The 69,494-nt window shown below is 38.1% G+C and overlaps 6 protein-coding genes, 1 long non-coding RNA gene and 1 other non-coding gene across 14 annotated transcripts in view; 6 read left to right on the forward strand and 2 right to left on the reverse strand.

Moving 5' to 3' along the window:
* Nucleotides 1-13,512: 13,512 nt before the first annotated feature.
* On the forward strand, nt 13,513-22,880 carry LOC131323119 (uncharacterized). Of its 3 annotated transcripts, XR_009199086.1 has the most exons (10): nt 13,513-13,823; nt 14,626-14,811; nt 18,631-18,760; nt 18,868-18,948; nt 19,030-19,241; nt 19,998-20,093; nt 20,194-20,287; nt 20,484-20,600; nt 22,255-22,421; nt 22,512-22,880. XR_009199086.1 is itself a non-coding variant. In XM_058354755.1 (9 exons), exons 1-9 carry the CDS (start codon nt 13,713-13,715, stop codon nt 22,356-22,358), a joined length of 1,131 nt encoding a protein of 376 aa, XP_058210738.1. In that variant the 5' UTR covers nt 13,513-13,712; the 3' UTR covers nt 22,359-22,467. The 3 variants fall into 3 exon arrangements, 2 of the variants coding, with proteins under 2 accessions (XP_058210738.1, XP_058210739.1); XM_058354755.1 differs by lacking the exon at nt 22,512-22,880 and having other exon boundaries at nt 22,255-22,467; XM_058354756.1 differs by lacking the exon at nt 22,512-22,880 and having other exon boundaries at nt 13,554-13,823; nt 20,194-20,281; nt 22,255-22,467.
* Nucleotides 22,881-25,101: 2,221 nt separating this feature from the next.
* LOC131321923 (serine/threonine-protein kinase D6PK-like) lies at nt 25,102-29,428 on the forward strand. Of its 3 annotated transcripts, none has more exons than XM_058352948.1 (3): nt 25,102-25,317; nt 26,328-27,427; nt 28,310-29,428. In XM_058352948.1, exons 2-3 carry the CDS (start codon nt 26,460-26,462, stop codon nt 29,181-29,183), a joined length of 1,842 nt encoding a protein of 613 aa, XP_058208931.1. In that variant the 5' UTR covers nt 25,102-25,317; nt 26,328-26,459; the 3' UTR covers nt 29,184-29,428. The 3 variants fall into 3 exon arrangements, with proteins under 3 accessions (XP_058208931.1, XP_058208932.1, XP_058208933.1); XM_058352949.1 differs by having other exon boundaries at nt 25,109-25,706; XM_058352950.1 differs by having other exon boundaries at nt 25,308-25,480.
* Nucleotides 29,429-30,248: 820 nt separating this feature from the next.
* TRNAF-GAA (transfer RNA phenylalanine (anticodon GAA)) lies at nt 30,249-30,321 on the reverse strand. The gene has a single exon. It is a non-coding gene; the product is annotated as a tRNA-Phe (tRNA).
* Nucleotides 30,322-34,565: 4,244 nt separating this feature from the next.
* On the forward strand, nt 34,566-39,606 carry LOC131322581 (phosphatidylinositol/phosphatidylcholine transfer protein SFH2-like). The gene is made up of 11 exons (XM_058353941.1): nt 34,566-34,945; nt 35,089-35,117; nt 35,742-35,825; nt 35,929-35,982; nt 36,377-36,454; nt 36,640-36,693; nt 37,268-37,327; nt 37,425-37,520; nt 38,100-38,201; nt 38,302-38,382; nt 39,032-39,606. Exons 1-11 carry the CDS (start codon nt 34,891-34,893, stop codon nt 39,344-39,346), a joined length of 1,008 nt encoding a protein of 335 aa, XP_058209924.1. The 5' UTR covers nt 34,566-34,890; the 3' UTR covers nt 39,347-39,606.
* Nucleotides 39,607-40,147: 541 nt separating this feature from the next.
* LOC131322586 (uncharacterized) lies at nt 40,148-45,248 on the reverse strand. Its single transcript, XM_058353952.1, has 5 exons — nt 44,732-45,248; nt 42,474-42,559; nt 42,077-42,382; nt 41,838-41,921; nt 40,148-40,862 (listed from the first exon to the last, which is right to left on the reverse strand). Exons 1-5 carry the CDS (start codon nt 45,119-45,121, stop codon nt 40,412-40,414), a joined length of 1,317 nt encoding a protein of 438 aa, XP_058209935.1. The 5' UTR covers nt 45,122-45,248; the 3' UTR covers nt 40,148-40,411.
* A 3,807-nt stretch (nt 45,249-49,055) lies between these two features.
* Nucleotides 49,056-50,044, forward strand: LOC131322589 (uncharacterized). The gene is made up of 2 exons (XR_009198897.1): nt 49,056-49,485; nt 49,623-50,044. It is a non-coding gene; the product is annotated as an uncharacterized LOC131322589 (long non-coding RNA).
* Nucleotides 50,045-50,629: 585 nt separating this feature from the next.
* Nucleotides 50,630-57,238, forward strand: LOC131322585 (cellulose synthase-like protein E1). Of its 2 annotated transcripts, none has more exons than XM_058353951.1 (9): nt 50,630-51,080; nt 51,594-51,906; nt 53,095-53,235; nt 53,358-53,489; nt 53,713-53,925; nt 54,048-54,272; nt 55,120-55,467; nt 56,418-57,012; nt 57,131-57,238. In XM_058353951.1, exons 1-8 carry the CDS (start codon nt 50,800-50,802, stop codon nt 56,970-56,972), a joined length of 2,208 nt encoding a protein of 735 aa, XP_058209934.1. In that variant the 5' UTR covers nt 50,630-50,799; the 3' UTR covers nt 56,973-57,012; nt 57,131-57,238. The 2 variants fall into 2 exon arrangements, with proteins under 2 accessions (XP_058209934.1, XP_058209933.1); XM_058353950.1 differs by having other exon boundaries at nt 50,645-51,080; nt 53,707-53,925.
* Nucleotides 57,239-62,022: 4,784 nt separating this feature from the next.
* LOC131322587 (transmembrane emp24 domain-containing protein p24beta2-like) overlaps nt 62,023-69,494 on the forward strand; it is a 9,646-nt gene continuing 2,174 nt past the window's right edge. Inside the window, exons 1-9 of one of the 2 annotated variants that reach the window (XM_058353955.1) lie at nt 62,023-62,367; nt 62,763-63,075; nt 63,892-64,032; nt 64,166-64,297; nt 64,530-64,742; nt 64,850-65,074; nt 65,300-65,647; nt 65,756-66,294; nt 68,154-68,319. In XM_058353955.1, the coding sequence (XP_058209938.1) occupies nt 62,081-62,367; nt 62,763-63,075; nt 63,892-64,032; nt 64,166-64,297; nt 64,530-64,742; nt 64,850-65,074; nt 65,300-65,647; nt 65,756-66,294; nt 68,154-68,319 (2,364 nt within the window). In that variant the 5' untranslated portion in view covers nt 62,023-62,080. Of the gene's footprint in view, nt 62,368-62,762; nt 63,076-63,891; nt 64,033-64,165; nt 64,298-64,529; nt 64,743-64,849; nt 65,075-65,299; nt 65,648-65,755; nt 66,295-67,515; nt 67,832-68,106; nt 68,320-69,494 lie in introns of those variants that run through there. The other variant, XM_058353953.1, reaches the window with a different exon arrangement.

Consider the following 69,494-nt stretch of genomic DNA (forward strand, 5'->3'; position numbering starts at 1 on the left):
TCTAGAACCATTGGATCGAATTTTCAATAGATCATATCCGTCCAATTGAGAGCATATTTCCTATTATAAACCGAGTACCCCAAAAGAATACACAGAAATGACCTCGAATTTGAAAATCAAAAGTCCAGATTCACTTAAAGTCAATTTGGACTATCGATTTTCAAATTCGGGGTCATTTCTGGATGAGTAGGATACATAGAATTTTCCTTATAAACCTCCTAACTTTGTGACTGTAAATTCTTTCAATTGATTGCTTTTAGGTTATTTCCTTAAAAAACTTTATTATTTTTTTGAATTTAAGTCAACTCAATAGTTGATTTCTATTTAAAGTTGATTCCCTTACATATATTCAATTCAATATTTGCTTTTAATTTGTCTCCTTTTAGATTGATTTTCCTATAGTCATATACGAAAAGAAAATAACATAGATAGAGCGATTTTTGTCTATCCATACAAGCCCAATACCCTCTACAACTATCGGATCGAATTTTTAATAGATCATATCCGTCCAATTAAGAATATACTTCTTAATATAAATCTCATAACTTTGTGACTGGTAAATTCTTTTAATTGATTGCTTTTAGGTTGTTTCCTTAAAAAACTTAAGGGTTGTGCTAGGGATAAAGAAAATGGGAAAAGAAAAAACCCTTAAAGTATACATAAACGGCTCAGATTCATTGCACAACGAATTTGAGCCGTTCATGTACGCTTTAAGGGTTTTTTATTTGCCAATTTTCTTTACACTTAGCATTTCTCAAAACTTAATTAACTTTTTGAATTTAAATCAACTCAATAATTGATTTCTATCTAAAGTTGATTCTCTTACATTCAATTTAATATTTGCTTTTAATTTGTTTCCTTTTAGATTGATTTCCTTATAGTCATATACGAAAAGAAAATAACATAGATAGAGCGGTTTTTGTCTATCCATACAAACTCAACACCCTCTAGAACCATCGGATCGAATGTTCAATAGATCATATCCGTCCAATTGAGAGCGTACTTCCTTATATAAACCTCCAAACTTTGTGACTGGTAAATTATTTCAATTGATTGCTTTTAGGTTATTTTCTTAAAAAACTTGATTATTTTTTTGAATTTAAGTCAACTCAATAATTGATTTCTGTTTAAAGTTGATTCCCTTACATATATTCAATTCAATATTTGCTTTTAATTTGTTCCCTTTTAGATTGATTTTCCTATAGTCATATATGAAAAGAAAATAACATAGACAGAACGGTTTTTGTCTATCCATACAAACCCAACACCCTCTAGAACCATTGGATCGAATTTTCAATAGATCATATCCGTCCAACTGAGAGCATATTTCCTATTATAAACCGAGGAGTGCTAGGTACCCCAAAAGAATACACAGAAATGACCTCGAATTTGAAAATCAATGGTCCAGATTCACTTAAAGTCAATTTGGACCATCGATTTTCAAATTCGGGATCATTTCTGGATACTCTTTCGGGGTACATAGAATTTTCCTTATATACCTCCTAACTTTGTGACTGGTAAATTCTTTCAATTGATTGCTTTTAGGTTGTTTCCTTAAAAAACTTTATTATCTTTTTGAATTTAAGTCAACTCAATAATTGATTTCTGTTTAAAGTTGATTCCCTTACATATATTCAATTCAATATTTGCTTTTAATTTGTTTCCTTTAAGATTGATTTTCCTATAGTCGTATACGAAAAGAAAGTAGCATAGACAGAATGGTTTTTGTCTATCCATACAAACCCAACACCCTCTACAACTATCGGATCGAATTTTCAATAGATCATATTCGTCCAATTATGAGCATACTTCCTAATATAAACCTCATAATTTTGTGACTAGTAAATTCTTTTAATTGATTGCTTTTAGGTTGTTTCCTTAAAAAACTTAAGAGTTGTGCTAGGGATAAAGAAAATGGGAAAAGAAAAAACCCTTAAAGTATACATAAATGGCTCAGATTCATTGCACAACGAATTTGAGCCGTTCATGTACACTTTAAGGGTTTTTTATTTGCCAATTTTCTTTACACTTAGCATTTCTCAAAACTTAATTAACTTTTTGAATTTAAATCAACTCAATAATTAATTTCTATCTAAAGTTGATTCCCTTAAATTCAATTAAATATTTGCTTTTAATTTGTTCCTTTGTAGATTGATTTCCCTGCAGTCATATACGAAAATAAAATAACATAGACAGAGTGATTTTTGTCTATCCATTCAAACCCAACACCCTCTACAACTATCGGATCGAATTTTTAATAGATCATATCTGTCCAATTGAGAGTATATTTTTTAATATAAACCTCCTAACTTTGTGACCGGTAAATTCTTTCAATTGATTGTTTTTAAGTTGTTTCCTTAAAAACTTAATTTTCTTTTTGAATTTAAATCAACTCAATAATTGATCTCTGTCTAAAGTTGATTCTCTTACATTCAATTCAATATTTATTTGCTTTTAAGTTGTTTCCGTTTAGGTTGATTTCCCTACAGTCATATACTAAAAAAAACAACATAGGATCTTATGAATGCCACATGGTATTGGGTGTGAATTTGTTGGCTCGAATTTATGTGATTTGGATGATTATTGGTAGTGTCGTACACACGGATTATATGTTATTTTTTATATTGTAAAATTGAAAATAGTGATGAGGGATCGAAAACAAAAATATTTTTTATAATAAAATTTTTTTTGTGCTCAAAACGGATTGCTTCGTGCCTTTAGGAACGGTCAATCCCTAGTCTATATTATAAAACAGAGTGGTATCTTAAGGGAATATTTCAAAATTTACGTAGACATACAAACAAGAGCACATTTTTAGCCGTTAGATTGAGTTTTCAATACGTTACAACCGTTGGATCTTATAACATGACATTTTGGTAAATACATTATATTTGAGTGGCATTTTAGTGAGGGAGGGAAGAATCTTAAATAAAATTCTTTCTCAAAACCACGTCCCCCCTTGCTCCTTGTAGGTTCTCTCTCTCTCTTTCCACACACACAGGCACTAGAAATGGGTTGGGTGTGGTCCGACGAAGTAGACGATGGTCATGACGTCGCTGCAAAATTATTGATACTGCTCTGTTTAAATCAGTGGTTCCCATCTCTAGCTTCCTTCCTTCTCATATACTCGCTACCTTTTTTATATAGCCAATAAGGTATTTGATGGAATACCCAACATATGTTTGGTGAATCTGTAGCAGTGAATTGGTTTTTATAGTAAGTAGACTACTTTTTATTCAATTATATGTGTTTTGGAAAATCTTTGGAAGCAGGTAATGGTTATTGACCTTCCATTTAAGTTGGAAAATGTGTAAGTGCATGTAGTGTGTGAACAAATAATTCATGACTAAGTGTTTAATTTTTTTTTTCTCAGGTATAAGGTTGCATAAATCAAAAACACCAAATTAGAAGGATGATAGTCCCCTACTTTTATTGCTCTCTCATTTTTATAAATTAAACCAAAATGCCAAAACTAGTACCAAAAAAAGTTTCCATTATTATTTTTCATCCCCTACTGATTTAGCTGATGTAGAGCATTGGTTGGTATGTTTAAATTTTAAAATGTTGGTTCGTATAATCTTACTCTTGGACAGGGGTTGATATATTGGGTTCAATATCCAGTATTTATTTGCAGTGTGTTGATCGTGGAGTCGTGCCTTAAGACATGCACTAACAACGTGCCTTTAGATACGTTCAAGGATGGAACCAGGGGGGGTCTAGTGGCGGCGGCCGCCACGTCAAGAATTTTAGAAAATGCAATTATTATATGTGACAATTTTTTTATCCCCAATTTATATAGTCTCGCCACTGCTAGGTTTTTTTCCTTATTTTTTTATTACATTCTAGTCATAAATCTTCTTCTTCTTTTTTCAAGAAAGGAGACTCAAAAAGTATTCTAAAACTAAATTCAATAGGCCAAAGTGAAATAATATAAATGATGATGTGTAATTAAGAAAAAAAATTCCACACTCTAACCTTAAAACAACTGAACCTAAAAAATTAAGGAAATTTAATTATTATGCCATTATCGATGCCCAAAATTAAAATTAGTCATTTTTCATACTCCATGTGTAAATGATAAACATCATTTAGTTTAGTTTTTGTTATGTTATTTTATTTTTTTCTGGAGCCGATAACTATTAATAGTGCAATGCATTTTTGTATTGAGGATCAGTCTTTACGAACTTTATCTCGACTTTAATTGAATCTCTGCTAATAAACAGTGGATGAGATCTATCTCCAAATTAGTCGTTCTATTAGGTTGGATATCGAGTCATGCAGAAAGATGAGTCTTCAAGCCAGCATAAGGAAATTAATGAGTACGAGGATATATATATATATAGACACACACACACACACACACATACACACACACACACAGATTTTTCAGTGCTTCGGGAACACAACCACGTGGATATTCTTGTATTCTTAATTTAGTTTACTTTTTCTTGAACCCAATCAAATCTACGACTATGACTATGCAACCAAAACTAATGAGCTAACCAAGATTAAGAGTGATCAATCTGATTCAAAAATAGCCAGGTTCATTCGAAAACATTATTTGGAGACATCTGTATTCCTTACTTTTTATAATCACGTATATCTCAGTGTCTCGTGCCACTTTTAATTAATTAGTTGGAGATAGATTCCTTAAATTGTCTTTCGAGACCATTCCAACTATAACATTCATAAGATCGAGAATTAAGAACCAGATCAGAAGTTACTATGGGAGGATTTCTTGACCTGGGAATTATCTTGCTGACAAGTACGTATGTGTACTATTCAAATAGTCTCGGTCTCTCTTTTTGGTTTCATTTAATTGAGAATGATGGTTTGGTGTCTAATGAGAGAATATTATCAACTTATTGTTGAACGAGGGAATCGAAAAGGACCGAATGAAATTCATTTTCCCACTGAATTAATAGGTCCCCACTTTATCAGCTGGTGGCAAACAAGGGCCTCATACGTTGTTATTGAAGCTGATTGCAGGAGTTTTCACTGAAAGTCTGCTAAAATAAACAAACGAAATGTCTTAAATGCACAATGAATGAGCTTATCCCCACACATAGTCATTCTCGTATTTGAGAAGGATTGTGTGCGGAATTTTTTGGCTCAAATCCAATATTGGAAGACTCCGCACTTCATTAATTTGTTTGTTTGTTTGTTTGATTGATTGAAGATTCGTTCATTTGGATTGGAGAAGCTAGTAAATGTTTTTTTTTTGTGTGTGGAAATTAGTATTTTGCGAGACTTGATTTAAGAGAGAGTTTTGGTTAAGAGTTTTTTATTGCACTTTTGGTGAGAGAATTTATAATAAATGGTCATGCACTATAATATTGCATCATTATAATGTATGACCTATAATGACTTGCGCTAGCTGACATGCAAACCAAGGATGGAACAAAGGAGGTCTAATGGCGGCGACCGCCATGACAAGAATTTTAAAAAATGCAATTATTATATGTGACAATTTTTTTTATCCCCAACTTTATAGTCTCGTCACTACTAGGTTTTTTTTCTTATTTTTTATTATATACTAGTAATAAATCTTATATTTTTTTTTTATGAAAGAGGATCCAAAAAAGTATTCCAAAAATAAATTCAATGGGCCAAAGTGAAATAATATAAATGATGATGCGTAATTAAGAAAAAAATATTCCACACTCTAACACTAAAACAACTTAACCGAAAAAAATTAAAGAAATTTAATTATTATGCCATTATCGATGCCCAAAATTAAAATTAGTCTTCTTTTGTACTCCATGTGTAAATGACAAACATCATTTAGTTTAGTTTTTGTTATGTTCTTTTAATTTTTTCTGTAGCTGATGACTATTAATATTGAAAGACAATTTTTTTAGTATACATTTCGCCATTGCTAGGGTAAAATCCTAGTTCCGTCCTTGGATACGTTGCGCCGAACGGCTTCAAGCATGGACATGCACTGGTACAATATACAGGGTTGCATGAGCATCTCTCAGGTCTCATTAAACAAACAAAAAAATAACGAAAAGTATACGAGTACATATTACAAGCAACATACATCAAGTATATACGTGTTTTGGGACCTGATTTGAACCCATATAGGATCCCAAAACAATAATCCGAGCTGTCTAGCGGACCGAACGCAACCGCTCGCAGCCGGTCTTCACTACCATATCTGAATTGGGGCTCGGCTACTGGCCGAGACTCATCTGTGTGAAGATTCTTCAAGGAGCCTCTGGCGCCGTATGTGATTCAAGCTCGGCCACCGTTGGTGAAGAACATTTGTTTTCTTGTCCTTCACACATGCCAACCCATCAGGCTCGGCCGTGTACCAGGTTCGGCCGGGAATGGGGTTTGGTTAGATACAAGGCTCGGCCACCCGTTGGGTCACGTGGCCCTTCACGTGACAGAATTGGTTATGCTAGAAGATAATGATGAGCGCACATGAAAGGTGCCAGCTCACACCAAAACGGTTATCGGATCTATTTTGTGAGGTCACAATAATACCATCTGGCTCGTGCAAGGCACGTGATGATACTTGGAGAGCAAGTCGGGGAGACTCTATAAATATTGAAGGATGATTACTTTGGAAAGTACACACTCTACACTACCTAAAAACCCTAACTTCTCACTTGATTCTCTGCATATTCTCCTCCTCTCGCCGGAGGGCCTTGCCGGGCAACCCCGGCCAGGTCGTAGTCGTGCGTTCACTGTGCAGGACTCGGGGAGAAGATAGGAAACCCACGAACCAACGGAGGAGGGTTGCAGATCAACGAATCACGGGCCACACAATTGGTGAACCCCACGTGAAATCAGGACTTCTGATCCAAACGGCTCGAACCTCCTTCAGCCCATCCTCTCCTCCTCTAAACAACCACTATAGCTTCGAATACCATGGGCGGTGATCTGGTAGACGTCACCGTCTTAGGGGCCAAAGACGCCAATGGAAACACAATCCTTACACCATTTTCAGAAAGGCACATGTCCATTTCAATTCCGCCTAGTTCAGGCCTCTCCCCAATAGCGGACGATGTAACAATGACTTACATCCGCTTGTTACAACGTCGCGACGAAGATAGGGACAACGAGCTGGCAGCTCTAAGAGCGGAAGTTGCCCAAATGAAACAACAGATGCAGCGAGATGCCGCTCCCGCTACTTCTAGATCGGCGGGAGGCAGAAGCGCGAGGCGACGAAAGCAAACATCACCCCCACAACCGCCACAAGAACGTCCTCACGAAACCGGCCACCGCGGCTCCGTCAAGGACCGCCTTGGTATCTCACCAGATCCAGGTGATGCGAGGGAGATCATACTTTACAAGTAGAACACACCGCTCAAAGGGCCACCACGATCGAACCAACACTAGGGATACCGAGTCGTTTACAAACACATACTCGACTGGTCACGCAGAATTCTCTCGCACAACGGTTTCCCACCGTAACCGAGATTCCGTGGAGACCAGACGCCATGTATCTGAACGACTCGGGGAAATCCCTGCAGAAAAATTCGACAATAGCAACCAGACTCGACAGAATGGAAAGGGCGTGCGTATTGACGAGCCGAACAACGAAACCAAATCCTGTAAGGACAAAGGAGAAACTGTTTACGAACATCGCCGGGTAACAGCAGATCTACGAGATAAACTCCGACACCGAAACCGTGAAAAGTCTCCCGACAGAGACTCCAAGAGAACAAAAACGGATGAGCATGGCAAGCCACCGTGCCCTGGTTTCGAGTGGCAGCTGAAGGATCTCGACGTTTCGCCCTTCACACACCACATAATCAACACGACGGCCGAACCCAACTTCCACCTGTCAAATTTTACTAAGTTTGATCCCGCCACATGCAAAGCTTATACCCACCTAATCCACTTTCGTCAAACCATTGAGCTATGCACCACAAAGGCCGAAATCAAATGCAAAGCATTCTCATCCAGCCTCGGTTCTCTTGGACTCCAGTGGTTCAACAAATTGCCCGCCGGATCCGTACGGAACCTAACCGACCTTGAACGAGCCTTCAACACCCGTTTCATCACAAGCAACAGGACAGCAAAAGAGCTTGAGTCATTGTCCCAAATGCGGAAACTCCCATCCGAAACCCTCCATCAGTACGCAGAACGATACTGGCAACTGTTCAACGAAATTCCTGGAATCGACGAGTACTGGGCCGCAAAAACCTTTAAAATGGCTTGGAAATCAACAGTAAAATTCTAGATGAACTTGCTATTCGACCACCTCATGGGATGGGTGAGTTGATGCGCATCGTAGAACGTTTCTGCGCTTTCGAAGAATTTTACGCAGACTGTGCTGCTCAAGGGCAGACGAGTTCAACTACAAGCTTTCCAGTGGTCACATCTCAGCTGCCAGCATCAGTCACAACGTAGCAACCTCAGCCAAAGAAACTTGTCCAGAACATCAAGGAAGGAAAAAAGCGCCAGCCGAAAGCACATGACTATGTGGCCGAAACCACACACTTCAAAGAACCTATCTGGTCGTTTTTGGAGGAGATCATGAGGCAACCTTGGTTCGAATGGCCAAACGGAAAGCTGGGCACAGACACTGGTCAAGCAGATCAGAACCCACGGAAAAAGTGCTCGTACCACAACGAGCTCGGTCATTACACAACCAGGGGGAGTCTAATATCCAGTATTTATTTGCAGTGTGTTGATCGTGGAGTCGTGCCTCAAGACATGCACTAACAACGTGCCTTTAGATACGTTCAAGGATGGAACCAGGGGGGTCTAGTGGCGGCAGCCGCCATGTCAAGAATTTTAAAAAATGCAATTATTATATGTGACAATTTTTTTATCCCCAATTTATATAGTCTCGCCACTGCTAGGTTTTTTTCCTTATTTTTTTATTACATTCTAGTCATAAATCTTCTTCTTCTTTTTTCAAGAAAGGAGACCCAAAAAGTATTCTAAAACTAAATTCAATGGGCCAAAGTGAAATAATATAAATGATGATGTGTAATTAAGAAAAAAAATTTCATACTCTAACCCTAAAACAACTGAACCTAAAAAATTAAGGAAATTTAATTATTATGCCATTATCGATGCCCAAAATTAAAATTAGTCATTTTTCATACTCCATGTGTAAATGATAAACATCATTTAGTTTAGTTTTTGTTATGTTATTTTATTTTTTTCTGGAGCCGATAACTATTAATAGTGCAATGCATTTTTGTATTGAGGATCAGTCTTTACGAACTTTATCTCGACTTTAATTGAATCTCTGCTAATAAACAGTGGATGAGATCTATCTCCAAATTAGTCGTTCTATTAGGTTGGATATCGAGTCATGCAGAAAGATGAGTCTTCAAGCCAGCATAAGGAAATTAATGAGTACGAGGATATATATATATATATACACACACACACACACACACACACACACACACTGATAAGCACCCGTTAATGCAATGTAGGGTGCGCTAGTATCTAGTTTTAGTTAATTTCATCGCTTAATTAGTTGCTTCTTAATTGCGTTTACTCATAAGGTATGTTTTTAGTGCTTTCAGGTAAATCGTGTGAATAAGGCATATTTTGACATCATCCATGGCCCGAGTGCGTCGAAGTACCCGAGGAACCAATGAAGACCCTGTCGACCCCTGAAAATCTGTCTAAGTATGGAAAAACCACTTTTCGAAAAAATATCGATTTTCGAGATAAAAAATGGCGGTAGTTGATCCTTGAATTTTTCTAAGAGCAACTTCAAAATTGCAAGGTTTTATTCAAAGATTAAGGTCATGTTTTGAGCCATTTATTCGATAGAAAAGTGTGCTATTTTCTGTTTTATACTAAAAACTGGGGGTCAACATTTTGATTGGATTGAAATCTCAAAATTCTGGTAATGCCATTGTTTCCAAATGGGGGGTACCTCCTTATTTTCATTAAATAAATTAAAGTAAAGAAAAGGTAAAAGAAATGTTTAAAATGCAATCTTTACTTAAGTTTAGAGAATGAAAATAAGATGCTGTGAAAGCTGTTTGGTGCTGTGGAAGCTGCAGAAGCACATTTGCCCGAGCAGAAGCCCAATTGCCCGAGCAGAAACGGATTTGCCCGAGCAAGAGGAAGACAACCAAGGTAGAATTCTGAGCTATTGAGCTCGGCATCGATGGGATGCCATTTGTTACATCGATGCCGAGCCCCTTAGTGGTCCAGCCCCTTAACCACCTCGGCATCGATGGGATGTAATGTTTTACATCGATGCCGAGCCCCTTAGTAGAGCATTTTAAGGCCGTTGCCATCGATGCCGAGGGACTTAAGGGCGAATTTTCAGAGCATCTAGGGAATATTCCAGGCGCGGATCTTAGAAGTATAAAAGCTTATTTCATTGTTTTGTACAAGAGTAGATAAAAAAGTAGAATTAGATTTGCTTACCTAATTTTTAGATCTAGATCTAGATTCAAATTGTTCTTGTTGTTCTTGAGTGTTCTTCATTTTTTCAGCACTTATCTTTTAATTTTCTGCCCTTAGTTGTTACTTTTTGTTATTGTTGTCTTAATTAAAGTTGTTTATTTTCTCCCGATCTATCTTAATCTCTAATTTTCTTCTAGTGTTGCTTTTCAATTATGCTAAGTAGTTTTTCACTTGTTTTATCTCTCTAGATATGAGTGAGTAGTTTCAAGGGTTAGGTCATGGGGTGATTAGCACCTCATGGCTCGGGCGAAAATTGCATTTTGCACCCAATAAAGTTTTAAACTTTGATTTGAAAATTGATGTGGGGTTCGGGTTTGTTTGACAAATTACCGAGGTGTTAACCTCTTTGATCATGTGTAGGTGGGAGCATCGCCTACCCACCACACGTGATGCTTAGAGCTCTGTCGCTCGAGGTATTTGCCAAATGAACTCTAGAGCTAGCTTGGTTCTCAAATCATTTTATCTTCCGATTTGAGAACTTTAACCAAGTATCTTAAATTGTGTAGTTGGGTGAAAAGTGTGATTTAGCTTGAGTCTCGGGTGTTAATAATTCCTAGACCTAGCCTATCTTTTCTCTAGTTAATTCGTTTTTAATTTAGCCTTTTATTTCCACCGTTTAAAGTAAAACAAAGTTGGCTGTCTAAAAGCCGAAAGCCCTTACTTGCATCTACAAATCCGACCAAGCCATATAATTTTTCCCTTGGGTACGATCCCGGATTTCCGGTTTATTATGCTTCAACAGACGTTTTAGGCCCTACGCTTGGGGCGTTATTCTATTACATCGGAGCAAACGAAGCACACACACACAGATTTTCGAGTGCTTCGGGAACACAACCACGTGGATATTCTTGTATTCTTAATTTAGTTTACTTTTGCTTGAACCCAATCAAATCTACGACTATGACTATGCAACCAAAACTAATGAGCTAACCAAGATTAAGAGTGATCAATCTGATTCAAAAATAGCCAGGTTCATTCGAAAACATTATTTGGAGACATCTGTATTCCTTACTTTTTATAATCACGTATATCTCAGTGTCTCGTGCCACTTTTAATTAATTAGTTGGAGATAGATTCCTTAAATTGTCTTTCGAGACCATTCCAACTATAACATTCATAAGATCGAGAATTAAGAACCAGATCAGAAGTTACTATGGGAGGATTTCTTGACCTGGGAATTATCTTGCTGACAAGTACGTATGTGTACTATTCAAATAGTCTCGGTCTCTCTTTTTGGTTTCATTTAATTGAGAATGATGGTTTGGTGTCTAATGAGAGAATATTATCAACTTATTGTTGAACGAGGGAATCGAAAAGGACCGAATGAAATTCATTTTCCCACTGAATTAATAGGTCCCCACTTTATCAGCTGGTGGCAAACAAGGGCCTCATACGTTGTTATTGAAGCTGATTGCAGGAGTTTTCACTGAAAGTCTGCTAAAATAAACAAACGAAATGTCTTAAATGCACAATGAATGAGCTTATCCCCACACATAGTCATTCTCGTATTTGAGAAGGATTGTGTGTGGAATTTTTTTGCTCAAATCCAATATTGGAAGACTCCGCACTTCATTAATTTGTTTGTTTGTTTGTTTGATTGATTGAAGATTCGTTCATTTGGATTGGAGAAGCCAGTAAATGTTTTTTTTTTTGTGTGTGGAAATTAGTATTTTGCGAGACTTGATTTAAGAGAGAGTTTTGGTTAAGAGTTTTTTATTGCACTTTTGGTGAGAAAATTTATAATAAATGGTCATACACTATAATATTGCATCATTATAATGTATGACCTATAATGACTTGCGCCAGCTGACATGCTAACCAAGGATGGAACAAAGGAGGTCTAATGGCGGCGACCGCCATGACAAGAATTTTAAAAAATGCAATTATTATATGTGACAATTTTTTTTTATCCCCAACTTTATAGTCTCGCCACTACTAGGTTTTTTTCCTTATTTTTTATTATATGCTAGTAATAAATCTTATATTTTTTTTTTATGAAAGGAGATCCAAAAAAGTATTCCAAAAATAAATTCAATGGGCCAAAGTGAAATAATATAACAGAAATCCTATGTGTACCAACCAAAAATGTAGGGAAACCGTACCGACTGCCGCGCGCGGCCGTCTCCGGCCACCGGACGGCCGATCCGAGCCGTCCAAAAATTTTAAAATAAAAAACCGAGGGGCCCAACGCGTGAATCAACGGCATCCGATGTGTGTAGGGTGCTTGATCTAAACACCCTATTTTTCGTGTATATGCTCGGATCGGCCGTCCGGTGGCCGGAGACGGCCGCGCGCGGCCGTTGGTATGCTCCGATCGGTGCAAATAGCACCACTCATAATATAAATGATGATGTGTAATTAAGAAAAAAATATTCCACACTCTAACACTAAAACAACTTAACCGAAAAAAATTAAAGAAATTTAATTATTATGCCATTATCGATGCCCAAAATTAAAATTAGTCTTCTTTTGTACTCCATGTGTAAATGACAAACATCATTTAGTTTAGTTTTTGTTATGTTCTTTTAATTTTTTCTGCAGCTGATGACTATTAATATTGAAAGACAATTTTTATAATTTTTTTAGTATACATTTCGCCACTGCTAAGGTAAAATCCTAGTTCCATCCTTAGATACGTTGCGCCGAACGGCTTCAAGCATGGACATGCACTGATACAATATACAGGGTTGTATGAGCATCTCTCGGGTCTCATTAAACAAACAAAAAAATAACGAAAAGTATACGAGTACATATTACAAGCTACATACATCAAGTATATACGTGTTTTGGGATCTGATTTGAACCCATATAGAATCCCAAAACAATAATCCGAGCTGTTTATTTTGTTCTAAATGGTTTGTTTAGGGTTGCTAAAAAAATAAACCCAATCTAATATCTGTAAGTTTTTTTACAAAGCATCCAATTTTGCGCCAAAATCCAGGCCTAGATTGTAAAGAAAAGTTTGATATTTTGTAAATGCCTTTACCGATTTCAGATTGAGTTTAATTTTTATAAAAGCTCTAAACAAAATATTCTAAACAAAATGAGCAGCTCGGATCAATTTTTTTGGGATAAAAGACGGGTTCAAAACAAGTATGTACGTGATGAATGTACATATGTGTACCTATAGCAAAGCTGAACAAATAGAACTCTACAAAGCGCTCCCAAAACCTCTTCCCGTCTAAAACCCTAAACCCTAACTTTTGCACCCCCTTTCTAATTCGACTCCATGCCTCAAAACCCTCACAAAAATTAGATCTTTCGCAACAAGAGAGAGAGAGAGAGAGAGAGAGAGTGAGAGAGAGACCATGCCTCTGGTGCCGATATGGGACTTGCCGGACGTGCCCAAGGGAGAGCTCCCACCCCACCTCGAACTCCAAAGAACTCGGGTCCTCTGCAACTCCGATGCTCCCATTCATGTACTATACTCTCTTTCTCACTCAATATTCATCTATTTGTATCAATTTTATACTCACTCAACTTGCCAACATAGTAAAAAGATTTCGACTTTCAAACTCCAGTACTTGGTTTCTCTTTCAAGTTAACTTTTTGGTGCCGTTGTGTAGTACCGGCCCTGAGCAAAGGCGAGCAACGGGGTTGACTTCATTTTGCTAAAATGAGGGACTCCCAAAAGTTGTGTAGTATTGATTAAACATTTTTTTATGAGAAAATAATTATATTAGAAAAAAGGCATTAAGGGTATACCAAAAAAAGGCCACAAGACAAAAAGGCCTCGTAGATTCCGAGGAGAATGAAAAAGCTCAAACCAATCTAAAAAATGGTCAAGAGAAGAATTACAATCTCTCTTGTCCCAACTATACAAGCTATTCACCTAAAAACTTTTTAATCTAATCAAAGGCTTTTCGACCCCTTCGAAACATCTCAAAGAAGTGAAATTATGTTCATTCGGAAGGAGCATAATTAGAAGTTTTGCGGCTAAGAATGAAAGAAGAGTGATCTTTAAGTGAGTGTTTTAAGTTTTTTTGTTATATGGTGCTTAATTTTAATATTTTATCTTGTTGGATACTAAAGATTTTGCTTTTTAAGTAGTTGCCTTGTCTTTTTAACATTTTGGTTGTACAAATAGAAGGGGCCCCACTTTCCTATGTTCTCCTTGGCCCCTAAAATATCAGGGCTGGCCCTGTCATTGTGTTTTAATAATTTGGTCGGAGTCTCATGCAATTTGGGTTTGTTGTTTTTTGGGGCGTATTGGGATTAAAGACAGAGAATGTACAATACTCTGGTGCTTATGCTTCCATGGGAGTTGATAACAGTGTAAGGTTGGACCAATTCCGAAATAACTTCAAAGTGGAAGTGATTCGACTTAGTGAGGATGAGATTGAGTTTGACATGATAGGTATTGATGCTGCCATCGCTAATGCTTTCCGAAGGATTCTCATAGCTGAGGTACGTTTGAAATTCAGCCATATTCTCTTAATTGTTTGGAATTTTGTCGTGTTGATCAGTTTAATACAAGTTTTGTTTTCCTTGTTGGATGTAGTTGAATGAAAGTTTGTCTTAATAGATATTTGCAGGCTTTTCGTTGTTCCATAGGATTCAGTTCAGTATATATATATATATATATATATATATATATATATATATATATATATATATATATATATATGAAGGACGATGACCTAAATAACTGATTGTCTATGTATGTTGAAGTGTTTGTACCTTCAAGATTTGGAATGATAATGGAAGTTCACTTCATCCCTGATGGTATCATTCCACCTTCTCATATGAGACGCGATATGGATCACAGTTTTGATTGAACAAATATATTATTTGCTCACAAAGCAACCAAATAAATAAATAGAAGTAGACTTAGAAATTTTGCAAGAATTGATTAATTGATGTTTTGAAAACTTTTCTGCCCTGGTCCCTGCAAATTAGCATGGTAATACAAAAAATACCAAATGACTTGCCACTGACTATTGCTTGGTTTCCTATTAACTTTTCTTGATATGTTAGCTTGTGATGCCTAATGTACCATAAAAAAGTGGGAGATTTGGTGATCGGTCCACTATAGAGATTTCATAAGCTCACAAGTTCAGCCCAACATTTTGTAAGCCCACAAGTCCACACGCGTAACCTAAACCCTAGGGTACCCTATAAAATTACCTAATACCCTAAACCCTATAAAGTGCCTAAACCACTAAAATCTATATAGGGAAGTGCACCCTAAAACCCTATGAAAGTGCCTAAACCTTAGGATACGCTACGCTAAGGTACCCTAGGGTAGTAGGGTACCCTACCCTATAATAGGAAAATGCATTCTAAAACTCTATGAAAGTGCCTAAACCCCTAGGGTACCCTACCCTAGGGAGTGACTGGGCCTACTATAAACTTTTTAAAATGGACTTGACACCTTACAAAATTAGTAGGTAGACTTGTGGGCTTATGAAATTCACATAATGGACCTAAGACCAAAAGGGAGTGTAAAAGTGGTTAAACTTTTTCACCCACCCAGGTAACCTAGAGCAGAAAAACTTATTTACAGAGATTTTCGTAAATAAGTTTTATGGCACTCAATCTTGCGCGTCCAAAAGTGTTTTGGATGATCTGAATTTAAAACAAATTTTTCTCTGTAAGGTCAAAATTTAAAAACAATCTCAACCATTAATTGTCGAGATGGACGGGTGAGATCGCGCGCCTCCGTCCTCCGTGAATAAGTTATTCTCAACTTGGAGATATTTTGAAGCTCTCACTCCACATTTCCCAAGAAAGCGGAAGAATATTCTATTTTCCGAAATTCCACATGATCGCATCGTTTCGTGATCATCATCTACGAGGCACTAGCTCAGCTCCTTCTTCCTTTCTTTTACACTATTGCATTGAGTATGTACCTAGAGTTAACCGCATTCCTCATCTATGAGCTGTGCTCCTTCTTTTTCGCATCCAACGCTGTAGGCTCGCTGTTGTCTTTAATAATCCTACACCCGATTGCATGCCATTTGTTTGCATTAATCAAATGCGCAAGAATATTGTAAGAGCAGCACCAACATTGCCAATCTCCTTGCGCATTTGATTGGTGCTTTTCTTACAATCTCCTTGCGCATTTGATTGATGCAAACAAATGGCATGCAATCGGGTGTAAGAGTATTAAAGACAACAGTGAGTCTACATGCGTTGGATGCGGAAAGGAGCACAGTTCGTAGATGAAGAATGCGAACCCTAGGTACGTACTCTACTCAGTAGTATTTTCAGTAGTGCAAAAGAAAGGAAGAATGAGCTAAGTTTGTGCCTCGTAGATGATGATCACGAAACGGTGTGGTCGTGGGAAAATAGAATTCTTCCACTTTCTTGGGAAATGTGGAGGTAGAGCGTCAAAATATCTCTAAGTTGAGAATAACTTATTCACGGAGGCGCGCAATCTCCCCATTCGTGTAGGCAATTAATGGTTGAGATTGTTTTTAAACTTTGACCGGTAAAAAATATCTTTTACCGGTAAAAATTTGTTTTTAATTCGGATCCAAAACACTTTTGGATGCGTGAGATTGAGCACCTTAAAATTTATTTACGAAAACCTTCGTAAATAAGTTTTTCTGCTCCAAGTTACCTGGGTTTAAACCACTTTTACACTCCCTTTCTTTTTTACCCTTTTTAGTAGGAGTAGTGTTTGTTACAACTTTCCTATTTCATGTATTCAAACTTCAAAGAGAAAAGGACGAAATGGCAATATTATAAACTTAGAAAACAAACCATGCATATAAAAACAAAGTGTAGATGAAAATGAAACAAGTTGGGTGGAAAAATTAATCCCCAATATTCGCTATTTATTTCAGGGTTTTTATATACTCCCTCCGTCCCATATTATTTGGACTTTTTCGATATTTATGTCAGTTTTCAATCATTTGTATCTTCCAATATGAATCTCCAACAATATGCAATATGGATCTTGTTTGATTGTTTTCGATTAGATCTATAATACAAAGTTTTTAAAATTATAAAAAATATCATAAATTGGGAGATATAAGAGTTTAAAAAATGATGCGAATATCAAAAAATACCAAATATTTTGGGACGGAGGGAGTATTTTTTAAGGCAGTGAGTTTGAATTCTTTCCTTTTTTTTGCTCAAATTTGTTCCTTCTTGTAAAGTAAAAAATTAAATGAAATATAACTCTAAAGTGCACGTGAAAAGGTTAAGCTTTTCGAGATCGAGGCATTCAGTTCCACAGTTGTGTAGAAAAATTATTAACTTAGAAAAGAAACCATGCATATAAAGAAAGGGTGGATGATACAATTGGGTGGAAAAATTCTACATTCACTATTTAAATCAAGCTTTCTATATATTTTAAGGTGGTGTGTGAGAATATTTTCATTTTTCTTAATTTTTGTTTTTTTTGTGAACTTCCTTTTTAAATGAAAATTTCATATAATTTGAGCTGAGAAAGTTCAAGTGGAAAATGTTAAAAGATCGAGGCATTCAATGATGCGGTTGCATAGTTACACTTGAGTGTATTGAGGTCGTGGATTTCTTGGGATCGGTACATATTCCCATGACATTTTGAATTTGGTTTGTACGTATTTTTCTCGTTTTGCATTAATTAGATGATTAGTTTGGCTTTATCCAAAAAAAATATTTGTAATGAACTCTGTCACGTAAGTGCCGTTAGGCTCTATATCAATATAATCTTACTTGTTGGCAAAAAAAAAAAAAAACACATTTTTACAGTTTTAATTTCTTTTATGGGGTGCAAAGTAAAACTCAAACTAGACGCATTTTTTGTATTATTTATGCATTTGTATTTTGTTACTTAAGCGTTTTTCTGAAATTGTATCATAGGCTTCGATGTGCTCTAAAGCATTTGTTGATCGTCATATGAAAGGTTGAAGCATTTCTGAATTCATGGCAACTTGAGTTTTCATGCATACAGACACATAGCACATTCGTATGTTGAGTGATATGTGTAAAATAGTTATGTATGTATATGTACACTTGCACATACACAGTCTTGCACAGAATACCTATATGTAATGGTTTGTTTTCATTCCTTGAGTGTTTTGTCACCATTTTCCACCTTTGGATAGCGAACAGTTATGAGCTTTGTTTCTCTCGTGCTCTCTTGCTGATATATTGACATACGGCAACTCCGAGAGACATGCATACATACATATCTGTATCTGTATGCGCTCCATCTTGTTTTCATTTGCATCAGTTGGGTTTGCTGGTTCCATAGAAATATTTGCTTTGTGCTAAAGCTATGATTGTATGCAGCTTCCAACGATGGCTATTGAAAAGGTTCTTATTGCAAACAATACCTCAGTAATCCAAGACGAGGTGCTTGCTCATAGATTGGGTCTCATCCCAATCAAGGTTGACCCAAGACTGTTTGACTATATGTCAGGTTTTGTTATTTTTTGCTGTTATTAATTTGATGTCTTCTTCTTTAGCAACTATCTGGTGTATTTGCATGTGCTAAATGGGAGAACTTATTTTGCTTTAATATTTCAGAAATTGATGAACCTAATGAAAAGAACACCATTGTTTTCAAGCTCCACGTTCGTTGTAAAATTGGTGGTCGACGTCTAACTGGTATTATTACAGTCATTTATTTTCATTTTCTGGATTGTTGATGTATCATATATTGATGGTGGTGATGCTTTGTAAATTCAGTAAAATCAGATGAGCTGAAATGGTTGCCAAATGGAAGTGAGTTCCCTCTTTCTGCAGAAAAGTCAACATCAACATCAACATCAGCTTCAAACTCAAAACCAAAGACATATACGTCATTTCGTTGCAGCCAAGATTCGTTGCCAGTATTCTCTAATGATCCAATTGCACCCAAGCACCCAGACATTATCGTTGCTAAACTTGGATCAGGGCAGGTAAGTTTTGTATTACGTTTCATTTCTTTCATAATGACAGATGACCCCTACTTTTATATCAGTTTTCTTTTGGCTTATTTTTGGCAATGGCTCAGCATAGTAAATGAGATGCTAAACTCATACAGGCCTGGGGTAAATGATTTCCAATACTTGCTTGAGTAGGTACTATAAAATAGTCAAGAAAGGGTTGCTTATTTGCTAAATTATGTGTGAGATGTGTGCCTAGTTCCTTGTAGGGTGTCTCTGGTTCCCTTCGATACATCCAGGCCTCCTAGGTCACTGTCTTGGTTACTGCTGGGACCATTTACATTGAGTAGGTGCAAGTACTCGTAAAGAATTGTATACTATGGATGTGGGTCCACAAATTAATTACTCATGAAGGGCTGGGTGACGGGACACTATGGCAGTGGATTCAAATATTGAGTCGGGAAATGACCCTATCTATAAGGCTAAAACTCCTCCTATTGACTTACCAAAGAGGATATTGTTCACCTACGATTAGATTAGTCAAACTTGATATATTTTACTTACATGACGTTTTGCATTGGTTAATGCCAATTTTTTGTGAAGAGTGAAGTTATTGTTCAGATTGAAGGCTTACTGAGCATTGGCGCTACTTAAACTCTTTCAAACATTGTGGTGTCATCTGAACTTTTATTTACTAAATTACTTGCCAACAGAAAAGACTGGTATAGCTAGTTATCATTATATTCAGTGGTCTAATGTCATGATATTAAATTTTGGTATCTTTTGTAGGAAATCGAGTTGGAAGCACATGCTGTTAAAGGCATGGGTAAAACACATGCAAAGTGGTCCCCTGTGGCAACTGCTTGGTATAGGATGCTCCCCGAGGTAATTGACATTGTAATTGTTTTTGCGTTCTGTTGTTACGCCGAAAGATGCAACTGCAGGTTTTTGAGAAAGCATAAATTTTTGTTTGTTTTGTAAAAAGGTTGAATTGTTGCAAGAACTCAAAGGAGAGATGGCAGAAAAGCTTGTAAAGAAATGTCCTGTCAACGTATTTGATATTGAAGATTTGGGTAATGGTAAAGTGATTCTATTTCTCTTTCTGGTCTATCGTCTATCTATACGCTCCAATAAGCTGATTCTCCCCTCCCCTCCCTCCCTCCCTCCCTCTCTCTCTCACACGTAAGATGAAATGTGTGAAGCAGAGTATAGTAAATTGGCTGCTTATGATATGCTTGTTACTTTATCCTGAAAAATGGTTTGGTTGCTGAGTAGGTAAGAAGAGGGCAACCGTGGCTCGTCCACGAGCTTGTACACTTTGTAGGGAATGCATCCGAGAGGAGGGATGGGACAAGTATGTGGCCCTACATCGCGTGAAAGATCATTTCATCTGTAAGTAATCTAGTTTGTGTGTATTATTTTGAGAGACAGGTTTATCTTTTAAGACATTGAATTGTGATAGCTTATGGAGTTCGTGGTTCTGATTCACAATTGGAAATGAAGACATGTTTCTTTTGGTGGCTTATCACATACCTGGACTAGAGGGTAAACTACAAAATGACCATGTTGTTATAACGTAACTTCACTTATAGCTTTTGAAAGAGGTCATAAGATACTATAATTCTTGACTTTTGGCTACATCAGCTAACAAGTTTGTGGCCCTATTGGTGTCTCTGTTTTGATGCTTACACTGAAGGCGAGAAGATAAAAGCCTAATTTCAATTCATTGCCTAAAACATGCTTTCGGTATGAGCTATGAGCACAGCCTGTTATGCCAGCCATGAAGTAGAAAAGTAAATAAACCAACAAGCGATCAAAACAAGGACACAAAGATATACGTGGTTCCGCTCAAGTACAAAGTAAGAACGTACTCCACGGGCGAAGAGCGAGAGAGGATTCACTATGAGTGAGGAGAGAATATAAAGAGCCGGCTATACCCGTGACTCTCAATGAAGCACCAAACGAAATTTAGGGACAAATCTTTGGTGGAACCCAAAAACGAGTACAAACCCTTGGTGGACCGTGGAACCCAAAGAGACATCCTAATATCAAGCCCCAATAACAAAAGGAACGAAGAACTCCAAAATAACACTCAAAGGAGCCTCTCCTTAATAGACCCAAAAGGGACAAAAACCATAGGAACCCTACAAGGTCCCTATTTATAGGAAAGGACTGAGAATAAGCCTAAACTGACCTTTATTTCTTTCTTTTTACCCCCTGTTTTGTGGTAATTTCTGGTCTCTCCCTGTGTTTTTTCTGTGACTATAGCTTGTTAATTCGTACTAATGAAGCATTTCTATGACACTAGAGGAGGTGGAGTTTCTGTGGCAGTTCGATTGTCACTATTTCCTTAGTTGTGATTGCGACAATATTCCGCTGAAAAAATGGAGTTTAGGGCATTGATTTATTTGGCCGATTAGTTTCAGGACTCCATATTTTGTTTCCGCTGAAAAATGGAGTTTAGGTTATTGACTTATTCTGCAAATTAGTCAGACTGACATGCTTCTAAATCTCCAAGTGTACTCCTTGCAGCAAATTGGTTATTCGACTATTGTAAACATCCCGTCATGATGTTTCAAATAGATCTTTTTATGCATTCAAATTTCAAAACCACACAATGATGCATTGGGTGGATTTGGATCAAGAGAGGAGTAGTTTGTGACAGTCTATAGAAGTGAGAGATTAGTTTTTCTTCTCTCAAAATATTCATGGGAAACGATGGGAGTAAGTGGATGAATCCAGTTATAGGCATGAAAGGGTAACAAATATTCGGCTGTGTACTGCACAAATAGGCTTCCGATGAAAACATCCTAGTTTTACAAGCGGATACACAAACAGCACTTTTAATTAATTGGTATATGATACTCCACACATTTGTCCCCCCATTCTAGGTTAACCATTTCCTGTTGCACCTGCACAAAAACTAAAGTAGTCCTTGTGTTTTTTTTAGAGCAATTAATTTAGCAGTATTTCCTCCTGAGTTTTTCCTTTTCTTTCCAAACGATAAATGTTTTAATTTATATTCATTTCTCTTTCCCTGCTCAAGTTACCATAGAGTCAACCGGAGCATTACCTCCTGAAGTGCTGTTCACTGAAGCTGTGAAGATTTTGGAAGACAAGTGCGAGCGCGTGATAACTGAGCTCTCATGATGTTTCTGTGTGTTGAATGTAAAACGCTTTCTGCTTAAGGATTATGATGAGTCTGTTGAAAGGGTATGCTAATATATGCAAAAGAAGAACTCCGTGGATTATTGATTCTTTTTGCTTCTTTGACAATCTTAATTATATCTGAATCTATTGCAGTTTCATGAGAATGGGAGTTGAGCACAAAATTAAAACCCTAGAGTTTCTATTGATTGCCCGTTGTGGATGTTTCACCAAGGATGAAGAGAAATCCCACGTGTCCTTGTAACTGTCGTCCAGTGAGAAAAGAAGTGCAGTAATCACCAAAACACAATTGGCAATCCGTATGTTAAACAACTGTGGTGAATTTTTTACTTAGTGAAGGTAGGCAAGCATCGTTTGTGAAGCAATCTTTGCCGGCTTTTGGGCTTTCACTTCCAGTTCTTGTATCTTCTCTCTCTCTCTCTCTCTCTCTCTCTCTCTCTCTACATACCGGCATAGATGGCTAAAGTGATGGGTTTTCACGGTAAATGTTATGAATTGTTATGGTGCTGTAGAACCGTCATAGGTAAGAGAGTTGGTGAATACGTTTTGGAAGTTTCAGTTTATGCTACGAGACTTGTTGGCGAGAAGAGTTTTGAGTCCTTGTGATGTCTTTGTTGTGATATTTTGTTGCAGGTAAGAAAGAGCGTACGGTAGACATCTCTTTCGAAGTGTTACTTGTAGTTTGTTCTGTGAAAGTAGCCCGAAACATTTATAGGAAATTCATTTATCTCCATCTAAATCAATGCATTCTCCAGGTGGGCAATCAAAACCAAGAAAGGTACAACAATTCTTCATTTGACAACCCAACTTATAAAACCATTTCTAATGTAGGAGTAATAACCTTGTTGGGAAACATGACACATTTCTCAGTACCAAAACTGTTTGCCCACCCCTGGCCTACCTTGTCCTAAACCTAGACTCCCATTGGATGCTATATAATACAATGATTGAGATCTAGAATTTGTCAAGGAAACTCTGAGTTTACTTTGCATAATTAATTAAATTAAATTAATATACAAACATGAACCCTTATTTGGAATATGCTTGTGATTTTTATTAATCATCATCCTAACCTAGAAAAAATGAACTTAGCTACTTTACTCTCGATATTTTCTGTTTATTTTTTATTTTATTTTTTCTGTTATTCCACAAACCCCCATTCAAACAAGGCGGAGCATAAAAAAATATGGATTCTCTTTAATCCACAGGATGTGTTGTATTGATGTGTTCATCGCGGTTCCGTCTTTGATGATCAAGTAAATAATCAATTTTATCGATCTATAATCACCCGATTAATCACTTTAGACTTGATAAAAATAACTGTTCTAGAAATAACATACACAGCTGGCATGAGAGACCAACAATAGAAAATTGCACCCTACATTTTCTGACTGCGGAGAATCCACATTCAAAGGAAATTTTCTGCTGACAATATAGTTGGGCCATGTGCCTTGTATAAATATCATTAATTATTGAAAGCAAGCTAAGTCATTTTGGCATTTTGGGGACCACTAATAAGGGGGTGTTTGGCAAATGAATTTTTGCATTTTCGGATTGTCATTTTTCCATTTTGGGTGTTTGGCATCCCATTTTGAGAATAGATTGTGGGAGAATGGATTTTGGGTTTAGAAGCAAAAAACCAAAATCAGGTCTGGAGGAGTTTTATTATTGGCTTTTTCCATTTTGTGGTCAATTACCAAAATACCCACATTCCTCCCTTCATTTCATTTTACCAGTTTTGGACTTGTGTATTTGTTCGTTTTTTTTTTTTTTTTTTTTTTTTGCGCATCCTTTTTTTTTTGCCTTCAGCTTGTAGGTGTGGTTTGTGTGTTTTTTATTTGGATTCGGTTGGTACTTTAATTTGTTTGGTAATATTAAGGGTTTGTGTTTGTTTTTTGTTCTTTATATTATGAGGTATGTGAGTGCTGCTTGTAACATAGTCTTATTATTTAAATTTTAAAATATACCAAATAAAAAAACACAAGTGGCATGTTTACACCTGTTAGGCAAAGGGCAATATGGTAAAAATGCAACCCATAATTCATTTTCAACAATCATCTACCAAACACTACTACAATTTCAAAATACATTCTGCACAAATCTCCCAAACACTCTACTGTACTCAAAATACATTCTGGCCATAATCCAAAAAGCTAAAAAGCCAAAAAACTAAAAATGAAAAATAAAAATTAGGCTCACAAACACCCTCTAACTGGCAGAAACCAAGAACCAGTAACAGAGAGGAGCTGTAAATTGTTGATTTTGGTTTTTGAATTTTGGATTTTGAGTGAAGAAAGATAGGGAGATAAATGAAAATAATGATTAAGAAAAAAATTATTGGAGGTTGAAAGAGAATCCAAAATTCCAAACTCAAAACTTGCAATTTCTTTCTTAAGGGGTCAGGTTGCAAGAGACATCTCTTGCGATTTTCATAGTCCCGACGTGAAAGACCTGCTTTTGATCGACTGATGAAAGAATAATCGAATTGCGTGTAGACTGATCCGAACACCTCTGAGTGTCGAACAAAAGAAACCCCAGGAACATATAGTGGGTCATTTGCCAAATTGTGGAAGTCCTGAATGGGAAATCCCCAAAATGTGTAAGCATGACAGACAGGTTGAGACTTTGGTGGCCCATGTGTTGAATCAATCAGACCCTTGTGTTTTGGGAAAAAAAAAAAAAAATCAAATTATATCGATCAAAAGCTCTACTTTAGCTTTGACTCCCATATTTCCTCTCCTCTCTCTCACAATACATGGTGTAGCCCACAGAGACCCACCACTCTCAAAGGCCAAAGCTTTTTCTTCCTTTTCCCCTCTCTGTCTCTCTCCACACATTTTAGGAGAGGTGGCCACACTCTTTATCTCTCGCTACTGTAGTGCTCTTTTTGCATTACATTTGCCAAAGCAAAACCCTAAAGTTCCGATCTTTGCAACTTCAGGTACTATTTTTGGGCTTCTTTTTCTAATATTTCTATGCTTTTTGGGTGGTCCTGCGATTTGCTTTGTGGGTTTGCAGTTGTATGCCCTCCACTTTGTATTTTAGCAAATGGGTCTTTGTGGGGTTTTAGATCCTATCGTTTGGTAGGGTTTTCATCAGAAGAGGTGGGTCTTTGCTCAAGATCTGTGCTTTTCATTGACCCTTTCTCGTGTCTATCTTTATCAGTTTGTTCTTATCCTTTGATATATGTGGTGTTTGGAAATTACCAAGAGATATTTAGAAAACTGCATTTCGCATGTAGTATTTTTTCTTTTTAGTTTCTTTTCCTGCAATCGTTGATATTATAAAGCTTGACAGTTTTCTTGGTGGTGGAAAAATTTGCAATTTGAGGTATGTGGGTTGTGATGCTTCTACTTCCATGATGTTTTAGTTTTTTGTGGATATCTTGGCTGATTTCTTGTTTTCAAACGATCGATCTGGATCTGCATGCCTTTTTTACTTATATTTCTTAGTCTCTGCAGAAGTTTTCTTTTGTACTATTAATTTGTAATGTTAATTTGTCTTTGTTGAGAGATGTTTCCTTGCTCTAATCTCTAGATTTTCTGAGGCCAAGATGAACTTTAGATCTACTTGATTCTTAATTGATGCTGTCTTGTATAGGGTTTATAAATTCGATCCCTGGAATTTATGGTTCTGGTAGGGTAATTTTGTTTTCTCACCCTGATGTGAGGTGCCGTGTAGTTTACCTGACTCTTACTGTACGAGGTATTTACGGTATCTTGCTTGCATGTTTGTTTTTTTGTGTATAATGTTTGTGCCAATCAAAATCATCTCGTCATTACAGAACATGCCCTATGCAAAAACATTGTTTGAAATCTTGTTGTTGGTTCATCATCATTCATGTGACTTAAATGGAGCTGGGTGGTGTTAATAATTCATTGATTTCAATCTGCTATGTTTCGGCATATAACGTTATACCCATTTGTAATGTTATTCTTTTCATTACTGTAGATCTGTTCGTTGGTGGAGTTGGGGATGAGTAAAAATATGGCGCGGCCAATGGAGAGAGCCATCTATTAAATCCGGAGGATGACTATGGGGGTTGTCCATTCTGATTAGTTTAGCCTGTTTGAGTCTTTTTCAATGGCCTCTAAATCTTGTGTGAGAACTTCTCCTGAGAAACAAGGAAAACCGACTGGTAACCAGACATTAGAAAGAAACTCTTGCAGTCCAGTACCTCTGCCGGTTTCAAAGACAAGTAAAGCAGAGGCTGATGCATCAAAAAGCTTTCCAAGAAGTGTGCGTCATACTGCACCCAAGCAGGTAAACAATGAAGCAACGGAGGAAATGAAATCACTGAGTTCTCACCAAAAGGGGTCTTCCAATGATTTAGATCGTAAATTTAATTCAAGCTTATCCTTGGTTGATCCGAAACAAGTATCAACAAATGTAAGTCCTGCAGTCAATGACTTTATGGGATCACTTGATGGTGGAGCTTATCTGGAAAAGAAATCATCGGATCATGCAACTGTAAAGGATAGCTCAACTGCTGCCAAAGTTAGCGATGGGACCAATAGCCTTGCAAAGACTAGTGGAAGTGCTAAAAATAGCGATCGAGCTGATTTTGTTGAGAGTGGAAAGAGCAGCTTGTGCAGAGGTAGCACAAGCAGTGACGTAAGTGATGAAAGTACTTGTAGCAGCTTTAGTAGCAGTATTAACAAACCTCACAAGGCAAATGACTCAAGGTGGGAAGCCATCCAAGTTGTTCGAACAAAAGATGGTGGATTAGGTTTGAGCCATTTCAGATTGCTAAAGAGGTTAGGCTGTGGGGATATTGGAAGCGTCTATCTGTCAGAGTTGAGTGGCACTAAGAGTTATTTTGCTATGAAGGTTATGGACAAAGCAGCATTAGCGAGCCGTAAGAAGCTGCTTCGCGCTCAGACAGAAAGAGAGATACTGCAGTGTTTGGACCATCCCTTCCTTCCCACATTATACAGTCATTTTGAGACAGACAAGTTCTCATGTTTGGTGATGGAGTTTTGCCCAGGAGGCGACTTGCACACACTTCGGCAGAGGCAGCCGGGAAAGCATTTTTCTGAACAAGCTGTTAAGTATGATTCCCGTCCCTATGGGTGAATCCATTATTCACAATATCTTCTTTTCTTTAACTTATCATTTGCATGCCTTTGGTAGAATGTTTTAACAGTTTGACCGTTCTTTCTGATATCTAGAGATTTGTTGCTATATGATTGTTTTTTATTATAGTTTCATTGCATATAAAACTGCATATTAGTGCATCCCCTGGAATCTAGATTTTAATTCATCTTCTTGTATAATTTCTATGAAAGATTTCAATTAAAGTTGAACTCCACCTGCAAATGTTGTAGTTGTCAACATTGTGAAGCTATATGTAGGAGAGTTGTAGTTTGTGGAATCTAGATGTTTTCAGTAATTTTTACCAGCAATAGCCTGGTATTCGCCTTTGCTGGATTTTCCTTTATTGTTCTTTCGAATCTTTCCTCTCAAGCAAGTTTCCCCCTTTGTTACTAGTACTACCGGCAGTTATTGAAAAGGTGTTCATTTCAGAAATATATCATTTCTTGTCTTGCCTTTACGCTTTTCCTATATCTCGGTCTCTGTAAGGCTTGTTTCTGAACAAATTAGTCAAATCTTCCACCTTTTGATCTGATGACACATGGTAGCTAGCAACCTTCCTGGAGCATTTCTCTTCTTCACAATGGTTGATTACAGGCTTCATCAAGAAATGGGGAGAATGGTTGAAAGAGTTTTTCGGAATGGATTAACTCAAAAAGGGAAAAATATTAGCTAGTTCTGTAAGAATGAGTAACAGATGCGAGCTAAAGTTCTTACCTAGTAACATTCATCTTGTATCATCACTTCACTTAAATGGTGAGAATATAAGTATTGCTGTTGTTTTTCTTATCTTTCTGCTCACTTGTGCTGTCAACAACCTTACAACTGTCAATATGCAGGTTTTATGTAGCAGAGATCCTCCTTGCGATGGAATATCTCCATATGCTAGGGATAGTCTACCGAGACCTCAAACCGGAAAATGTACTTGTGAGGGAAGATGGACACATAATGCTTTCCGACTTTGACCTCTCTCTCCGCTGCACCGTCAGCCCGACACTAGTCAAATCCACATCTGTTGACATTGAACCCTTGAAGAAGAACCCCGTTTATTGTGTCCAACCAGCTTGCATTGAACCCTCTTGTATCCAGCCCTCATGTGTACTTCCAACAACATGTTTCACTCCTCGCTTCTTCTCAAGCAAACCCAAGAAAGACCGGAAACCCAAGACCGAAATCGGAAACCAAGTCACACCGTTGCCCGAGCTCATGGCGGAGCCGACCGGTGCCCGTTCAATGTCCTTTGTCGGGACTCATGAGTACTTGGCACCAGAAATCATTAAAGGCGAAGGGCATGGAAGTGCGGTGGATTGGTGGACATTAGGTATCTTTCTGTACGAATTATTGTTTGGTAAAACACCTTTCAAGGGATCCGGCAATCGGGCCACACTTTTCAATGTTGTGGGTCAGCCATTGCGGTTCCCAGAGTCCCCTGTAGTTAGTTTTGCTGCAAGGGATCTGATAAGGGGTTTGCTAGTGAAAGAACCGCAGCATAGGTTGGCATACAAACGAGGAGCAACAGAGATAAAACAACACCCTTTCTTTGAAGGTGTGAATTGGGCTTTGATCCGTTGTGCAAGCCCACCCGAGATCCCGAAGCCTGTTGAGATTGAACGAATTCCGGGCCCAGCAGCATCAACAAGCGAAAAAGCTGCTGTCGTAGCTAATGCTGATCAGAAAAGTTCCGACAATTATCTTGAATTCGATTTCTTCTGAGGTTTTCCAGACCTTAGTTGCTATTTGTTTCTTCCTCAAGGAAAGATGTAGAGTTTGCGTTTTAGGGACATCAACCGTGATGATTTCTTTCAGGGTTTTTACATCAACGTTTGGTGTTTTATATGGATATTTCCTGTTGTTATTAAGTTAAAACAGTTCTCAAATGTTTGTTGTATTGCAGAAGGCAGAAGCCAAGTATTGATGCTGTCAATCCATAATGTGAAGTCAGTTATTGGTCCTTTTTTTCACAACAGTGTATATGTTTTGCTGGAAGGCACAAATTTCTGAACTTGCATCTGTCTGTTTAGTTTTGTAGAGCCTTTTTTCCCCAATAGAGTTACATTGGGATGGATCATTTTGCAGAATAGCGTTTTGTATATTACTGTGAGTATCCATTATGATCATTAGAAGATCCTCGATGGTATAGATGCCTTCTTCCATGAGGCAAATAGTTATTCGGGTAGGTAACTTCGATTTGGAAATTGAAATAAACAGAAAAGCTAGGTCTTTTCTTTTTCTAGAGAGATATAGACTATCAATCTAGAATGCAGCCTAGAAATCCAACGGGCTGTCGGCCAAAGGTCAGCATTTTTCGAATCCCTCCACGGCATGTGGAACTTCTCTCTCTCTCTCTCTCTCTTGACGAGTTTCTTTGCAAGAGTGTTAAACGTTATTTTGGTACTTTCATTGTGATTATGATTCACTGGACTTCATTGTGTATAATTTGAGGAAGGTGAAAAGATGCATGGAATCTTGCAACTTTCAACCCAAGTCTGCATATTGGCCTTGTTGTAGGTTGATGAAGAAGCTAGAGGATACATATGAAGACTTCTTCACAGCAATCTGGGTCTTATAAAAGGACATAACGACTTGTTCAAAACTCAAATTTGGTGGTCATGTTTGTATAATGAATTACTCCCTCCGTCCCCATTTAATAGTCTCTTTTGTGAGTTCGATAACATAAAGAGGGACGGAGGGAAAAACCGTTCTACTAATAAATTAGATAGATCTACGGTTAACAAGTAATCGCAGAAAAGGTTGAGGGAAAAAACACAAAAACAGTTATGCGGTGAGCGTGGATCGAACACGCGACCTTCAGATCTTCAGTCTGACGCTCTCCCAACTGAGCTATCCCCGCAGATGTTTATAAAGCTATAGCATTTTAATATTTAACTATTCCTACGTCTTAATGATAACATTTTTGTGCTGTATTTCTTTGCATTATCACTTCCATCTTGTTTTGTTAACATTAGTAACTCCAAACTCTTTGGTTAAAACAAGAATGAAACCCAGTTGATGAAATAGTAAAAGGGCCATCCCCATATGCTATATGAGGCCGCACGCTCGAATCTCATAGAGATCAAATATTCAAAACCTAGGGGCCACTGGAGAGTTTGTTAGGTCGTTAATTGCATAGCCCGGAATTAGTCGGGGTGCAAAAAAACTAACAGGAACGTTCGGTCATAAAAAAGAAAAAAAAAGGACCCATGAGGGAACAACTAATGGTGGATTTTTGAACCTGCAACGGTGTGGGAGGGGGGACTTTCATCCTCACACCTTAGCCATCTAGGCTACCACCTAGGTGGTTGTTGTGATCACGGGTTCACCTTCCTAGATACGGAGTAATAACTATGGCTCAAACCAAATATTCCATGGCAGACGGAAAGTCCTATGGTAACGCTCAAATGAGGTTGCTACGCTAGTTGCTGATTCCCATCCCTTTTTTGAGTAGGGGAAAAAATTGGTGAATTTCCATGGACCTTGTAGAGAGCATATCCCCATTGCTAGGGACAGGACAATAATGATTTTATTTGGTGCCACCGGCCAAGGTACGTGGGTGACGTTTAACCATTCAGCTGTCAATACATCATTGTTTGGGAGAAAAGGTCGTGATGATGTTTGTATAATGAATTCTGTGGTCCTTGTCCTTCTCTTTATCAATAGCAAGACAATATGGGCATCTGTAATAGTTGTAATTAATTTTAGACTATAGTTTTACATTCTGCTTCAAATTAGATTTTAGATTCATGTAGAAGCAGATATACTTGTTTACTATATATATAGTTGTGAAATTATGATTAAGTTACAATAAAAGCTAACGACAAGCATTAAAAATAAGATTTTAGTATACTTGATAAAATATAAAATTTGATTCGAAAGGCAACTCAAACTTGTTTCTTAGAATTGTATTTCAAACACATTTTCTGCTTCTAAGATTTCTATAATCCTAAAATCCATTGATAAGAATATTTTTGACGCACTTACAATAAGTTAAATTCAACTCCTAAATTTTTTTCGTAAACACAGCAATATTTCTCTCAGATCTCTCCAACTATAATACACAAAGGTAGTTTTACAAGCCATCCAATTTCTATTATCACCTAAATATTTGAATGCATACAGTTTTATGCCTTGATTAGGTTTTAAGGACTAAGATTATGTGCATTATCAAATTCAAGCTAATTGCTGAATTGATCTTGCAAATAAATCCGAATGCTTCAAAACTTGATGAAAAAACAACTTGGACCTATTAGACAATCTCATTAAAAAAAATTCCCTCAATCAGCTAAATTGTATATTACTGGCACCAATTACAAGGAAAGATATGCTTAAGAGGATTATAATCAAAATCAATCTCTGGAATATAACAAATTTTGCCAAACTTTAGCATCTTTGTAAACCCAAGGAGTTTGGCTAAGTGGGTATGAAAAGGCAAATAAGTGTTTGTCCTCCGTTAGGTTATATGTTTGAATCTTACGGAGGCCAAACGTCGCTCCGAACTTTGAGGTCACTGGAGGATTTGACGGGTCCTTAACTTCAGGGCGCCGAAATTAATCGGGATGCACGCAAAGCTAGCCCGAACGTCCAACTATTAAAAAGAAGAAGAAGAACATTAGCGTGTGTATAAAGCGAGCTACCTAATTGATGAGTGGGGGATGATTGAGATTCTCAACGTAAATAGCTTAAGATTTCATATACCTAATGGTAGATCTAGTTGGATGCACAATTGGGCCAATAATTTTTCATTATTTGAGGATCTTTCTGGTGAGATGACAAGTTACACTGAGTGATTTTGACATTTCTTTCTTCTAATTAAATCCCTGGCATATATTAAATGTTGAGCTTAATATTGTGCTTAAAAACGTGTGAAGTCCAGTGGGAACCTTTTGCTTTTTGTTCCATTTTTCCATGAGAGGATCGATGGAATACATTCAAGTCCATAATACATTTTTCAAAGTAGAAATGGGCATAAAGGGGGTTGTTAAAAGAACCATTGATTAGAAAAGGCCATTGGCTAAACAACATAACTTAACTTTATCACTTGTGGAGTACCCAAAATTGAAGTTGTTGATCTTTTTCTCATGGGGAATCAAGAATGCTAACCCAGTGCATGGGGCTTGTTCTTATCAGATTTGGTGAACGCGTTATTTTCCGCACGAGTTTCTGAGCGAACTATTCCACCCGTAGTAAGAACTTTCATAGTAACGTTGAGAGAGAGAATTACCGCCGGTAGTAATAATCACAGTGATAGTAGTCACCCCTCCTACCATTTTTCTATCCATTCCTCACCTAGCTAGTACTTATTTGATCTGGGTTTTAGTAGGCCTAAGCTTGGATTGCTTCTAAACAAACTATCTGATTGGCCCATTCAGAGACATAAAAACCTGCATATGAATTGCTGCAATTGTGTGATCGAAAGAATATAAAGTACATCAGATCTTCCACCTCTTTGCAGATTATAAATGTATAACTACACGGCAGACTCTAACAAATTTATAATTATAAAGGGAAATACAAATATCTCTCTTAACTATAAAAACAACGGAAAAAACATGGAATTTAGATTATTGGGTCAAGATGATATATCAAAGATTATTAGGTCAAAGATTGTGTCCTCCTTGTGTCACAGAAGGCGCCATTGCTGAATTGAAGTTGGGTACTGCCTACCTACCCAGAGGTGTCTGTTTTTGTGTGGGTGCGAGAGCAGACGAAATCACTCACAATGACTACCACCCCAATTAATACGTGGCTTCGTTTTATCATGTCAAAGAACACGCTATGAGTCTATGACCTTAAAGTCACATGATTCAGCGGGTGGAGCTCGAGCGTAAAAGCGTCTTTAAAATATATTTTAAATTACGAAAAGTCACAAGATTGATAATCGAGAGCGCGATAGCAGTGCGACGATTGAGACGCGCTCTCAATTATCAATCAGTAGTGCGTGATGTTATGGAGGATTATGTGATATGACCCATTTTTACGTCCCGTATGCTAATGATCTTATTTTTTAAATACTTATTTTTCGCTTTTTAAGATAGGTCATTCTCTTACAATACATTACCTTTTAATTCAAAAAATAAATATTTATTTTAGTCAGTAATATTAACCTTTTTTAACTTGTGGTAGACATGTGTCATGATTCTTAATTTAAAAGAGGAATATGCACAAAAGAGGAATACTATGATGTGGAATCCATCCGGGATGGTTCAGTTTTAACGCTAATAATAATATTTCCTCATTTCATTTCGCATTCCACTTTAATAAAGCATCAAATGAGAGCGAGTGATGTGTCATTTCGTTCCGTTCCGCTAAAAGAAATAAATTAGAGTACTTATTTTTTGAATTAAATGTGATGTAGTATGAGAAAATGATCTGTCTTGTAAAACGAAAAATAAGTACTTAAAAAATAAGAACCTTAGCGGAACATGATCTAATAAATAGCGAGAAAAATCGTTCATATATATTCTTTTCTTTTCTTCTTCGAAAGAAATTCAAATCAAATACATTTATATATATAGAGAACCTAATAAAAGTAATAGTCAATGAAATTCTACACTTGTAGAATTTAAGTTTTAAGTCCCGTTTTTCTATCATTCTACTTTTGTGTCCTCTTTTTCCATTTTACGTATCAATGAAGTCAAACAAAGCATATGGAAATTACATGTACGGAGTACTTTTCTTTTGAACACCAGAGTTTAGATTTACTTGACTTTTCAAATATTCAACCTTCCAACTAATTTCTCCTATTCAGGAAAAAAAAAAAAAACTAATCTTTCTGAGTTGAAGGGTCTCAACAATAAACAAAACAGATTTGCTAATAAAAATCAAGTAAACTAAAATCATTACCACACATATCCGTACACTTCCACACTAATTTCTCAAATTCAGGTCTCTCTAGTCGCCTTGGCGAGATCGAATATACTATCTAGCGCTTCTGATAATATGCGGTAGGAGTTTTCAGTCATATGTTAGATATATTGGGATTAATAATTCGTGATAGGTATGTGAGATAGACTATCTGTCCACTCAAAAAAAAAAAAAAAAATCTAATCTCTTGGTTTTTTATTCACTTGTCCACTACTATTTGTTTCTTGACTTTTTAATTAAAAGACTTTTCTTTGTTTTTTGATCTGGACTTTTTTAGAAAAAGACTTGAGAAGGCAAGAGCTCCATTCCATGGGGTGCCGAGGTGGTATAATGACGAGTTGAGTTTTGTTAGAATAACTGATTGTTATTTTTTTGTCATTTCTCCTGTATGGGCACAAACCTTTTTGGACTCTTTCCCGTTTCTCTCTCCCTCCCTCTCTCTCTAGAGGTCTACAAATTTCTCCCTCTCCTCCTCAATTTTTTTTTTGTGTGGAAAGGAGGATCTGGGAAGGAATTCAAATCCTGGTTTGAGCTCACTGTGTATTTTCCGTGAGCTAAAATGGCGTTTGTAACGGAAGATATGATCAAGCAGCTCCAGACCTTAATGGAACAAAGTCAGCTCCTTGAAATCTCACCTTACATTTTCTTGAATTATTTACTTATTTGTTTTATTGGGTCTTCCCCTTCATTTATCATCAAAACCATCCTAAAATCGGCTGTGTTTTTGTTTGTGTTTTTCTTTTCTGTGTGATTGCAGTCGATGAGCCACTCAAGATTACCTTCAAGGTACCCAACTCCTCTCTCTTTCTATATAGATGAACAACAAAATCTTTGGTGAATCCTACCTTAGGATTTGAAGCTACACTTGATTTTGGGTCTGATCTGTTCTATCAATCTTTCAGTTTTGTTTAGATTGTTTTTGTTGTAATGGTTATGCTGTATTTTTAAGTATTCTTTTTGGGTTTAATTTGTGGAGCTATAGGCTAATAATTTAGTTTTATGAGAAGTTAAATTGCTCTTACTTCCTCCCGATGCCGGTGGCTTATTGATTGCAGGGACTTCTTCGTTATCTATATAAAAGGGAAAAAAAAAGAAAAAAAAAGAGAAGCTTTTCACTTCTTAGATTTCGGTTGCATATGTAAGGATACTTACAAGCACTGCTGCAAAATTTATGAGTTTTCCAAAGCCTTTCAAATTCGGCGTGGATCGATTTTCAATGCCACCTGAAAAATGGAATGAAAATCCTTTTTGAGTTTTTTTTTATTTTTTTGGGGTTGGTTTAGCTCAATTAGGCCACTAGAGTTTTAAAGTCATAGCTTTACAGCTTAACGGTTCATTCGTTTGATCAGTGTAAATCAGTTGCATGATTTCATTAACTGAAAGCAACTGATATTTTGCATTGATTTGCAGAATATGCATCAAGGATATCCAACTGAAACATTGATGCGGTTTCTCAAAGCAAGGGAAGGGGATGTTTCCAAAGCCCATAAAATGGTTAGAAGGATTTAATCTCACTTCTAAATTGGAAGCAAAGTGTTGTTTTAGAACATCATTTATGATTTATATCCTTCCTCACCGATCATCCTAAATATTTCAGCTGCTTGACTGTTTGAATTGGAGGATACAAAACGAGATTGATGCTATACTGGGGGTGAGTTTTACTTACTTTTATATGAAACCCAGCAAAGTATTACTAACTAATCTTCGAGTGGACAAAGGTGGGGTTCGGCTTTTGATATATATTACTTGTTGCATTGTGCAAAATGTTCTGCTTTAGACTGTAGAACTGTCTGTCGTGAGCCCATATTTGCATTCTAGTATTAGCAACTGCTGCAACGCTATCAAAGTTTATTTCCGAACTTATATTTTGGTCTTTCTGATTCTCGAACTTTATACTCGAGGAAGTTAAATTGATGCAAGTCAAATTTAGTATAAGTAACGTCTAAGCTGTGTAAACTGTTGATTCAGAACATAAGAAATGCGATTTTAGAAAATTACGGAAGTTTGCAATGCGGCATAACTATAATACTTGGTTATGTATGCAGAAACCGATAGTTCCTACCGAGTTCTACAGAGCAGTGCGCAATTCACAACTAATAGGAATGTCAGGTTACTCAAAAGAGGTACTTGTTTGTTACACAATCATCTACTTTGGTAGCCGTTCGTACTGTTGTGGCACTGAATCGCATGTTTCCCCATTCGGATCTGGATATTATGGAGTGAAGATTTTAAACAAACAGTAATTTGTGCCCGAAGATCACAATATGTTGCTACTCATCCCTTTTTTTTTCCTTATGAACTTTTCCAGGGTCTCCCAGTCATAGCAATTGGTGCAGGGCTCAGCACGTTTGACAAAGCATCTGTAAGCATTCTTTGTTTTCCAGTTGTTCTGACTTGAAAATTGCAAGTTTAGATAAAGTATTTCACGTAATTGTGGATGAACATGGTATGATATTTTTGTAGACTCGCTGATGTTAAATTATGAACATTTGCATTTCGCTAAAATGCAATTACTTAAGTCATACTGAGCATGAGGTTTAAGCTTTTGGCTGGTTTGAGACTTCAAGTATTATTAAAATAGCATTCGCATTAAGCATCACATCATATGCGGAACATGTTTAGTTTAACAATATCAATAATCGACGATGCTGAAGCTAGTATCGAATATAGTGCAAACCTGTTATCCTGATTCAATAAAGGTCACATCTTGGTGAAATTGCATGGTACTTGCTCCTTTTAAGCTTGTAGACGTGTTCTGTTCCATTCTTCTTGTATACTGGTGCTCCAAAAGTTCTATGAATGGGGGTTAATGATACGCAAGTGCTTGAAGCAATTTTGCCATGAAAATTTAATGTGATTTCATTTATGTAGCTTTGCCCAGAGTTAACTGAACCTTCTGTTTTGCAATATTTATGTTTGAGTGTTTGTTATTTCAGATTCACTACTATGTTCAGTCACACATCCAAATGAATGAGTATCGGGATCGCGTATTATTTGTGAGTATTGTGAATGCAGACAATGAATTGGCTAATCATATACCTTAGTTATAAGTTATAACTTCTCTTGTATGCTAATGTGTTTCTGTTGTTGTAGCCATCTGCGATGAAGAAGTTTGGACGGCATATTAGTACCTGTGTGAAGGTTCTGGATATGACTGGTCTAAAGCTTTCAGCACTTAACCAAATCAAGGTATTGCCTTTTACTTCTTTTGCCTATAACCAAGAGGCAGTTTCTCCTCGTGTGTCTGATATGACCTAATTAACTCTCCTGGTGTTCCTTGTACACTCATTACAGCCAATGTAGCATTTTTCTTTCAAGGTTTTACCGTGATAAAAATAATTTTCACAAAGACAAACTTTTTCTTTTAACTCTCGCCTCAGCAGTAGAAATCCTGATGTCAACTCTCTCCTAGCCGTCTTTCTTTCCGTTAATTCTCTCCTAGCAGTCTTTCACTCTGTTAAGTAAATTTTTAAAGTAAGTTACTTCTACTTCATGATTCCATGATGTATGGCTGTCCAGCTTAGAACCGGTAGTGACTGTTACCATTCTCTTTTCTGAATTGTATGTCTTTGCATTCTTCTTTGAGCTCTAGTCAAAATCCATTGGTTTAACTATGGAAAGATACCTTTTACTGGTGAGTTACCCGTAGTCCCAAAAGCTTAAGCTACTTGGAAATGGCCTAACAATGTATATCAAGCAGAGTATCTAACATTTACACACTTATCTTGGGCACTAATTCACACTTTTTTGTTTTTTTTTTTCTTTCAGCTATTGAGTGTTTTATCTACCATTGATGACCTGAACTATCCCGAGAAGACCACCGCATATTACATTGTTAATGCACCATATGTATTTTCTGCATGCTGGAAGGTTTGTTTTTTTAGCATTCATGTTTGTCAGACAGACGATGTCAATTCCTCTCTTGAATATTCTACATTTAGGAGTAAACCTAAAACTTTACCCTTGGCAGGTTGTGAGGCCTCTTTTGCAAGAAAGAACAAGGAATAAAGTTCAGGTGCTCCCTGGTTCTGGGAAAGATGAGTTGTTGAAGGTATGGAAACTACTTACTACGCTAATTTCTGGCCAGTTTTTGATTCTGCACAAGTGCACTAGTAATCGTTTCGCTAAACTGTCTTTTTCTGTTCACGATGTATGTCTCTATTTAGCTACAGCTCATTTCATTCAAAGTGTAATTTCATACCTGATATGTCTGACGCTTATTAGTTAGTGGTTCATTTCTAATTCATTGGAGAGAAAACAATAGTGGTTACGCTAGAAACTTTTACTGTTCCATCTGTGGTCATAGATGTCAAATAGTGCAATTTATTGAAGTACCAGGTTTTGTTTCCTTTTTGTTCGATGTTTCCTTTTTGTTCGATCTTCTCAAAAAGCAAAATCGGTGATGTGTAATAAGAATAGAAAATTCTGAAGAAAGGATACATGTTTAATTTCCAACCTACGTATCAGTATCACAGTTGCTAATTCTGCAAAAGAAGATTTTGAGACTTAATGGGATGGTCATGTAAAACCCTTGGGTTATCGACGTGGTTTTTCTTGCAAGCTTATGTGATCCATGCATGATACAGCAAACTGTGATGTATAATCTCGTACTACCCACACTGAAGATTTTATAAGTTTGTGGTTAGGATTGCTGTAACCCTAAGACAAGGGTTTTCTAAGTTGTAGTTTCTTGAATGCAGATAATGGATTATGCATCTCTTCCACATTTTTGCAAAAGAGAAGGCTCGGGATCTTCTTTTCATTCTAGAAACAAAACGACGGACAATTGTTTCTCCTTGGACCATGCCTTCCATCAACAGCTCTACAATTACATGAAGCAGCAAGCAGAACTTATGGAGGCACCCATTAGACATGGTTCAGTCCATGTAGATTTTCCTGAACCAGACCCAGAAGATGGCAACATCGCTGAAACCATAGAATCCGCGTGTAAAACGATGGGGAATCGGATTGGGCTATCCAATTCACTACGCGAGCTCAAGATAAACGGTGAGTGAAAAGCTCGTGTAAATTTTTAAACGGCTATAGCTGCACTGATATGTACTGATATACAAGAGATGGTTAATACGTCGGAATAACTGCAGTTGGACAAGGCGTTGTTTAGCTTAGAGATGTAACAGCAGTGCCTTGCATTAGCTCAATAATGCAAATCTGTATCAAAATCTAATCACTTTTAATTTACCTTACCACCTTGAAGTGGGTAATTATAATGTACTATGAAAAGAAATTAGGAATCAACACTGTATGTTTTCTAGCAGCTTACAGTTCCAAAGATAGATCTCTCTCTCTCTCTCTCTCTCTCTCTCTCTCACACACACACACACACACACACACACAAGATGTAGTAACTGCTCAATTCGTTTCTGATAACTCCCTATAAGTACTGGGGCTATAAGGTGAAGTCCGAAAATCCTTGTATACCCCGTAGTGCATGCTTAGCTATATATTCAATTATAGAAAGGGAGAATGCTCATTGGAGTGAACAAATTTTTGAAGCCGTCTGATTTTCGATATTATCTTAATTAAAAACAAAAATTACAATACTCAATTAACTAAAGGGTAAAATAGTAAAATCATTTTAACTCCACTACCTACTTCCACTTAAGAGGGTGAACAAAACTCAACTCCCCAATCTCTAGTAGCTTGAGTTGCGGCTTAGTATGAAATTTTCCAAGGGACCAAATGTGCCATTGGCACTCAGGCCAGCTAACCAATCCATCCGGCCGAGTTGAGCCATCCACACAGTCCCTGCAACAGGCCCAATTTCATAGGTACCGTGGACTAATTCCAATAAACAGTTTGTAAAAAGAATAGAAACTAATATACATTCTGCAAGGCTTCAACAACAAACGTCCAACACCAGATTGAAGTTCAGAATTTGGGACCAGAAAGTTTATATACATTACGGAATCCACTTTCTGAGATCATACAAGCAACAGAAACCCATCTGAAACCAAATTTTAAACTCCTATTCGTATGACGGTTCATAATTCTCCGCATCATAAGTCCTATGAGATCTTTCTGTAGAGAAGTGACAGAACATGGAGCTCTCAAAACATCATTCATCTCAGTTCTTTGTAGCATCTATAGGCAAAAGCAACTGACAAAGCAGCACCTATAACCGCAAGAGCAGCATATGTATCCTCGCGCTCCCAGCTTTCAATCCATGTTGGCATAGTGCAAACCCTGCGAGTGCAAGTCCCTTTTTTCCCACTGTTCCTCCGGGAAATTCGTCTCTTGTTGCTCTTCTTTTCAGCTGCTAGCTTCGCTTCCCTCTCATTGAGATCAGTATTATCGGTCTTCTCTGGTATGGAATCATTCTGACAACAAGAGAAGCTTTCATTTGCCTGGCAACAGCCATTAACTTCAACCTGAGATCCACAGACAGAACTGCTAATCTCATTTGTTTGTGTCGCCTCTTTTGTGCTTCTTCCATCATTTGTCTCACCATCTGGTTGAAGCCTTAACTCCTGGAATCTCCTCTGGTCGTCTTCTGATAAACCCATCTGTCCCCTGATGTCAGGATTCAGAAGTTCATTCAAAGGCTAGTACCATGACATGCTAATTCTTAAATCTGACACACTACTTTTGTATGCGTGGGTGAGAGAGGCCAATTTTCTTTTTCAATAAGTAGAGAGAGGCCTTTTGTATGTACAACAAAGCTGTTGGGGAGACATTTACGTCCCCTCAATCCTCAGGTTGCACTGCAGGGTTATAATAATTTTCTCCCTGTGCCTGAGAGAGCCCAATTTTCCCTATTTGTTAGGTAAAAAGAGGCCTTCCGATGCAAAACAATATTACTTGAGAGTTGAGTAATTTACAAGACCCTTTATCAACAGTGCTACTTGCACATGTTTTTGTGCACATATCATGCACGTACATTTTTGTGGGGCCCATATCGAGCTCCTACACCGAAGCGCTCATCTTTTTTAAAATATTTTTTGGAGGGTTCTTGTAAAAAATCAGCTCCAACGGATATCGGCAAGAGCTTTCTCAAAAATCATAGGGCAAAACAGAATGATTCGCCCTACGATTTCCGAGAAAGCCCTTACCGATATCCGTTGGAGTTGATTTTTTACGGAAACCCTCTAAAAAATATTTTAAAAAAGATGAGCGGTTTGGATCATTTTGTGGGACTCCGATATGAGCCCCACAAAAATGTATGTGCATGATATGTGCACAAAAATCTGTGTGAGAATCATTATTGTAATTAATAACAGTAAGATCAAATATCACATTCACAACAAAGTCCTCCTTTCTGATACAGATTCTTGCACATTGCCCAACTAATACACATACAGATTCTCCAATTTGAGTGCTCTCATACACATACATAACTTGAATATCCGAAAAGTTAAGTTCTATCTTTTGTTCAAGAATAATAAAGCTGTATAGCCAGTCATTCAAATTGGAGACCCTAATAAGAAGTGAGTATAACCACTCTAATGGTATCCAAGTTCTAACATCACAAAAAAGGAAGAACATTACCTCCAAAGCCCGTCAACAATTTCTCCTCTCCCAATATGATGTTCGAGCAAAACAGGTACATCATCTGGGGTAACATATCCATACCTAAAGAAAATAACACAGCAAGGGTCAACAATAACACATACACACAATGTGATCTAGGACAAAAGAAAGCTCTTCTCATACTTAAACTAGCATAAATGAACATGATGACAACAGTACTCTCTAAAGTATATTTATCAAGAAAGATCAGTCCTTACCAATGACCAGTAACTTCCCCTTTGATATTTGATCCAAAAATGATCACATTTCCTGCATACTTGTGCCCCCCAATGTGTGAGCAAGCGCTAACAGACACTTTACCCTGAAGACCATGTAACTCTATCACTTCTTTGAATCTAGAGATCACAGCAGGCCCACAAACACCACAACGTCGATCCCTAGTCCCATGAGCACATACAAAGACGTAAAAGCCCCTTAGTGCTTCAGGAGTTCCAGGCAGCCACTCGCCATCCTTCACAAGTACTTCTTCAACAAATGTGTCGACGTCAAAGTGTGTTAATCTCCTGCAATTTACATAGTAATTAAATTCAATATTAGGAAAGAAAACAAGATTGTGAAGCATGTCTAGAATGTACTGAATACAACGGACTTGACCTGTATCTGATCATGTCAGGAAAGATTAAGACATCACCATTTGACGTCTCAGTTCCATCATGCCCTTCACATATTGTCAAGCGGGTCTTGGGCAAAAAGAGGAAAACAGGGTAAGAAAGCCACATGCTGTTTAGAACAAATGCAATATAAAAGGAAAATCAAACATTAACACAAATCCACATATTTTCAAAATCAAAGAGCAGATCAAATAAGTGAAAAGAAAACTATTAGCATGCCATTATTCAGTTAGGATAAAGGATAACCAACTTAATTGCAAGGAGTATGTAATTTGGCTAATGAAATCAACGCTACTAATTCGAGAAGCATGAGACAAGCCTTTCCAAATGAGTAACAGACTAACAGGCTACCAGCACATTTACTCGATAAGATCTCAAATCTCCAAGAACCATAAAATACAGAAGAAAAGTTTGAAATCTTATACTGTAGAAGTATTTCCATCTCCTACAAATTGCATTATTAACTACTGCTATGATTATGCTAATAAGTAATAAATACCAAAATCTGGTCCTTTCTATCACAGATTACAGCTCCAAAAGATGTAACTCAAAGTAGTTTCTAAGCACATCTACAATAAGATAAAGCCAAATTTCTGATAATCACAAAAGGATATTGATTTAGTCATATATTTATACTTACCTTCAAGTCTTTGACTTTTAAGGGAAGTTCATATCATCTCGGTTGCTATAGGGCTAACCCGATGCACAAGGCTCCCGCTATTGCAGGGTTAGTGAAAGGGTTGGATGTATCATGTATGCAAGTTACTTTTATCCTGCAAGCGGAGAGGCTATTTTAGCAACTCCAGCCGTGACCAGGTCACATTGGGGTTGCCTTTCCGCTGCACCAAGACTTTTCTTCATATTATTTCAATAATTCGTGGAAATTAACTATTAAAAAGCTTCAAATCAAAACAAAGATGGATGATATGAAAACATGCTAATAATGATTAGCTACCATTCCACATTAGCCCAAAAGCGCATCACATAAGCACCGTGTTACATAATAAACAGTTAATACCAAACCGTGTTATTCCTTCTTTACAACCGTACTCTTACTATATACTCCTTTAATTTCAGATATAAAGTGACCTGGAAAAGGAAGCTCTAGGTTTCATTCACATATAGGATAAGAGATCTCACTAAGTTAACTAGCTAGGAACTAAAACCAACTTAAATAAACTGGAATGTTCAGAATCCCAACATTTCTAGGAGTACGATGGAGAAAGAATAGCTCAGTTTCCATAACTGAAAAACCACACTACAACAACACAAATCTAAGCCCCAGAACATGAAACAAGCGACAAACTTACGATGAGAAGTTCCTGCACCAATTATGACACACTTAACCTCTACAAACAAACCATAAACACTGGCATAAATTCACAGCGGACTGCTACATATCATCGATTTATAGCACCAATTCATTAACTACATACATGGCAAGATATGATTCCCCTAGATTCTATACTCGAATAATCTTCATAGAGCCACTAATAGGCACCTTCATACATAGAGCCGATAATGAGCACCCACTTAGAGCAGCGACAGAACCAACCGGGGTAGCTTAGTTGGCCACCTCTGTACACTTCCACCCCTGAATAGGATTCATTGTCTACTTATTGGTACCATTAATGGGTATTAGTTGGGCTTAATTTGATTGTGGGTTTATGCCTATTTTGAATGTGATTGTGAGCTTATGCCTATTTTGAATGTGACTGTGAGCTTATGCCTATTTTGAATGTAATTCAGCTATTACTCTCTTACATAGGTAATAATAAAATTTTTGGGCAGTGATGCCAATCGTCCACAAAAACATGGTCACAGACAGCATTTCTCTTACTACCTTAACCTCCATACCCCCATCAACCCACACCCCATACTCCCCTAAACAACAAAATCTCACTAAAACAACACAAACCCAGTTCACATCACCTCATACAAACCAAACCCACAAACCAAACCCACATGACATTTTACGCCAACAAAAGATAACCCACAAAACTGGTTCTTCAACAACAAAGCATCACTAAAGCAACACAAACCCAGTTCACAGCATCGCATAGAAAACAAACCCACTTGAAATTCCCGCCAGAAGTAGAGAACAACACAAAGTATCACCAAAACAACACAAACCCAGTTCACAGCACCGCATACAAACCAAACCCACGTGAAATTTCACGCCAAAAAAGAAAACAACACAAACCCAGTTCACAGCACCACATAGAAACCAAACCCACAAACCTGTTTCTTCAGGTCCCCTTTCCTAGCCACTAGGGCAGCAGAAAGAAGCCTGGGCAGCCGATCGAACTCAGCGGCCTCGATGCGCGGGGGCCACACCTGAGGGTTCTTGTAGCAGAGGAACACGTGGCGGTCGTAGCAATCCACCGTCCCAACCAATGAGTCCGCCCTGAAATCGGGCCGCTGGAACCCGAAATCGGCGCCGGCATCGCCGTCGAGGCTGTTGAGGAAACCCTCGTTCTGTAAGCTTCCAGAAGCGCTGCCGATTTGGGAGTTGGAATTGTTACTAGGGTCGAGATTGCTAAGGAAGCTGTCTGCGTCGGAGACTGGGATTGGAGAGGATGTGGGTTGGTTTGTGAATGAGAGAGGTTCGTCTCTGTGACTACTGGCCATTGGAGAGAGAGAGAGAGGGGTTTGCTTCCAGTGTTTCTGGGGAGTGAGAGATGCTAGAATGCTACTACTACAGACGAGACGACTTCATGTTTGTGTTGGTGGGGGACTCGGTGGGTGACTCAATGCGTTGACGGGACTCTAGTCAAAATTGTGGGGGTCTTTATGCTTTATTTGGAGAGAATGGAAGTGCTGCAAACATTTTCAACCAACAAATGAAAATGGTTAAATGTCCTCTGAATCATTTCCCCTCAATTTCACCAACTTTAAGAAAAAATCAAGGATTGTCACCACGTAATACGATAGTTCTATTATTGAATCTCAATATACAATAATGGATTTTGTTAGATCACATCAAATGAATTACAAATTTCACCTTATCAAAAGCCGATTAACGGTTCCACTACCTAGTGCAGTTGATAACCTTGCCTCTCCTCCATTCAGGAGGCAGAGGTTCGAGCTCCCTTGAGAGCGGTTGGGACCCAGAATTATGAATATGTAGTGGGCCGAAATATTCAAAGGTTCAATTGGGCCGAAATATCCAAAGGTTCAAATGGGTCATAGGGGTGATGTCACTCTAGATTCATCGTTCAGTTGTCTTAGTTCGTCCATTGGTCATAACGCATCTTGACATTTCACATCATGTGTTTTCTGAACAGTAGCGAGTGAATGAGCGTTTTGCCGAGCTTGCCGAGTATGATCGGACGTTTGATACTAACTTTGCTCGGAAAATATTTCCATTGTTCGGTGAGATTCTTTTACTCGGTAAACTCTCCTTTGCTCATTGGAAGCTGTCTACGCTCTGTAGGACTTTAAGCATTTGATAATGTGTTTGTTCGGATAATTGTTCGGTCCCGACTTTGTGGAATCTTCTAGAAGCTTCTGATGATATGTGATAAGTCTTTTCTGATAACCGAGGTGACCTCTCTGATTGATGTGACTTGTCTAACACTGATAGACGCGGCTCTATATCTTTGCCTATAAATACAAGGCCATTTCCTCAAGTAAAAGGGTCTAGAAAAAATTCACTATTACTCTCTTCTCTCTCCTAGCATATATTCTGACTAAACTTCTCCTTCCTCCTCCACTTATTGACCTTGTTCGTCGGAGCTTCTTCACGGAGGAACACCCCCTCCGGTTCTGCAAGTATACAAGATCAATTAAGCACTTCCAGAATCTATAGAAGAAAGAAGAAAGTTCAAGAAGATCACGGTGAAATCAGCCCCCCACAGAATAGCTACTGAATTCCCCTTGTGCTAATTTAACTATTCCGTTGACTATAAAATATGCCAAAAAAAAAGCCGATTAACTATGAGGCAATTGGCTAAAAACAATCACTTTCGATTGGAGAGGGAGTTTGGGAAATTGAAGAACTGGAAGAAGAATAAATTAGAGATCTGTTGAGTATGTCCCTCTATAACATATTTACGTGGCGAAGATAAGTGTATTTTCAATTTTGGAGAGAGAAATGGGACATATAGAAAATTTTGTTTTGAAAAGTAGGGAGTGATTAGATACATGCGGGTGGCTTGGGAAATTTGTTGGGCTCACATTTTAATGACGGGGCAAGTTTTCATTCGTTGCTATATACTCTATGTTTGCAGCACCTTATTGAATAAGTTATTCACTTATTTAAAACTTGTGAAAAAAGAAAGAGAAAGAAAAAAAAAGAAAATTTCTCTTCTAATGTTTGGTTAGAGCCTTGGAGAAGAGAAAATAATTTTTTTCAGCATTGTGAATAATACATTTTCTTCCCATTTTCCGTAATTTTCTCCGATTTTCTTTTCATCCATTCTCCTCAAGTTCCAAAGATGGCGTTGCAAAATTGCTTTGAGTACATATTCTTGGGTACATATCCCGTGTATATATATGGCTCTAGGACTCATATCAAGTCTCACCCAACAAAGATGATCAAAATCGCTTATTTTTGTTCAATATATTTGTAGTCTCCGTAAAAAATCAATTAAATTGAATATCTATAGAAACGTTTAAAAAAATAAACTTTACGAGGCCTGATCTTCGACCTTAGAGTATGTACACAAATGTAGAAAAATGGGGTATATTAGGTAAAATAAAGAGGAAAGCCCACAAAACTCCTCTACACCAACATAGACAGACACAAAGGCAAAATAGATTTGCTTCAATTGCTCGGTAATTCCTCCAAGGTACTGTTCACCGCCATTCTTTATTATATTATTTCTCTCTCTCTCTCTCAGGGTGTCTTCCAAGCCCAAAAAATGTTCATCCCGCCACTGCCGTCTCCAGTTCCTGATCTTGGCCCAAACCAAGCAAACCGCCTCCGACGCCGACTACGTCGCCAACCGCCTCCTCAAGAACACCGGCAAGGCCACGTGAATTGCCGGCACCACCTTCCTCATCCTCCCCCCTTATCATCGAGACGGACTAAGAGCAGCAGTCCTAAGAAATCAATTAACTCGTAGAGATGGATCGGAGAGAGGGACAGTGGTCCCGTACTTCTCCCTCTTTCTTCCCTCTTTCTTCCCCCTTTTCTTCTACCTCGATGCCTCTCTCCTTTTTCTAAATACAGTTTGAGCTCGTCAATGGCGGAAGCCTGAGATTACAACCGATGGTAGTGGCGGCGGTTGAGAGAGAGAGGGGATGGGGTTTTGGATCTGGCGACCTTACTCTGGACGGAGGTCTGCAATATAGGAGGATATACATATATATACATATATATATATATATATATATATATATATTATATCCTGCAATTGTATTATTTTTCTACTAGTATTTAGGCCCCGTTCGGCTAAAAAAGCCATTGACTTTTCAGCCAAAAATAAGCCAAACAAACCCACATAAAAACAAAAATAAGTCAATAAGCCACTTTTTTCGTTTTTATTCAAAAAATATTGGATTTCGATCAAAATTTTATACTTTTTAGATTTCTCTCGTCATGAAGATGCAATAATCCCCAAAAAAATGAGGATAAGCCAAGTGATACGAAAAAAATTTGAATAAGACCAAAAAATAAGCCACTTTGACTTATTTGTCCGAACACCCCCTTAATGGATAGAGAAGAATTACAAAGAGGTTATGTGAAAGTAAAAAATAAGTAAGTAAAATAGAAAAGTACATTTTTCAGTAGGTAAAATTGCCCTTGATGTACATGCTCTTAAAAATCAGAAAATCAGAGTACGGGTCCGCGGACGATTTTGCCGCTCTCGACCTTCACGGTTTTAATTGAGGAGACTGGGGTTCTCTCTCTCTCTCTCTCTCATTGAGATGTCTACGAATGCGGATTTCCAAACTGATTCTTCCTCCATGGGAATTGAGTTGTTAATGACCATCATTCATCATCCACGGGGATGTATGTTTATGGAACTTGTGCAATTCTTGCTTTCGTCTCATTCACGGGGTTTGAGTTCTTTCTCTTTGGATATACTATTTTTTTAGCAACAATGCCAGGGACGCATCTTTTCTTACATCCTCCCTCATCACTTGTGAGAGAAATGTATGCAAGTGTTTTCTTGTGTTGTTTTCAAGTCTGTTTTCCTGCCCAACCTCACTCAAATCTTACGCAGATATGGTCAGGTCAGCCCCAAGTCAAGGCTCAAGAGCGAAAGCTAAAAAGAAAAAAGCGTTGGAAATTTTACAGAATTTTGGATGAATGAAATCGGGACTACCGGAGGTTCTCCCGAGGCAACCATGCATATTCCGAATTTGTTGTATCTAGACGCACCAAAATCAATATGATTGATGCGTGGATTTTGTAACTCCCGTAACCCCTCCCCATGCCCTCCCCATGATGGTGTATTTACTTCCATAACCTCCATCTTTGATGACAAAAATCAATTCCAGAATTCATTGTGCAGAATTCATTGTGGGAGTTATCACAGCTTGGGTCTTTTGCTATATATAAGTGCATCCCGTTTTTGTTCAAGCACCAGCAAATTCACAACATTCCAATCATACATTGATATTTGTTCTTGAGAGGGAGAGGCAGACAGTAGTCAGTTCGCCAAGGCGGTCGACGGTGGTGTTTCAACGGCTTGCGGTTTGGTCGAGCCAACCCTGAGAGGAAGTCGCCGACGCAACCTACAACACCCACGGTAGGCGGCGAATCTTTCTTAAGGTAACTGTGGTATCACACAGGACTCGGTTCCGATTCAGAAAAGTTCTGTTTGTATCTCGTACTTACTATTTGTCTACTGTTATGTATTTTGTAACTTTTTGTTCATATAATCATGTTGTTATCAATGAGATTGTTCTCTGGAATTTTGTTATTGCCGAATTTTTTCCAACAAAAAGTTTTTTTCGAGAACATTTCAAATTACTGAAGTTTGTAAAATTGAGGACTGAGAGCGGAGAACTGAGCGCGGGGGGATCTTACTAAGAATAATTAGGTGAGTAAAATCTTTGGGTGGAAGTTGTGACTTGCGAGTTTGTATGGCATCTTTCATTGTTGTAGTTATTATATATACTGTATTTTAGAAATTCATTTTCTTTTGACAATAGCTTACGCGCCAAAATCCATACGCAGCACCCCTTCCAGTACAGTAATTGACCTAGAAGTAGCACCAACAGCATATAAGCAAGAAGCAGAGTCAAAGCCAGGAGCGGATTCAGAGCCCGTTGAAGCGCATGTTTAAGAAGCAGCACCACCAATGGCAATTGTTTAAGCACCCACTGAAGCAACAGTCATTCCACGTACTATTGTATTTATGTCTGTTGGCATCCCTTGGATTGCCTCTTGTATTGGAGTTGCTAGGCGCCCGGCAACGCAGTTGTTTAGAAGCAAATTTATAGGTTGGGTATAATCTTTCATAGTCAGATAGAAAATAATAGATGTTATGAAATATCCCATTTTCCTAGTCACTTTTCTTAAAGCCCTTTTGTACAAAAAGCATACTGCGTAACTTATCCAATATTCTTTTACTTCTTCGAAGTCGATTTCTTCTCTTTGTTCTTCTCGGTCCTCAAAAAAAAAATCGCATTTGAAATCTTAAGTGGCATTTTTTTTACCTCCACGGTTCTTGGGATAAAATTGTATAGTTCTATCCCCTTCGACTAATACTGACCCATAAACCCACCCTCCACTGGAGAGGCCCGACTTAAAGCGGGAGCAAATGCTCCGTTTGGAGTGATCCCAAAAGAGTTAATAGCCCCTGAGTGGTTTCGAACTTGAGAGCTTAAGAGGACTTTTCGAACTTGAGAGCTTAGGAGGTAACAAAACCTTAAGTTCCAGGACTTGACCACCAAGCAAAACTTTGGGATTTATTTTAGGATTCATTGATGTTTTAGTATACTGCGGGTATTATGGTTTTGATGCAAGAACAATATTTTCTTTAGAGAAAAAAAGGTCTCATCCTGGCTGTTACTAACCAAGTGTGTTTTGTCTTCTATCTCAACTTTCTTATTATCTTAATCAAAAGTAATCCACATGGTCTGGTGGCCTACCATACTACTCCGAAATAGTCCTTGTACCACACCGTGTGGTCAAAATTTTGGTCTAAAAAGTCTTACAATTTTTTAATTTAAACATGAAAATTTTCTGTTCATTATCTCTAACTTTCTGACCAAAGAAGTACTAATCTTATGCTCAAGAATACTTCATGATTCAACAACTACATTACTTTTAGTGGTGGATTAATAAGATTTTGGTATGGAAGGAGTATAATTGTTTATGGAGAGAGAGAGAGAGAGAGAGAGAGAGAGAGATGGGGAGTGAGCATGGGATTGGGTACCTTCCTTTGTTTGAGACAAGGAGAGGGAAAGGTAGGATCCTATACAGGGTATTTGCAGCATCAGTGTTTGTGGGTATTGTTCTGATATGGGTGTACAGAGCAAGTCACATACCAAGATCAGGAGAAGATGGGAGATTGGGTTGGATTGGGCTGTTGGGAGCTGAGCTGTGGTTCGGTCTCTACTGGGTGGGCACTCAATCCCTGCGCTGGAACCGGACCTATCGTTACACCTTCAAAGACAGGCTCTCACAAAGGTCTAGTCTCTCCCCCTCCCACTCTCTCTATTCCCATAGAATTTCCATAATATTTGCATAGTATGTGGTTTGAAACCTCCCGGATACTCTTATTGGATTATTGGATCAATCTATGCGGAACTATGCTTCAGCTTTATTTGAGCCACCCGCTAGTAAATGATGGAATTGGTCACCGAGAATAGTCAAGAGGTGTGTAAGCTAGTTCTTGAGTTACAAAAGAAATGAAATTTCTGTAGTAAATTTTCGAAACAGGTTCCCGTTGCATCGATGCTTCCGACACCAACACAGTGCGACACATTCCTTTACGTGTCTAGCCAATTTGTAAACATGTTTCATTGAGCTGATTAAGAACTGAACTCAGAGTAGTGATTATTTTTGTTTGGTTTGGGAATGTATGTTCACACTTGATTTGTTTACGTAACACAGAAACTTGGGGGAGAATATCTGATATCTCTTGCTTGTCTTTGTTCCTCTTCTTTGACAATCATCTAAAACTTGACATGCAAAAAACAGGTACGGAAATGATTTGCCCAGAATCGACATATTCGTGTGCACTGCCAATCCTGAGATTGAGCCGCCCATTATGGTGACCAACACGGTTTTATCTGTCATGGCATATGATTACCCGCCGGAGAAGATCGCTGTGTACCTTTCCGACGATGGCGGATCAGATCTCACCTTCTATGCTCTCTTGGAGGCTTCTCGCTTTTCTCAACATTGGTTACCTTTTTGCAAGAAATTCAACGTGGAGCCCAGGTCCCCGGCGGCTTATTTTTCCATAGGTTCTTGGGATGCTATTGAGGATAAAGAATTTGCTTCAGTGAAGGTAATAATATGTTAGAACCATTTGATTTATTTTGTCACAATTGGTATTACCTTCTCCAATTGCAGATCTTTAGGCTTGATTTATCACATGCAATATTCCTTGATGTAATTGCAGTCTTTGCAGATACTTGGGTTGATATTAGGCTTGTAACTGTTTGGGCAAGCTTATATGCATTTCGACTAACCTTGGGTCCCACTCCCACTCCCCACTTGCGGGGAGCCCAATTAAAATCAGAGCAAAGCTCCTTATGCACTCCCCCCAAAGAAGTTGATAACACCCAGGAGGTTTCGAATCTGAGACCTTAGGGGGAGCAAAACCCTAAGCCTCAAGCCTTCACCACTAGGCCAACCCCTTGGGGTTCTTGTTTTCCATTCCCATTCCTTAATACACAGTTATCTTACATAATATACTAATATGGCATCTAATCTACATGTTAGAAAATGGAAAAAGTTGAGCCATACCTACTACTTTGGAAAAGACTAATGAGTTAGGTTGAACACCCTTGAAGCGTTTTTGCGGACCAAAAAAAAGTTGAGGTTGAACTGATAATTTGTTTTCTTTAATAGCATTGCCCGGATTTTTATGGAAGGTTTTACTTATCCACTCAAGGTTTTTTTTTTTTTAAATATGGAACAGATTGAGATTTGAGGTGTGTTTCCATCCATATATTTGAAGTGATGTAACTGGGGTGGTAGTCAACTGAATAATCTGGTGGGCCTAGATTTTGCTATGTATGGAAGGGCATGTATAGTAGATTATTGATTTGGTCAATGATTTTAGCTACTCACAACCAACTACCTTTGACCCACTGGATCCCCTTCAAATAAATTTGAAAATAATGTGCTCTAGCCCTACAATGACCTTGGTATCATAGTATTGGTATTTCCAGAAACATAGCATTGGCTATTGTCAGTATCATCATCATTTCAAAACTGATAAATAGCTATTCCATCTTGAGCAAGAGGACGGTAGAGAAATTGATACAAGAAGATAGTCCGAACCACCCAATGAAATAACCCGGCCACCCAACCCAGCAGGTCAGGGGCGGGCTGGCCATAGGTGGGGTTATCCATCTAGTAGTTCTCTAAATATTTTTCCGTTGAGTTTTCTTCTTCCAAAGTCTATTGTTAGCACTTAGCACAGAGTGTATTTCTCGGGAGTTATTCATATCCTGCTCTTTGGACGCAGAAATTGTTTGAAGAAATGGAGAACCGAATCACAACTGCAGTCAAACTTGGAAGAATCCCAGGAAACACAGACTTAAACCACAAAGGATTTTCTCAATGGAATTCATCTTCATCCCGACGTGACCATGACACCATTCTTCAAGTAACATTTTCTCTTAACATTGCGTTCGCATTCATATTAATCATTCGATCACCAAAAGCCCAAATTTTAATGAACTGAATTCCTCTTAACTTTTAGTTTTTGGCTGCTCGATTGTTTTCCAGTTAATAATCGATGGGAGAGACCCAAATGCCAAGGATATTGAAGGATGTGCATTGCCCACTTTAGTATACTTAGCCAGGGAGAAGAGACCACAATATCCCCATAACTTCAAAGCCGGAGCTATGAATGCATTGGTAAGAGTTGGATGAATGTCAAGTTGAAGAGCTTGTATGATTCTGAATGGCTTAGATATTACATACCCATTGAGTAGTTGTTTCTACTATGCAAGTTATCTTGTTGGAAACTCTCTGCTTATGGTCTGCCAAAAGGATGCTGCCTCAAATGCAAACCTTGTACATACTTCTTGGTTTTATTGATGTGTGAAATGCATGCTACTGATTTAAATTTAAGTTGCAGATAAGGGTCTCATCAGAGATCAGCAACGGGCAAGTAATTCTGAATGTGGACTGTGATATGTACTCAAACAACTCATGTTCAATGCGTGATGCGCTTTGCTTCTTCATGGATGAAGAGAAGGGGCATGAGATTGCCTTTGTGCAGTTTCCGCAGAATTTTGAAAACCTTACGAAGAATGAAGTATACAGTGGTTCACTTAGAGTACAAAGCGAGGTGAGTATGGATATCTTTACGTAGAAATTATAAACTCCCTAATGACATTTATTTTGCTTCAGCCAAAAAAATAAATATGTATTCATTTTGCCTGATTGTTTGGAATCATTGGCAAAATGCAGGTTGAATTCCATGGTTTGGACGGTTATGAAGGCCCTTTGTATGTTGGAACTGGTTGCTTCCACAGGAGAGATACTCTATGTGGGAGAGAGTTCAGCAAGGAAAGTAGGATTCAATGGAGGAGCGAGAATGATAAACATACAAAAGAAAGTGCAGATGAACTTGAAACACGAGTAAAGGGCCTTGCAAGCTGTGCATATGAAGATAACACTCAGTGGGGCAAGGAGGTCTTTCTCTCTCTCTCTCTCTATGAAATTCTAACCATACGATCTCTCATTTTAAGCTTTGATGAGATAATCGACATATAACGGTGCTGGACTATTAAGACAAAAGAGTGAATGTTTGTTTTCCACAAGTACTTATCCTGCTGGACCCGTTCCACTTAACAAGAGGGGAAGGGGAGAGGTTAACTAGAGCACCTGTTGGCTTTTTTAACCAAATGGAGAAAGGCCAAACCAAACCAAACCAATCCGAGCCTTGTATCCCAATCAATTGGGGTGGGCCAAATGAATCCTATTTTTCTATTGAACTCTGTCGAGGGCAAATGGAGAAAGGCCAAAGTATCATATGTGGTGAATTGAGATGATTGGTTGGTTATTCTGCTAAACATAACAACATTTTATTGAGAAACGAGAATCACTCATTCAAAGTCCCAATAAAATGGTTCAGGAGATTATCCCTACTTAGTCTTACCAACAGAAATACAAACAGTAGCCCTAATAGAAGGTATGAGTAATTGCTATGAAATTTAATCTCGGAATGGATGATATATTCAGGACCTGAAAGAAGGTTGAGTTCCACTTTGATAGAATGATTCAGTTGAAATTTGTATTTACAGTTCTTATGTTCTTGATTTGTCAAAGTTTTATTCTTATTTTTTTTAGGAAGAAACTTTAGCCTTTAATCCCAAATTATTTCACTGTTGAACTTAGAAAAAAAATGCCTTTTTGGGTGGGAATTAAGGGTTCCATCACCTGGTGAAAATCCATCCTCATAATTTCAGCCCCGCCCCACCCAGTAGAAAATCGTTGTTCCACTCTGCATACATTGCAATTTATGGGTGTTTGCTTGCAGATGGGCTTGAGATATGGTTGTCTCGTTGAGGACGTGATGACGGGGTTAACAATTCAATGCCTGGGATGGAAATCAGTGTATTACAATCCAGCAAGAAAGGGCTTCTTAGGGGTTGCTGCAACATCACTGGATCAGGCGCTTTTGCAGTATAAGAGATGGTCGGAAGGCGATCTACAAGTTCTACTATCTAGGTACAGTCCTGCATGGTATGGACTCGGAAGGATTAGTCCTGGCCTTCTACTGGGATACTGTAGCTACTGTCTTTGGGCTCCAAACTCCTTGGCAACGGTATTCTACTCCACGGCCCCTTCCCTTTACCTCCTCAGAGGTATCTCCTTATTTCCGCAGGTATGTTCTCTCTCCTCTCTTCTCTCTTTTGCACGATTGTAACCTTTACTCTTCTAGACTATCAAGTGTTACATCAGAATGTCAAGAATTCCTTTGCTTTTCATTGCTTACAATTGCCTAGTACCATTATAGCGTGGGGGTTTTGTATGACTCTTTTGAGTGGCAATAAGGTTTCATTGGTAAATTAGAGACCTGCAGCACCAGAAAAACATGATTTTAAAAGAGCGCATATGCCAATGGGGAAAGAGCTAAAGTTGCTATCCTGGTCATTGTAAACTTTGGGCCTTGATTCTGAGGTGAACATCCTAGACTATTTCATATTGCTTTAACCCTTATTTCTATTGTGTTTTGCTTTGCTGTTTATAAACTTCAGTAGATCACATAGAGAATTTACTTTCCTTTTTGTTAATCTGCTGTTAAGAATTGAGTTACCTTAAACCATAGCAATTGCTTTGATAAGAGTTGATCGACTGATCACAAGTCACAATGCCCCTTTATCATCGCCGTCTTGAAACTTTTTGAGCCTTTCTTCAAGTGAGATTAGCGGTGAATATGTCACGCTAGAGACCGAGTGATTTTTATTCTCTTGTTAGTGAATATTTAAAATACCAGTTCATAAAGTCACTTGTTTCTGTGGATTTTGATGTCCTTTGAGTGGGAACTATTGGAATGACATTACAATAGATATTAGTTAGTATTGTAAACTGTCACCTTTACTTGAAAAGGCTTTGCAAAATATTTCATTTTCCTTTCGAACGTGGAAGCGTTTGCTCATATATATAAACAGAAACAGACATGGTCATTGATGATCAAGTTACCCATTTACATGAAAACAAGTAAAAAGACTGGGTGGAACCAATTGGAAAAAAATATCGGCGTACGTACATCGGTTCCAGTGGTGTTTTTCTCAAATAGTTCCAACAAGCTATAACTTTGTTGTACAAATTCAGGTCTCAAGCCCGTGGTTTCTTCCGTTTGCGTACGTAATAATCGCAAAGTACACTTACAGCCTAGCTGAGTTTCTGTGGTCCGGTGGCACAGTCTTGGGATGGTGGAACGATCAACGGATTTGGCTCTACAAGAGAACAACCTCCTACCTCTTTGCCTTTGTGGATACCATGTTGGGGTTAGTTGGATTTTCGGAAACATCTTTCATAGTCTCGAACAAAGTGTCCGATCCAGACGTGTCCCAGAGGTACAAGCAAGAGATGATGGAATTCGGGACCTCTTTTCCCATGTTTACCATCTTGGCAACACTTGCAATGCTGAACCTGATTTCCTTTGTATGCGCGGCGAAGAGGGTGGTTGCGGACGTGGGAGTGATCAGAGGCTTTGATACTATGGCTTTGCAGTTTCTTCTGTGTGGTGTTTTGGTTTTGATCAATGTGCCTTTGTACTGGGCTCTTTTCTTCAGGAAGGACAAGGGAAAGATGCCAAGTTCTATCACAGCTAAATCAGTCTTGTTAGCTGTGTTTATTTGTACTTGTTCTATGTTCATGTATTAGATTGGATTGGAGCCCATTTTCCTTGACTCTTTGTTTGTTTGTGGTTTTTTTTTTTCTTTTTCTGAGTTAAATGTGATTAAATTGTCTTCCAGACTTTCCTGTCTGTATCATGACATACACTATATGTGCGCACTTTTTTTACATTGTTGTATACAGAGCCGGCCCCGAGGTAAGCCCGGCAAGATCTCAAGCTTGGGCAACCCCCCACCATGGGGCAACGGAAATAAAATGTAAACCCAATGTAATCTTGATTTAATTTGTTTTTACTTGTATGTCTCTTTATTTTCTATTGACTTAATAGTAAGTGGGCAATCAAGCTTGGAATCGTGCTTGGACAACTCAAACATCGAGACCAGCACTGGTTGTATATAATAGGGTAATGGTTATGATCATAAAGTAATTTTTAGTAGATTACTGTTTTGCCCATGCCAGTTATTTCATGCCAATTGCAAAAACCATTCTTGGGGGGCAATATTGAGAATCACTTTTGTGATACATTTTCCAATAGCGTTCCTCAAAGATATGTATAATCGCTCTCTATACTAGAATAGATTTTAAATGAGTTCATGACCATTTTGTAATTTTGTACTGGAATATAAAATTACCATGTCTTTTGTTTTTATGGACTGGCCCGTAGTATTTAATTCCAGTTGCTTCCACAAATAAACCAAAATTATCGTGTCTTATTTTTTCAAAACCATAGCCAGATCACTAAACCAAAAAATCAAACCAAATAAGACAGTTCGGTTTAAATCGGATCCGTTTCCTTTCGGATTTCTTGAGCACTTCTACTTGGATGATGCTGTGAGGGTGGTGCAGATTGTGCATCATCTGAGCCGTATATTCGGCAATTCAACGGTCTAAATCTCATCTCTACCGTGTAGCATTTGAGTTGTTCATTGTCGAAATGAGATTTAGACCATTAGATCGCTGAACGGCTCAGAGAATTAACAATGCACCACCCGCGTAACATTATCACCCGCTGGAGCAATCCATTTCCAACATCACGCCTTCATGACGTGTTCTTTGAATAACCCAAGGAGCCCTGCTACACACATAGTAGTCTGTGCACAGATTTCATTATGGGGCCCACTACGGGTCCTACACAAATAATCCGAATCGTTCATTAAATGTAAAACAAGTTTTTGAGGGTTCCCGTAAAAAAATTAGCTCAATTCGATACCTATAGATGCTTGATCCAATCGTCTAGCTTTTCATTATTCTTAAATCTGAATGAAAAGATCGACAATTGAATCGAGCATTTATAGATATCGGATTGAACTGATTTTTTGCGAGAACCCTTAAAAAAATATTTTACATTTAATGAACGGCTTGGATCATTTGTGCGGGACCCGTGGTGAGCCCCACATTAAAATCTGTGCACAAATTGTCTGTGTGTGTAAACTTTCTGTAACCCAAGCCTCCTGCATGATTGCCACCTGTCCGAGGCCCACTGAGCCTAGCTGTCAACACTACCCCATGCATTACCACGTCACCATGGAAGTGACACGTGTACCTTCCTCACAACACATATGGTTTTTTTTGAGTCCTTCTACCACCATACCAATTTACACACTCATTCACATATCCACACTTGCAACAAAGGTGGGGCCCGCACATACCGTGTAGTGTGTGCAGGCCCCACCTTTGTTGTAAGTGTGGATGTGTGAAGGCCCCACATTTGTTGTAAGTGTGGATATGTGAATGAGTGTGGTGTTAAAATTATTTGTTTTTTTTTGTTTTTTTTATTTATCAAAATCACATCAGCTAGCCCAAATTCAATCCCCAAACCCCACTCCAAGTCGGTGATCGATTTCCAAAACGCCACAACAATATTTCAAGCATGGCCGCCACTGCCGCCGTGATCATTAAGGAAGTGGTTGAACACCACCATGTGAAGTGCGTAGAAGCAGGGCCGGCTCATAAGTTTTCGAGATCGGAAGCGAACCTCTTGAATGAGGCCTTCCTATATCTTCCCTCCCCTTCAACTCCTCAAGTGTTTGTGTTTCTTTCTTCTTCTTTTTTGATCGGCTGCGCAGTTTTTCTTTTAGGAGTTCTTTTTTTCTAATTCCCTCTAACTATAAAAAATTTGATAATCTAACATAGATGACAGCGTAAGAGATAGGGCCTGATTGAGTACTTTGCAATCACCGAACTGAAAATATCTTCCAGGCTCCGGCCGTTTCTTTAAATATCTTCCAGGCTCCGGCCGTTTCTTCTTCTTTTTTAATGCCTTAGTATTACTAATGAGTAATTCTATCATTTGGCCTATTTTGTTATTCTTAAATTTCAATTGGGCTTATTTTGTGTAAAGGATGCTAGTGCAATTTTTTTTTGACCATGTATATATATATATATATATATATATATATATATATAGGGATCATAAAATTGAGGGCCCTTGTTTTTAACTTTTTTGGGGGCCAGAAGCGCAGGCTTTCCCAGCCTTGGCCATAAGCCGGCCTTGCGTAGAAGAGGAGGAAATCGAGAGGGAGATCGACGTGAACGCCCTTTTGCAGTCCCACAGCCACCTCTGCCGTGGTATTTCGCTTCTCGACTGTCCGGAGAGGCAGGAACCCACCGTGGACTCCGCCCACTTCGACGATGGGTCGGCTGACGTGGCCCAAAAATGTCCTGCCGTAACCCAACAAGCTGATCACTTAAATGCATTATTTAGGGAGGAATTCAAGTAAGCTGCATGTGCATGGGGGAGCGTCAAGAAATCGAGAGCTAAAATTTAGCACAAACACTTATACTTTCAGTTTCAGTTTGTATAGAGCCGGTCTCGATCTACTTGATTGTGAAACGTGTGTAATTGTTCGTGTAAAGTGTACTGTGTGATTGTAAGAAAGTGTTTGGCGGGGAATATGAACTTACCAATTGCGCTAGCTCGTAGCTTGGCAGTTCGCACAAGCTCGTCCTTGTATGGTGGATTTGTTCGGATTATTCTCTCGTATATACTGTATATAGTATTGAATGATGCAATCTGGATTTTTCTCTCTCCACTTCCCGTTTTGAAACAATTTGTATTTCCCCCCCTGCTCTTTGTTGAAATTCTGTATGAGTAAAAAAAAATCGAATCGGATTTGGATTTCGGGATTATATCTCTCATATTCCGGATTCAGATTGCGGAAATAGGATATATTGATTTCGGATTCGGATCTGATTTGGGTTAATTCGGATCCTATCAGCGTCCATGCATGGCCTACATGTTTCAATGATACTGTGGCTATGATTTTGTGTTCGGTTTTGCCCATGTGAATAATGGATTTGAATAAAGAAAAGAAAATCAGTGGTGGAAAAATAGAGATGCCGGGGGTGAATGAAAAACTTAGTGTGCGCCGAGTGTTAAAGGAGTTCAAAGTAGGTTTTTTCATCTCACATTGTAATCGTCTATTTTTTATGTAGTAGAATATCTCTCTCATCCGTGGATGTACCCGAGTTTAGGAAAACACGTATTTTCTTGTTTGTGGTTCTCTTGTGCGCGAGATTATTTTTCTTTGTTACGCGCTTCCGTTACGGGCGGGATTCGGGTATAATCCCAATAAGTGGTATCAAAGCGATAATTTTTCCTATCATTAGGTGGTGTCATGTTATATTTTCGTAGCGTAGTATTTTTTTTAATTTTTAATTAGGCTAGTTGGTTGGACTATATCTTTAGGCTTAGTTTGGATGACAGGAATTTTGAGGAAGAATAAGAATGTGACACCATACTTCTATGATTCTGACGTTTGGAAGGAACAAGAAAAGGAATGTAATTCTACACTCTCAGGATTTGCATGTTTGGGAGAGACATGAATAAGATTGTGATTCCTGACGACACATCTGGCCAGAAATCACACTACCAGATTGAGCGAGAATTTGATTCCTCATTTACCCCATCGAATCTTCCCTGTTCGGCTAAATAAGTCAACTGGCTTATTTTTTCGTCCTTATTTAATTTTTTTTTGTATTTGTTAGTTTATGGTCAATTTTTTGGGATTATTGCATCGTCATGACGAGAGGAATCTAAAAAGTAAAAAATTATGATCAAAATCCAATTTTTTTTTTGAATAAAGACGAAAAATGGCTTATTGGCTTATTTTTGTCTTTATTCAAAAAAATTATGTTTCGATCGTAATTTTTTACTTTTTAGATTGCTTTTGTCATGACGATGCAATAATCCCCAAAAAAATTGACGAAAAACTAACAAATATGAAAAAAAATTGAATAAGGACAAAAAAATAAGCTAGTTGGCTTATTTAGCCGAATGGAGAAATAGATTCATGGCTCAATCAATAAAAATAAGGACATATTATCGTTGATAAATTTCCAAAATAATTTATTCCTATATAAGATTACTGAATTAATCCGAATACTGGAATGAAATTACTTTAGACATTGTATTCCTAGGAATTTCATTCCTAGTATTCACATTCCTATTCCTACTGAAGATTCTGGCCAGTCATCTAAATTGAGCTTTATTTAGAACCAATGTTACATTCTCTCTTATTGGTTGAAAGAGTGTAGGTCTCACCGCTGCAATAAATTATATTTTTTTGTGAGCATGACATCACTTTATGGTGAGATTCACACTATTTCAGCCAATAAAAAGAAGGGTAATATTTTCTCTCTTAGTGGAAGGTGAACAAAATTAAATTCGATTCCGCCAGGGTATATTGTCCTCTAGAATTTGGCAAGCACTATCTAGGATTGTAGTAGGATTTGAATCACTAGTGATGGATAAGTTCATCTCATTTGAAGGGCACTAGGCCTCTACTATAATTTTGTCATCCTTGTTTGTTTATTTATTTATTTGCCTCCTCACATGTCTCAACAGGAGCTGAACTCGTCAATGTCTGAACCTTTCAATGCGTCTCTCTATAATTAAAGCTTTTTGATGATTCAAATATACGAATGGCCGAATGGGATCTATTAAAGAGTAATTTCCAGGACCAGTGGACCACCTCTTCATGTCATCCATGACATAATTAACAACAAATCCCACATATATAATAATCTATAGTCATCTACTTTCACATCCATATAAGCTCAAGGATTGTAATATATTGTCGTGTGCATACATTATACTTCTTTAGAGAGAGAGAGAGAGAGAGAGAGAGAGAGAGATGGGGAGTACTGAGCATAGAAAGGGGGAACTCCCTCTGTTCGAGACAAGGAGAGCAGAAGGCTGCAGGATCCTGTACAGGACATTTACAGCGTCAGTGTTTGTGGGTATAGTTGCGGTATGGGCGTACAGAGCAAGTCACATGCCAGGGCCAGGAGAAGATGGGAGACTCGGTTGGATTGGGCTGTTGTTGGCTGAGCTGTGGTTCGGTCTCTACTGGCTCCTCACCCAAGCCCTGCGATGGAACCGTCTCCATCGCTCCACCTTCAAAGACAGGCTCTCACAAAGGTACTACTCCATATATATCTCTCTCCCAATCTCCCGGCCACTTCTTTTACTGTATGTTTTCTAGCTAGCTGCCCAGGGATCCCATATATATACTATGTTCTTCAATACCCGTCTCGCTGTCTTTGTCAGACTTTATCCCGTATCGTTCATCTAATTCATCCAAATTTGGTTAATATTACATGGTATCAGAGTTAGGACTACTTGCGTGGCCTCAGTTCACGTGGTCAAGTTTCCGTGAAAAAGTCAAAATTTCCAGTCTCCTCAAATCGTACATTCACGTGCATAATTAATGCATAAGTAATATAGTAGTACCTACTACCTAGAGACCAACATTTGGATGGTTGGAAACATCGTGCTCCCTCCATCTCATTTGTTTGCTCATATTTATAAAACAGGTACGAAAATGAATTGCCCAAAGTGGATGTATTCGTGTGCACTGCCAATCATGAGATAGAGCCGCCGATGATGGTGATCAACACCGTCTTATCGGTCATGGCTTACGATTACCCGCCGGAGAAGCTCGCCGTGTACCTCTCCGACGACGGCGGGTCAATTTTTACTTTCTATGCCTTGTTGGAGGCTTCTCGCTTTTCTCAACATTGGATACCTTTTTGCAAGAAATTCAACGTGGAGCCCAGGTCACCGGCGGCTTATTTCTCCTCCGATTCTTATGATGCTATTGAGGATAAAGAATTGGGCTCAGTCAAGGTAATACTAGAAATAATATGGCATCTTTATCTACATGTTAGAAAATGAGAAAAAAATAATTTACGTGCTAAAAAATGAAAAAGTTGACCCAACATTACTGCTTTACGTGTGGGTTAACTTTTTCATTTTTTAGCACGTAATTTCTTTTCAATATCATTTTCTTTCTAACACGTGGAAGCAGTAGGCTTACGTGGATCAACTTTTTTATTTTCTAACATGTAGATATCAGATCAAATAATTTGATGACAAATTTTGATTAGAATTTCCGTACGAATGTGCTTTGATTAGATATTATTCAGTGCTAGATTGACTTGTTTTTTGATCTAACTATTGTAATCAACGAACTCTCCAGTGTGAACGAATCCAATCATCAAAATGGACGAGAATTATATGGTATAGAAATTGACCGGACTACATGGGGTGCCGATTGGGGAAGCCCTTGTCATTCTATTAAATTAGGTGGACCTACATTTAATTATGTTTGAGACTTGAGAGGGTGTGTACAGTCGATTATTGATTTGGTCAAGAATTTCGGCCACTAACCAATCAACTTTACATTTAATTGGAAAATACTAATGTTCTTCGTGCCCAACAAAGACCACAAGGTTATGTGGAGCCCGGCATTTAGCGGCGGCCTCCGTATAATCACGTGATCTTTACACTTTAGGAAGGAGTATGAAATACGTTCTCATGAACAAGATGTGCTAATGTCAGTGGTGCACTCTAAATTTTGCCTTCCAATGTTTACTTTTGAGCTTACTTGTAAGAAAGTAGGGTGCGAAAATCAATTAAAAAAAAAAACTCTTTTTGATGCAGAAATTATATGAAGAAATGGAGAACCGAATCACAACTGCAGTAGAACTCGGAAGAATCCCGGAAAACATAAGCTCACAACACAAAGGATTTTCCCAGTGGAATTCATCTTCGACCCGACGAGACCATGACACCATACTTCAAGTAACCTTTTTCACTCAAATTTTCTTCACATTCATATTGATCAGGATCAATCACCAAGAACCCAAGTTTTGATCGAATACGTACAATTGCTATTTACGTTTAGTTATTCGTTTATTGATTGTCTTCGATCCAGATACTAATTGACGGGAGAGATCCAGAGGCCAAGGATATCGAAGGATGTGCATTGCCAACTTTAGTATACTTAGCCCGGGAGAAGAGACCGCAACATCACCATAACTTCAAAGCCGGATCTATGAATGCATTGGTAAGATTTGGAATCAATGTCAGAGTTTATAGAGCATGTATGATTCTGAATGGCCTAGATTTTATTAGCATTCCATACCCGTTTAGTACCCGTTTCTACTTCGAAAACGATCTAGCTGGAAACTCGCTCATCACACTTGCAGATCCAATACGATTGCTATCTCGAACTTATTTCGTGGTTTTACTGAGGTCGAAAACTTATTACACTCGTTTCGTTTAAATTGAACGTGCAGATAAGGGTCTCATCAGAGATTAGCAACGGGCAAGTAATTCTAAACGTGGACTGCGATATGTACTCGAACAACTCGGGTTCAGTGCGTGATGTGCTTTGCTTCTTCATGGATGAAGACAAGGGCCACGAGATCGCCTACGTCCAGTTTCCGCAGAACTTTGAAAACGTTACGAAGAACGACGTATATGGCAGTTCATTTGTAGTGATAAATGAGGCGAGTAATGACCGTAATCCGATATATTCATATGGAATCACAAAAGCATCCCATGATGAAGTGTTGGTTTTGCCTGTTTGTTTGTTTGGAATCATTGGCAAATGCAGGTTGAATTCCAAGGTTTGGATGGTTATGGAGGCCCTCTGTACATCGGAACTGGCTGCTTTCACAGGAGAGATACCCTCTGTGGCAGAGAGTTCAGCAAGGGAAATCGGATTCAATGGAAGAAAGAGAATGTCAAAGATATCAAAGAAAGTGCAGATGAATTGGAAGCAAGAGTAACGAGTCTTGCTAGCTGTGCCTATGAACATAACACTCAATGGGGCAAGACGGTCTCTCTCTCTCTCTCTCTCTCTCTCTCTCTCTCTCTCTCTCTCTCTCTCTCTCTCTCTCTCTCTCTCTATCTATTTTTTTTGATGACTCAGGTATTGTGAATATAGTGTTGTTTTATTCACCATTGTCAAAGTTGAGTTCTTCTATTTTTCAGGAAGAAACTTGAATACGAAATTCTGGTTCCACCCCTGCACACGTCGAATTTACTGAAAGTTTGTTTGCAGATTGGCTTGAGATACGGTTGTCCAGTCGAAGATGTGATAACGGGGTTATCAATCCTATTCGCGGGATGGAAATCGGTATACTACAACCCAACAAGAAAGGCCTTCTTAGGCGTTGCTCCAACGTCGCTCGATCAGATGCTTCTGCAGCACAAGAGATGGTCCGAAGGTGATTTCCAAATCTTCCTGTCCAGGTTCAGTCCTGCGTGGTATGGTCTAGGAAGGATCAGCCCCGGCCTTCAAATGGCATACTGCACCTACTTTCTTTGGGCTCCAAACTGCCTGGCAACAACGCTTTACTCCGTCGTCCCTTCCCTTTACCTCCTCAGAGCTATCTCCTTGTTTCCTCAGGCATGTTCTTTCTTATTTCTCCGTTAGCATTCCTTCGCTTTTCCAGCGGCATTCCCCTCAAATGATTCCCACAAGCTAATATTTTTGTTGTTGTGCGGGCGAATTCAGGTCTCAAGCCCGTGGTTTCTGCCATTTGCTTACGTGATAACAGCGAAGTACGGTTACAGCCTAGCCGAGTTTCTATGGTCCGGCGGTACAGTCTTGGGTTGGTGGAACGAGCAACGGGTTTGGCTCTACAAGAGAACAACCTCCTACCTCTTCGCCTTCGTCGATACCATCTTGGGATTACTTGGGTTTTCGGAGACATCTTTCGTAGTCACGAACAAAGTGTCTAGTCCGGATGTGTCCCTGAGATACGAGAAAGAGTTGATGGAATTCGGGACCTCTTTTCCCATGTTCACCGTCCTGGCAACGCTCGCGATGATCAATCTGGTTTCCCTCGTTTGGGTGGCGAAGAGGGCGGTTACGGACGCTGGAGTCCGATTGTTTGAAACTGTGGCTTTGCAGATGGTTCTGTGTGGTGTTTTGGTTGCGATCAATGTGCCTTTGTACTCGGCTCTTTTCTTCAGGCAGGATAATGGGAAGATCCCAAGCTCTATCGCAGCTAAATCAGTCTTGTTAGCTGTGTTTGCTTGTACTTGCTCTATGTTTTTGTAGTATTAGATTGACAAATAGTATCTTGGATGTTGTAATCTTCATGGAGTTCAACCCAATAAAAAATGTCAAGCATAGTGCCTTTTGGAAATTCTGTGCAATGCAATGGCGGAAGCATCATGACCTAGCCCAGGTGGAGTAAGGTGGAGGTAAAAAAAAAATTATATGTAAAATATTAACTTAATAAATTTTAGCCCAACTCATTTTCTTTTTGTAGTTCAATCCATCCTATTTGATCATCTCATCGAAAGAGAATTTTTGGAAGATTTCAATTCAGATTTGATAAAAAATAATTTCTACTCTCTTAAACAATGTAGAACACACAACTTCACTAGGATGTAACTTCAATAATGTACTTTTTTTTTTATTTTGTTTATTTTTGAAAAATTACGTAGTTTTGTACAAATTTTTTTAACAATAATTACAAAACAATTTTTATTAAATTTTGGGTTAGTCCAGGGCAGATTAAATTCCTGATTCTGCCATTGGTGCAATGTTTGGTTTTTTCTTCTTTTTTTTGGATTCGCTTACGCGCACCACGAGATGTTTGGGTCTTTGGTTTTTCGGCGGAGAGGGAAAAATGAATGAGGTGAAAGGAATGACTACCGAATGAGAAGAAAAATGGAAAAAATTTGCACATTATACTAAAATTTCTAAGTCCAAGTAATTGTTATGAAATCATTTTATTTGAAGTTTTGTCCCAATTTTTAATGGACTCTCTATTAGTGGACGAATGGATTGTTTAAAAATTATTTACCGTGCAAGTAAGTTGATCCGAACATTCATAAGTTATAGGAGAGGAGATCTGGAGAAATAATGTGCATACGTCGGGGGTTTTCTTCTTTAGTTGTATAATTTTTTTCCCTTGTGTGTTTTTAGCGCAGTTTGTATGAGGCCCACCTCTCGTGTAAGTGTTTGTGTTTGTCTTGTTGTTTTACAAATTCAATAACCACACAAATACATACATACATGCGTGTATATATGTATTTGTGTTTGTATTTTCTTAGTGAAGTTAAAGGCTCCGTTTGAAACTTAAGAAAAGAAAAAGAATTAAAAATGAAAGGAAAAATTTACTATTCACTACATTTGAAAATTTTATTTTCTTCTTTCTTTCTCTTCCAATCAAATAATAGAAGGAATTGTTTTTAATTTTTCTTTCTTTTCCTCAAATTCCAAACAGAGCTTAATTTCTTTTTTACTACTCTACCTCATATGATACGTGCTTATCACTCTCAGAAAAAGTGGGCAGCCAATCAGGACGCTACACGTACACCTTTCTAGGTGTCTCCGAATCAAACAGTTCGGGTTTGCTGGAGGAGGAGTATAACCTAACCTAACCAAAGAGGCAAAGACGACACTTTCCAGTTCCAGTCTTCCTTGTTAAATCCCAAACACAGAGGACTTTCAAAAACCTCTGTCAACATAATCTAATCTATTTTCTATATATCTATACCCATATTTGTATACGCATCAAAAATCTGCGAAGAAAGCTTAGTTTCAATTCTATAAGCTTCTCTCAAATCAGCAACGGTAAGTTCTCTCTCTCAAGAATTGGTAGTACAGATCCCTATTTTTGAATTTCAGATTCCAGAACAAGATTCCAATCTCGAAAAAGACATATCTTTACCGCATCTTTCGTTTGATTTCGACAAGAAAACATGTCTATTAGCCCAAAGTTCAAATCTTTAGTTCTTTACTGAATTTTTTATCTGGAAACAAGCATGGGTTTTTTTTTTCTTTCTGAAGAAGTAAAGTTATTTTTGAACTGTGGTAAAATAATTGATAGAAATTGAACTCAATTGCAGATGAAAACTCGGTTTCTTGAGTTCGCCCTGATTGTGACGCTGACAAGTTTGTTTTGGAGCCTGCAATCTGTGGTTGGGATAAGATTTGTGATAGACAGGGAGGAATGCTTCTCCCACAAGGTCGAATACGAGGGGGACACCATTCATTTCTCGTTCGTCGTTATTAAGTCCGAGGGATCGTGGCATTATGCTCCAGATGGTGTTGATCTTGTGGTAAGGTTTCTACTTTTATGCAGCTTTATGTTGTGTTTATTTCTTTTTTGATTGAATGTAGTATCGTAAGCTTGTTGCGGGGATTATGGTTGCTTAGTTATCAGCCATTGGTACTTTGTTTTACGAGAAATTAACCTTCAGAACCCAATAGAGTTTTCACTAGCTGTAATTTTGTATATGGATTTTCCATGGAAGAGGTTGATTGGTGAAGTTTTCTATAGTTTTTGGTCCCTAAATGTTGAATTCCTGTCTGGCTAGAAATATGAATCTCATGTACAATGTACCTATGCCTCTGTTGTCCCTGGAGTTTGTTTATTAAATGCAGTCAGTTATTCTTGTATGAATAGAAGAAATCCTTACATAAGGGTAGAAGTCTAGTGTGAACTGAGAATCCAATTCTTGAAAACCTAAGTGAAGAATCCTTAACCAAGGGTGAGTTGAGGCCTAAGATTAGGCCAAAAGGCATTTTTGGGGGCAACAAACGCTTAGTCTTCTATTGCCATTTGCCTTGTCCAAGGAGGCTGGTCATGCTGACCGATGGTTATCGTTTCAACATAAATCACGGAGTTTTCTTAGAACCCTTCAATTACAGCCAAGGTCTTCATCAGATAAGTACATCACATTGGCATCTTGTGACTTCATGTACTAATGCTTTGTACCAATGGAGGACTACGAACCTATGGGAGCACAACTTTCTAAGCTCAAAATTGTACTCTCAAAACTTTGATATTTTTACTGGTGATAATTTATCATAATTTGGATATTGTTTTATGCAGAAAGACACAGTAACTGTGAATATGGAGGTAATTGACCAATTTTGTGATTGTGACATGGGCACTGTACCAGGTAGATGGTTCTGGAAAGGTTAGATGGCAAATTGGTGGTTAGGCTGGAGACAAGGATCCTGTTCAGAATTCCCCCCCCCCTCCCCCCCCCCAAAAAAAAAAAAAAAAAAGGATCCAGTTCAGCCTTCATTGAGGTTGCCAAGGTCCCAGTTGTGGTTTAGTTATTTTAGTCGTCATAAGCATAGTGGCATATAGCTAGAAGTGTGTCCTTTCTCTTGTAATTCATATATTTCACTGCCACCCTAGTGTGCAACCAGCTGAGAGCCTGCAAGAGGTTATTTAGACATAAAAGACCGCAGAGGGACCTAGGAAGATCAATTATCAAATTCC

Source organism: Rhododendron vialii, chromosome 4a (genome assembly GCF_030253575.1).
Source record: "Rhododendron vialii isolate Sample 1 chromosome 4a, ASM3025357v1".
In the NCBI taxonomy this organism is placed as follows: Eukaryota; Viridiplantae; Streptophyta; class Magnoliopsida; order Ericales; family Ericaceae; genus Rhododendron; species Rhododendron vialii.

Bases quoted from the DNA above. Each gene is read 5' to 3' on its own strand.
- LOC131323119 (XM_058354755.1), top strand. From the start codon at position 13,713: ATGCCTCTGGTGCCGATATGGGACTTGCCGGACGTGCCCAAGGGAGAG. The intron at 18,949-19,029 runs GTATTATTACAG...TTGTAAATTCAG, and splicing joins TGGTGGTCGACGTCTAACTG to TAAAATCAGATGAGCTGAAA. The intron at 20,288-20,483 runs GTAAAGTGATTC...GTTGCTGAGTAG, and splicing joins TATTGAAGATTTGGGTAATG to GTAAGAAGAGGGCAACCGTG.
- LOC131321923 (XM_058352948.1), top strand. From the start codon at position 26,460: ATGGCCTCTAAATCTTGTGTGAGAACTTCTCCTGAGAAACAAGGAAAA. The intron at 27,428-28,309 runs GTATGATTCCCG...GTCAATATGCAG, and splicing joins TTTTCTGAACAAGCTGTTAA to GTTTTATGTAGCAGAGATCC.
- LOC131322581 (XM_058353941.1), top strand. From the start codon at position 34,891: ATGGCGTTTGTAACGGAAGATATGATCAAGCAGCTCCAGACCTTAATG. The intron at 36,694-37,267 runs GTAAGCATTCTT...TTGTTATTTCAG, and splicing joins GCACGTTTGACAAAGCATCT to ATTCACTACTATGTTCAGTC. The intron at 37,328-37,424 runs GTGAGTATTGTG...CTGTTGTTGTAG, and splicing joins ATCGGGATCGCGTATTATTT to CCATCTGCGATGAAGAAGTT.
- LOC131322586 (XM_058353952.1), bottom strand. From the start codon at position 45,121: ATGGCCAGTAGTCACAGAGACGAACCTCTCTCATTCACAAACCAACCC. The intron at 42,560-44,731 runs GTTTGTGGGTTT...TTTTTGCCCAAG, and splicing joins AAGGGGACCTGAAGAAACAG to ACCCGCTTGACAATATGTGA. The intron at 40,863-41,837 runs GTAATGTTCTTC...TCCTGACATCAG, and splicing joins ATTGTTGACGGGCTTTGGAG to GGGACAGATGGGTTTATCAG.
- LOC131322585 (XM_058353950.1), top strand. From the start codon at position 50,800: ATGGGGAGTGAGCATGGGATTGGGTACCTTCCTTTGTTTGAGACAAGG. The intron at 54,273-55,119 runs GTCTTTCTCTCT...GTTTGCTTGCAG, and splicing joins ACACTCAGTGGGGCAAGGAG to ATGGGCTTGAGATATGGTTG. The intron at 55,468-56,417 runs GTATGTTCTCTC...GTACAAATTCAG, and splicing joins GTATCTCCTTATTTCCGCAG to GTCTCAAGCCCGTGGTTTCT.